The sequence below is a fragment of the Onychostruthus taczanowskii genome, unplaced genomic scaffold (assembly GCF_017590055.1).
Source record: "Onychostruthus taczanowskii isolate IOZ18803 unplaced genomic scaffold, ASM1759005v1 scaffold1, whole genome shotgun sequence".
Classification (NCBI taxonomy): Eukaryota; Metazoa; Chordata; class Aves; order Passeriformes; family Passeridae; genus Onychostruthus; species Onychostruthus taczanowskii.
Window position 1 is genome coordinate 10,690,398 of NW_024496525.1, and position 72,089 is coordinate 10,762,486.

A 72,089-nucleotide genomic window follows, 5' to 3' on the forward strand; every position below is an offset into this window, starting at 1 on the left:
CACACCACTTGCATCATCAGTGTGAAGGATGAAAAGATGAGAACATATGCTTGCTTTGATTCTGAAAGTCCAGTTCCTAAAGAAATTTTCTTAGCCTAGTTATTTTTAGCCCACACTGTACCAGTTTCTCTACTTCGCAAAATCTATGAAAGTTTTGCATTGGCTTCAGTGAAAATCTGATGGTTTTGAATAACCACATACCACTGAGAATCCTAGTATTGTAATGTAAAAGTTACCAGTTCTTAGAAAATTTTATCCCTCATAAATAGTCTCAATCTGAGATCAGTGTAGAAGAAGCTAATTTTTTTTTTAATTAACAACCTGAATATTAAAAACTTTAAATCCAGACTGTCAACATAAAGAATAATGGATTTTTTTTTAAATGAAATATTTTTTGGCAGTTCAGATTATATATATATATATATATGTATATATATATATATCTGTAAAGAAGATATAGTTAATTTAGGATGGTTGATTTAAGCTTGTCTGAGTTCCTAAAGTCTGTGCCCCACTGTTGTCCAGCATGACTTCAAAAAGAGTCTAAATTTTCCCAAGCCAGTCACTTCATGAGACTGGCTGAAACTCCGAGCGGCTGGAGTTGATATATTCTAACAGCAACAGTTACTCTTTTGAGCCATACAGGTTAATGAGTTACTACTGAGCAGCAGCTGAGCGCGGTGGCTGCTTATTCACTCTTCATCTGCGCCAAACACCAGGTAAAACACATTAGGTTAAACTTTAATGAAAAAAGGTTATGCTAATGCACTTTTCTTTGGATTCACTAGAGGCTAAGTGTTCATTTAGCACCTCTTAAAGCAATGGCAACTTGATGAAATTGCTGAGCCCCATACAAAAATATCATATATTATTACAAGAATATTATATTATTAGAATATAATAATAGTTCAGTCACTCTGATTTCTGATTCCCTGTTGTAATTATTTAACAAAATTCAGATTTATAAATTTCAAGGCAATATTTATTTGTATAAGGAAATATGTTTTCTAAAACTTGAATAGCATTCAGCTTCATTCCATCTGCAAGTGAATAATCACCATGTCTCATATTATTTCCTCAGAAACTGAGATCTGGGCCTTCATCCACCTTGACATGTGTCTAGACTTCAAATAAAAATAAACTTCTACTGAAAGCTAGGGCAGTTGAACATTGTGTATACAGTCTAATAGAATGGAGGCAATACCTATTGTAAGGTGGTATGTGAAAAAGAGTGGCTGGAAAGGGCAAAAATGAAATAAACAGAAGGAGCAATGAAAAAAGTTTCCCTTTGAAAGCTATGAACAGTCCTGAGAAACAGGAAAGAAATTGATCAAATCTACTCTACAACTGACATGAATTCTGGAGTAAAATACCCTCTTGCCATCTTGGAAGCTTATATATCCTTCAACAGGGAACAATGGGAAACTTTAAAAATTCATAGGTTTTTTTTTTTTTCTGAAAAAACAAAGAATTTTCAAAGAAAATGTCTTGATCTGAAAATTTACAAAAGTTGTTGAGTTTGGCTTTAATTGCATATAATCTACTGCCTGACTTCTATTAAAATATTTCTTTCATTTGCTGTTTATATATATAAATATCTATATGAAGGTTTAAGTTTTCACATTCACTTCATTGATGCATACTCCTCTAAAAATCAGAAAGCCAGCATAACCACTACTAAGTTCTTATTCCAACACTTTTGTTTAGACGCATGATTATCAAAAGTCACATACAAGCATCATCAAAGGTCACGTTTTGTCTTCTGGTTTCTTGTTCAGTGGACAAGGGTTTTGTCTTCTGGTTTCTCATTCAGTGGATTTCTTGTACAGATGTGTAAGGCGTCCTCAGCCAGGCCTTCCATGGATTCACACCATGGCTGAGGTTAGAAGGGATCTCTGGCAGTCATATTAAACTCCCACCTGTTGAAGCATGGAAACATAACACTGGTTGCCCAGGACCATGGCCAGACAACTTGTGAATCTCTCTGAGGAAGGAGACTCACAACCTCCGTAGGCAACCTGTCAGTCAGTCAGTCGCCCCCCCCAGTGAAAGAGTGATGCTGATGTCCACATGTCGGGAAGTGTGCCTCCACTCCTGTCTCTGGACACCACTAATGGAAGCCTGCCTCCATTCTCTGTCCCTCCTCTCTTCAGGTCTTTATACATATTGAGAAAGTCCCCTGGGAGCCTTCTTCAAGTCAAACAGTCCCAATTCTCTCAGCCTTTCCTCATAGGAAAGGTGATCTAGTCCCTTATTCATTTTAGTGGTGTTTTGCTGCACTCCTTTCATATCCTTCATGTAAAGGGGAGCCAGCACTCCAAGGTGTGCCCTTACCAGGACTGAGTAGAAGGGAAGTGTCACCTTCCTCAGCCAGATGGCAAGGCTCCTAAAGCAGTCCAAGACACTGATGACCTTCTTTCCTTGAAGGGGTTCATTTCTGGCTCCACCAGGGTTCACCAGCTCATGTCCTACAAAATTACATTTACTGGTGAGGCCCCAGCAAGTACAGGTGTAGAATTATTCTTCCCCAAGTACAGGACTTTTACTTACTTTGATTGAAATGCATAAAGCTCCTGTCAGCCTATTTCTCCAGCTTGCCAAGGCCCCTCTGGATGGCAGTGCAACTCCCTTTCTCTTACTAGTATGGCAAATCTTCCTCCAGATCATTTTTCTAACCTGGGATTTCTTACAAGTACTTACCCCTGCAGCATGCTTTCTCGGTTTCTGCCTGAAAAGAAGCTGAGTGTGGCAAAGGGTGTTCTTGAAATCAAGATTCTCCAGGGACCAATTCATCCTTTGACACCAAGTAATATATGTGTAGTCACACAATATATTAAAGGCAGTATAAAAGTAATAATGTTTGAAATTGGTTTTGCATCTAGTGTGAACAAGATTTTTGAAACAAAAGAACCTTATGAAACAGGTCAGAATTTAGGAATGCTGGTGCAGCAATGCAAAATGCAGTTTACTGTAGAAGGTAAAATCTTGACATTTGTGGTCCTGTCTACTCCATAGCTCTACTGGAGTTTGCACATGGAGTTTCAAATGAAAATAGATATACTTCGCCATTCTTGTTCAGTATGTCCCTTCTCCATGGTGCCTTATTATTATTACAATTTTATGTGGTGGCACCTAACTGGCAGAGTCAGGTTATCCTCCAGAGTGCTAAACAAACATAATAAATGACAAGACAGTCCCTGCCACAATACATGGACTTCACCCTGACAGGACTAGATCCAGAGAAAGAAAAAGCAATGATCTATTTTGACAAGATTCTGAAGGTATTTAAAACAGATGGAAAACCCTAGACTCAGTATGCATGTCCTCCTTAACTGTCTTGAGTCAACATGAGGTAGCTTATTTCATACAGATTGCTGTACAGAGCCAACAGCAGGGATTTCCATACCAAAGGCTGATGGGCAAGTATGGACTTCCACATACTATGAGGTGTTGTAAATACCTATTTTCTGATTTTATACTTTTAGTAGCAATTCCTGAAGCTTAAAGCTATGTTGTCTGTGTTGTCCAGTTTCAAAGTCTGTCTAATGACAAACAGATGTGACCTGGTCATGCCAAACTTTTGGCTGCCTTTGGAAAAGAGATACACAAATTATGGCTGCAAAAACTAAAGGCCACACTCTGGTTTGGAAACAAACAGTCCTTTCCCAATCTGCCTGAAAAATAATGGCATTGCTTACTGCTATAAACTTTAAATTATGATTACTATTTTCTACAATATAGAAATAAAAATTGAAATATTAACCCCTATAAAATATATTTAATTAATATTTGTAGGCCATGTCCTATTTTGAGCCACGCAGTGCACATGGATAATCCCTTCTTCCATCAATATGCAGTCTGAAAAGCCAGCCTGATACCAGTATACCAGACTTGGTCTGAATTTCTTTGTATTTTCTTGTTTACTTTCCATGTAACATATCCAGCTGCTCATGGACAGACTTCATAAAATGTGGCACATCAGTTGTAACTGACTAAGAGTAAAGCACTGCTATTGCTCTTTGTTAACGCTAGGGAAAATATGCCTTTAGGTCTTCATACTGGTGCCTTTGGTAATTAAATATTACATAACATAATATTATATGCGTTACCATTATATAAGCCCAAGAATCTTTCATATATTTTCCTGCTTTGATACTGAAACAAAGAATTGCTGTTATGAACAAGAGCATAACACCTGCATTTTTTTACCAAAAAACCATTTTGCATAATGTGTTCTCTAGATATGCTATTGTTCAGTGAAGTACATGCTCATGCAGAGAACTGCAGGATGGAGATTTCAATAGCAAATAAGTTAATTTATGGCAACAGCTAAGTAATAAAAGAAAGGCATATGAAAAACATGGTAAAACTGTGTATGAGTACCCTGCCTTTCAAAGAAATGAGACAAGTTAGTACAGAGTTTTCTGTTTACTGGAATTTTGGATATAGTGACAGGCACAAGTGTAAGAAGCCAACATTAATCTTAGTTTTATTAGTCTTACATAGGACAGGGTGTGCACACTCTTCTTTTGGACCTAGACACAGTTCTGTGAAATGAATCCAGATGCTTCATCTTTCTTGTGCAAAACATCCTAGTGCAGTGAAACCAACACCATATATTTTTGACTGTTTTCAGTAGTTGCAATGGATTATAAACCTTAAACTTTGTACAGACATTAGATGTCACCAATATTACTGAATGCAAAGTTAAAACAGCTTGCACAGATGAGAAATGCCTTTAGAACAGCAGTAGTGAAATTTATCCCATCAGATGAATTTCTGTTATATGATTGCAAAATGAATCTATTTTTTTAAACCTGTAAAGGGAAAGGACAGCCAGTCTTAGATTTACACCTGATTTGTGCTATAGTAATCTTTGAAATTAAGAAGTGTATCCTTGCATTTCATTAAATTCTGGCTAATGAGATAACTGTCTTCCCAAGGAGGGAGTGATGAAGTACTCATGCCATAAAGCATAAATTAATGCTGCAAGGTTAAACACTGGAACTAACTCATGTTTCAACAAAAGCCCCTACCAGCAGTTAAATTAACTGACATAAATACCATAAAATCTGTCTTTATTTTAGTCTCAGATGATGCTTCTTTTTACACCCCTGCTTTCAGTTTGTATAACTCATTTTTGCACATTATTGCATGCATCATTTGCCATTTAAAGGATCAGCTTCAACTGAAAAGAGATTTAAGGAATCAAATATTCAGGAAAAAGAACCTGTAGGTATGAGGAATACCCCTATCATTCTGTATTTTGCCAGTATTCTTTAAAGAAAACACCACAATAGACCACGAGCACTCAAAGAAAGAGTTAATTTTGTTGAGAATAAACGAAAGAAATCTACTTTTTCAGCTTTTTGATAGACATTTTCAAAAAAAAAGCTAAAGAAAACCTGTGGTGATAATAGGTTTGATATATATTCTGGCAAAAAATTATATCACATTAATGAGGTGGCTTAAAGGGCTCATGCATTTTGTAGGAGGCATTTCAATGTATTAGTATAATTAGCAGTGATGAGAAAACTGTTTGGAACTGAATTACCTCTCACGAGTTCATTTGAGCTATATGAAATTACACCATGCAAGAAGGAAAATTATGGAGCCATCCAGAGAGAGTTCATGCCTGATTTGATCATAGTCACTAATTGGATGATCATTTTCGTAAAGCTTTTCAAACGGTTGACAGTTTCTGCCTCTCATTTTTTTTAATGGACTAGCTCTTTATTTCTTGCACTAAGCAACCAAACATACATTTGTTCAAGATTTTGGTGTTTCTACAGGGACCTACAGGTGTAATTGTCACAATCTGAGCAACCTTTGTCCCCTAATTAGCTGCTTTTTGGGGACCCCTGATGAGAGTTGCTGTTCTTGTTAACAATCTTAGAGAATACCTGATGAGTAAGACTCTCCAAAGTCTGATGCATGTCAGCAGACACCATATGACAGCAATTTAATGAAGTTAAAAACTGACTTGATTCTGATGGCTGGAATAGTATCTGTGCTGTATAGCTTTTGATTTCTGTTGGTTTATTTTTTTTTTTTTTTCATCATGAATTGGGTATTCTGGGGAAGGATAACAGAAAGGTGAAGGATACAGGAAGAAAAAGCTTATTAATGGAAATACTTTATGAGCCCTTTTTCTGTCCTTCTTAATATCCAGTAACACTGAGAAAATTGAAATGGTAACATCCTTCATATATTTTAAATTAGATGCCTGGTATATGAAATACTTGATTTGAGAATTATTAAGCATTTCACTCAGATCTGTTTTACTGCTTTTTAATAAAGGTCTTAATTTTTCTGGGTGTTGGAGTTCTCTTTTATTTGTTAGGGTTTTCTGGAAGGTTTTTTTGTTTGTTTTAATTATTCTTCAATTTATTTAATGCAAATGTTTTGCAGTAAGATTTGGACTGATTGTCACCCCATGTATGAAAAGTTACTTAAAAACAGTACTTTCCACAAATAATCAATCTGGATTGAAAAATTAGGTGGAAAACAGAAACAGAGGGGCTGTACAGTCTCTAAAAAAAAAAAAAAAAGAATGATAAGCTTAAGAATACTTTGTCTCAATTATAAGGTATAATTCAATGTTGATAAGTAGGCAGTTTCCTGTGTAGTTTTTGTGTTGTCTGCTCTTGGAAATGCTTTTGCAGTCTTTTATAGGAACAGAAGCACTTTCTGACTTTCTCTATTTGCTAAAAATTTTCATCAGCTTTTTAGTAATCACTTACAGAGAACACTAGCACTTATTTATATGCTATTAATAGATAAATATAGATCTAAGCAAAAAAGGTTATCATTACAAACAGTATTCTATTTTCATATAGTTCCCCTATTCTAGCAGGCTTTACAGAAACTAGTACAAAATGTTATTTAATACTTTTGAACTTTATTACATTCACTGAGTTTTCCTGCAGTAAAAAGATGTCTTCACAAAAATCTGAAGTCCCAAAGAAATCCCAATAAAAACGGGGGTTCAAAAATGTCTCTTAATTGAGTCACGGTTTGAAACATGTAATTTACAAGAATTTTTAGGAAGAGTCTGGTCAGCAGGTTATAGATCATAATCATGCAAAAGCCTAAAAGAATTTGCCAGTGGTTCAATACAGAAAGAGTATAGTATGTATATATGTGTATTCAGTGTTTGAAGAACACAGACACGGTGCTACTTTCTCACAGTAACTAGAACAACAACTGGTAGGGCAGATGCCTTAGGTAATGTTGTTCCTCCCTATAGTCCAGCAGAAATCTGTCCTAGGAATACACTCCATAGTCTTCTGGCAACTTTCTTGTTCAAGGTCATATGGAAGGCAAACACCCCACACTCTTTTACATCTCACAAAAATGAATACAGGGAATTCACTCAAGTTAGAAATACTTAAAATAGAAAAGTACTATTAGATCATTGAGGTCAATACACAGTGGAATTCCCATTTCCAAACCAAGTCAGACTCTTAAAGGACACATGTCAATGGTAATAATATTATAAGAATGTTCATTTAAGTAACTTCTCAGAGAAAGTTATCAATATAAAATAAAATTACTCTCAATGATAATATTTTTTTAAACTGCAACCTCATAGTAGGGTTGGTAATTTTTTTCCATTATACAGCAATTGCTCAGATAATATTAACATCATGGATTTTATAGAAACTTGGCAACATGACTCAATTGCTCCAAAAAGCTGCTTAGAGATTATTTCCACTTCACTGGCTGCTCCCCATAGACAGTCACAGGGCCACTTCTCTGCAGTTTAGATGGGTTAATTTTCCACATGCAAAAGTCATGTGTCTTTTTGCACATTAAACTGATTGTTCCAGCTGAGGAAATTTTAAGCTATCTGAGGTATGGAACAGTGTTGATTTACAGATACTCTATGCATGAAAAAAGTCATCTGAATCAAACAGAATACTAAACCTTGAAGTTCAGGTTTTCCTAATGGGAAAGGTTTATATGTTAAGCAAAGTAAATGAAAGCTCTATGACAGATATTTATTTCATTAAGACATTAAAGCTGGCAGGTCTTCAGTTTGATCATAGCTCTATTGGTGTAAGCTCAATTTCTGTAAGTTTTATTTCTTCAGCTTTTATGGTTGTAATGTAAGAATCATGAAAAGATACTTTCACTCATCAGTTTTGTTCTGAAGGTCTGAAGCCCTGTGCACACATAAGCAGTCTGGAAAAGAGCTGTGATTGTTTTATATTTGTAACTCTAGCTGTTTATTCATATAGAGAAAATACACCACAATAATAATGGTGATAATAATTAGAATAACAATGAGACAAGTGAGGATTACAAAAGCAGCAGGCGCAGAAACTGAAACTTTAGAACTTTGTTAATAACCTCCTTTCTAAGAAGAGACTTGATATATCAAATGTGAAACACACGGAGAAATCAAAGTTAGAGAAGGTTTGTTTCTGAACAACAGTTCAAATTCTTCCCAACATTCATATGTGAAGGTGCTGTTATTGTATCAGGAAGGGCTTCAAACTATCTTTATATTCCTTTGGGAGGAAAAAATGAAATCAGTAGGCAGAATTGGGGCACAGCCTCAGATGTAAATGATACAAACATACTTCTAAAATATAGACTCAATGGTGGTAGAGCCATGGCCATGAAAGAGGCATATAATTTGGAAGATTTAGGACATTATTTCTTTGAAGTGCAAATTGCCCATTCCATTTTCATCAATGAGAATTAAAGTACTGCATTTGCCTTTAAAGGTTAAAAATCAACACACATCCACTTGTTGGAAGATACATCAGCAAATCAGACACTGGTAACACAGTCCCTGTAATCTATTAATATAAGGCATTGAAGCATTCCAATTTGTGTGAAACTGTAGAACTCCCCAAGGACATCAGTATAGCCACTGCATAAAGACCTGTATAAAGTACATCATTTTTTATCCAGGATTTGTCCTTTGTTGGCCTTTTGACTAGCACTAAAATCTGCACCATAATATGTGAGTAAAATTTTAAAATGTATTGCTCAGAATTTGTCATCCAAATTTTAAGAATACAGAGTTCTTTTTAATAATGTTTAACTTCCAGCATTAGTTATTCTTCATTACAAGTTTCTATGTCTCATTATTTTCACCAGAAATGCAGCTTGTATCATGTTATTATCACAACTCTAAGGAATGAAGAAATTAATCAGAAAGAGATGGTAAATGGCCCTCAGAACCAATCTGTCAGACTTCAAGTAATTTTATTTATGGGAGATCTTTAAATAAACCAGAGAAAATAGTATCTTACTCCCTGGGAATGTCTTTCTTTTACTGAGAACATTATCTGCCTTTTTTTTTTCTTTTTAATCATTGTATTAATGGGGGTTGGAGGGTAGAAACAGAATCCTTGAAGTCAGCAGTAACTCAAAGAAATATTCCTGAGAAAGACTTCAAGCAATTCCCTAAGCAGCCTGACCCAGGATATTAGCCCTGAAGGCTTTTGCACAGCCACCACTTTCACCACTAGTGGAGACAGCTACACATCCAGATGTTGACACTGGAAACAAATGTTCCCAGACTCAGCATCTGCTTCCTGAAATTGGCTAAGTCTTCTGTGAATTAATAGGATATTCAGCAAAAGAAAGAAAATATGAATATTGTTTTTTATAGAATAAACCCCACAACACTGTGTTTATACAGCTTCCTTTCAATGGCAACATTCAATTCAGTGAAAGAAATGCAAAAGACTTCTCAAAATTGAAAAGAATGACAGCTTGCAGGTATTAAGACATGGTTATGCGCATTAGGTTGAGAAAATTTCAAAGACATAGCTGTATACTCTGCAGGTGCTTTTTACCATTTTAAAATCTGAGTTTGAAAACTCTGAATTACTGAGTATGTGGGATATTTTGTTATAAGAATACACTTTTCCCTTTTGCGATTAGGCATCTTAAAAACTCAGTGAAGTGAAGAGGTGGGCAAAATGGGTATGTTCATTTTCCAGTCAGGAAATTTATTGGGTAGATATTACTTGTTCCCTGCCACTGGTCAATTTTATAAACCAAGCAATTGAAGGTACCAGTTGTATTCATTTTGCCCATTTTTACATATAGAAAATGTCCTATCACTAGTTTTACCAAAGATTCTGCTACTGAAAGCATTATAATATAAAATCTAATATTGTCCTCACTGAAAAGTGTGTCACATTTAGCATACTAATCAGAAGGGGAAAAAATTGTGCACTGCAATATTTTTTGCCCAGCCAGTGAAATCTCAAAAATTTGAGAAATATAATTCTTACAACATACAAAGTCAGAAGTGATAAAAGGCAACATTCATCCCCATTAATAGCTCCAGTGACTTCAATGGAATTACAGCAAGAACAAATTTGGCCCAGTCTCCTCAGCACGACAGACTGTTCACATGTGCTGCAGAACTCTTCTGGGTCTGTGCCACAACTCTCTTCCCTCTCTCTCTCTCTCTCTTTTCTTTTTTTTTATTTAGACAAAAACTCAAAATGAGGAAATAAGGAGGGAGGGATCAACTCATATAATAATATGTCTTTTTTACAAATAATTCTAATTTTCTTCTGCAATTGCAGAAGTGAATGGCAACTACATTTAAGTGCTCACAAAGTCCTATGTTCTAACAGTTTCAGCGTTAGAATTCATGGCAACTTAGAAGATATTTGTGGAATATTAATCCACAGAAAGAAAATAAATCACAGTTTTCTTTATATTTGTGTTATATTATACTTGTCTTAATATTCCAGAGTGACCTCTGAAAGAGAAATCTGAAAAATCTTTCTATAAAATGGAAAGAAAGAGGATTTTGCCTTTTCACCTCATGCAGTTTGTCTGACTCATGTATAAAGCTGCTGCTCAGAGTCACATCAGATATTCTACAACTGTTTTTAATCTACAAGATAAATTTCTTTATATACCTCAGCTCAATATTTTTATGCTAACAAAAAGCCAAACTATGGATCAATAACCATAAAAAATTGAGCATTATTCCAAGTGTTTGGCTTTTCAAACCTTTGTTAGCTCTCGATGTTGGGCTAATAATGCATATTGCCTGGATTTATTCAAAAGGGAAAAAATAATGGAAATTGTAGACTTCTATACCTTCACTGTTACTTTTTTTTCTGACATTATTATACCATTATAGAGTAGCAGGCATTTTTGCAAAATTCAGATTACTGAAATCAGTTGCAATTCAGTTGATTATCTCATTAGAAAACGTTAGAAAAAAACTTTATCCTATAGCTCTTAGAATTTCCACACACTAACTGCTACAAGGTTTACTCAAGGAAAAAAATAGTAATTTTGCAAACTTGTATTAGCTACAGTCAAGAATCAACTCCTCCCTACTTCTACTACTTATTAAAACCCCTCCACAATTTAAAGCCACAGGGAAAGTTATTAATCTCTGCAGCTTCTCTGTAAAGATACAAAATATACTCTGTGAATTAGTTTGCCCATATCTAATGTGACTGTGCATCGTTTATGCTTAAATTGATGTTTATATCTGTGTCTCATTTTGTCCATTGCTCATTGCATTTAACCACATCTGCTTTGTGGGGTGTTTGTTTTAAAATGTGAATAAATGGTGGATTATTGTTGAGTCCCAGGTCAATGTAAATTTATTTATAATCTTTAATGTATTAATTTTATAGTACCATGTTATAATGTTTTAATGGGTTTTGTTCCTGTCTAATAAAACCTCTTCTCAAAGTAGCTTCTGGTAAGATGAGTCCCGGAAAGCTCCAACATGAAAAGGTTTAGTGCCAACATAATAGAAAATAACTGCATTCCAATGCCAAGCTTGTTTTAGATCTCTTCTTCCTTTTGATAGAACATTGTTGGGCACCATATCAACAAAATGATCTGATTGTGCATGAAAATCAGATTGCATTTAATCTTTAGACAATGTTGCACTCATTGCTCTGTCAACTCAAAGGCTCATCATGGTATCACAGAAGAAAACATGTAGTGGCATTTCCATTTGGATTGTGGATGCTGAGTCTGACAGAGCATTGTTACAAACAGTTTGTGTTATAGTTGCCGTGTTAGTAACTTTTCTGTGCTTCTCTGTGCTTTGACACTGTAGGGTGATAATATTTTTACTCTCTTCTGTTAAAAAATATTTTACAAGACCTGTGTTACTTTAAAAATATTAAAACAATTCTAAGAATTATTTAAATAATGTTATGTTTTGGGGTTAAAAAAGATGTGTTCAATTTGTGCTTGCACTGAAGTGATATTTTCATTCAAAGCTTCTGACATTGGACTTCTGATTTTCCTTCCCAGATTCATTTCAGCACAGACAATGGACATTATAGGTGTGAGTAATACTTGGCTCTTGACTGATGTGCTGCATACCTGTTTCACTTGATTTGTGCTATGAGATATTAGAATGCTTGTCGAGCTCTATATTTTCTGTTAAATAACACTTGCAAATTTTGGCCAGTATCTAAACCAGTCTTCTGACATTTGCACTGTAAAACAGGAGCCCCCTGATATATCCTCCAACATAAGCATCTCTGTTATAGCTTGACTCATTACCAGGGCATCTTCTGTCTCCTTGCACTCTAAAGGAAAGCAGGAAATCTTCATGTTCTAGTAATGCATCATGAAGAAACCGATTCTTCACAGGACCATTTTCAAACTCACCTTCTGCTGTCTTCTCTGTCCTGTTGTTTTCAAATATTGTACTTCAGACACTTCTCTCAGAGGCTGAAGGATTTTCCATTCATTCTCTAAACAGATAACCAGCTATTGCTTCTGTGAAATAACCAGTCACCTATATATGTCCCTGCATTAAAAAAATCTATATCATTAAACTTATTATTTATTACTTATGTTATTCAATATTTTTTACTCTTTCTAAACCTTTGATCAAACAGAAAGTGTCCTTATGAATGAAGATTTAGTGTCGTGGTATAGACTTGCCTTTTTTTCCACAGCAGTAGTAGCAGGACTTTTTTTCAGTCTCTTCAGTTGGAAAAGGCACCATTACCTAATGAGAGGGCACCGACAAGAATTCCACATTCCTACTGCTAACTGAAATCTGCCAAGACTGGCTTGTTTCTTCACTATGTTTTCTCTGCCAGAATTTTCCTGATTCTTTTTCCAATTCTTCATAAATCTATGGTGAGAACAAATGCAGAAAAAGCAGCATAAGGAAGACGCTTCAGCCTTGCTGAAATTTGGCTTAATTATCATGAGTTTTCCTTTTTTTTTTTTCACTCACCCTCCTGCTCCTTCTCCCCAAAAGTACAAGTTTTGGGTTTTGAATATCTCTCTATCTTTGAAAATATTTCAGATCAGTTTCAAACTCCTCATATTAGTCATAAGAATTCAATAGTTTCTTTTTGTATCTTGAACTGAAAAAAATCTTCTTCAGGCCACCCTTCAACCTTTCAATATTAAATAGTGGTCTCCACAGTGGAGCACAGTTGCAGAAACTAGAGAGACTATGGTTTTAGCAAAACTTTGATGTTCTACCATGCTAATATTTAACGTGTTCTTAGTGGTGCTGAAAATACAGGGCCTACCCAGAGATTGGAACCAAGTGAAGTGTTACTGTGAAAGATATACCATGTTTTTACACTGAAGCAGTTTCACCTAACACAAAAACTCTAAAATTTTACCTTCACAGAAAAGTACAAAAATAAAAAAAGACACTGACTCTTTTAAAAAGCTTTTAATATGTTCCAAACATTCAACGTCTGTTAATTTTTAATTTCAGAGAAAGTATTTTTGATCATAAGAAATATAAGCAAAATTCATGTGAGTTGAACAGAAGCAAGTCCCCAGAGACATCTGAATGACAGGAGATCAAGTATTACTTGTACTGAATATTCTGAGTTCACTTGGGCCATATACTCCATCTATGCAAATAAGCATAATTCAAATTAAGTCAATGGCACTACCCTCATTTATACCATCTTCAGCTATAGCTCAACATACATTCCTCAATTTGTTTATCATATACAGATAAAACCTCCTAATGTGTATTTGTAACAGGAAGTAAAAATCAATAGACACTGTGACACTAACTACACACACAAACACTGATAATGCAATGCATTTCTTTTTTTCTGCCTGGAAGCACTTAAGAGAAAAAGGAAAGCACTTAAGAATATTAATCATTTGTGAACCATTTCATTAGACTGCAAATGTTATGGTGAAGTGACGTGTGAGTAGCTTGAAAGTATTGCATATTATACAATGATTTACCATAACTATGCTCATATTCTATTTCATTACTCTCTGCTATCATAAGCATACATTTCTAAAAGGTTTAAAATGTTTGATTTGTATTTAAAAGAAAAATCAAAACAAAGCATATGTCTCATTGTATTTGCATGTCAACAAAGCTATCACAGCAGAAAGATTTGTGCCCAGTATTTACTGGATGGTGTCGCATGCTACTTTAACTCACAACATCATGCACATTTAGCTGCCAGAGTCAGTCCTCTTTATCTAGGTGCCATTGTCACAGAAGTATAACAGCAGGAGCTTCAGCTATGTCTTAGGCTTACATATTTTAATAAATAACAACACCCCAGTAGCATGGGTGACATTCTAATTTGAAATCTAGGCTGCATCTCCATGAGAAATATTTGATGTTATATTCTGGATTCAGTTATACTCTTGATAATAATGGTGAGAACACCCAATCTTTCAAATACAGAACCACTTTTCAGCCACAGTTACTACTACGAAGGCTCATTTTTTAGTCTGGAAGAGGCAAAGCAGAAATCTAGGCATGCATATCAAGTGATGTTTGCATAAAGTATCAGGTACTTTCATGAGCACCTCCACAGTTTTTCTGTGTCTGGCTTGTGTTACTTATTTGTCATGACCAAGCAGTCTGGTCAGAATAATTTCTTTGTCTTAGTTGCTGGGCCTCAGTAAATTCCACACAAATTGCACTTGGTGAAGATTTCTAAGTGGGATAAAAAGGTAAAATTGTAAGGTGACATCCCAATTTGTAATTAAAGCAATATGTTAGCCTGGGCTTGATATAGTAGGCAATAATGACAATAATATTTTCCCTAGAGAAAAGGCTAACTTTACACAATGCTTACTCATACACTTATTTACATTCCTGTAAACCCAGTTCATCTGGTATCTTTATGTTTGGACTGCTCTTCAACTTGTGTTTGGACTGCTCTTCAACTTAACCCCACTGAATATTAATTCTGTGTTCACACTGTTGGACAAGCATGTGTTGGTGACGAAATGACTCCACACACTGCCGAATATTTAATGGAAAACTGGAAATGTTTCATATCTTACCCCTGTGATCTTGAATTTCAGTTCAGTAATTGAGTAACAATAGTTGTAAAGATGTACAGGAGTAGACCAATCAGGGGTTTTACAAGGTTGTACATATTAATGCAAATACTGAATATCCCTCTTTGGTCTTTTGCGCCCCTGGAGCCAGTACAACTAGAGCTCCATCACCTGCTGGTTCAAACCTGGCTCAGTGTGTCAGGCATGATATGAAATGCAAGGAGTCAGTAGTGTTTGGGGATTTTTGCCTGTTTTCTTTTTAAGAGTCATGTTGATAAGAATCCTGTGTACACAGGAATGTAAGAGTCGTAAGGCTGAGAAATGTCGCACACAAGAGAACTAGGCAAGAAGGAGGGCAATTCTGTAGCACAATGTAAAAGAAGTGGGAAGTGGTAATTTATGTTCTTTCTTTCTTTTGTTTGGTTTTTTAGTTTAGCACCTGGAAATCTTTAAAGGAGAGTGATGAAGTACTGCTACTGAGATTTTGGTATCAAAGCTGAGTGAAAAGGTAGGATTTCTGAATTGTTCCCCCACCTAAGCTGATAATTAGAAGGTAGCTGATTTGGAAAAGAGTTGTATTTAATTTTTAAGAGCTCAAGCCTCTTGTTGTGTTTCATTTTTGGTATTTAAATAAACATGCTTCATCTGTGTGTGGCATTCCACTGCTGCTACTAACAGAAGGATAAAAATCAGTAGCTAAAAGGTAATGACCTAAAATTAAAAAACCTGCTGTATAAAGGGTAGGATTTTGCACAATGTCACATATTTAAATATAAAATAATTGGCATCTCAGTTCAATTACACAGCTTTTCAGTCTAAGAGAGAGCAACATCCACAGGAACCAAGCAAAACAATTATTTTCTCCTTCTAAAGGTCAAGTTAAAAACCCTGACTGCCATTATTTTGATTTTAAACACCTCCTTGCCCCCCAAAAACCTCTCAAACAAACAATTATTGTGCATTTGTGAAGTTCTTATTGCTCAGAACCTTATTTGCATTTCACAATGGTGAGCATGAGTAGCACCTTGAATGAATATTTTCTGAGATTCCATTAGATTATAATTCATCTCTTCGACATTTTAAAACAGTAGTGAGATAGTTTCAACATCTGTTATTTTGCCCAAACCATTGAAGACTCTGTTGAATGAATGGGGTGCATGACAACAGAAAACCAAGGTGACAGGCTTAGATTAAACTAATACACCAACAATAGTATCATTAGTCAAGTACTAACAGCAAATCACACTTGTATTGAAATCTAGAAATAGCTGAAAGTAAAAGGAAATCCCGTAACAATGCATTCGTTTGATAATAGCAAAGAATGATTTAATGAAAGAATAAACATTCAACATGCATTCACATTTCATGTGAAGTGCTCTTGGCTGTTAAGAGTTAAGAGCTCTTCACGTGAAAGTAACATGTTTCTACTCTTTCAGAGATGATCAACTGAAGGAGCCTTATTAATAGCTATACAGGGCTGTTGCATTGTCCTTCTGAGTCATCTATCCACTTGAATTATTCTCAATTGACATATAAGTCTGCATTTTCCTGCTGCTGCATTAACCAGACTGAACACAATGGGTCAGACGCTTGGCTGGTGAGAAGCAGAAGCCAGTTTACACCAGCTAAAAACCTGGCCTATGACATTCAAATGTTTTTATTTAGTTAACTCTAAGTATGGAGCTATTTAAATACAATTCTCTCTTCTAGTATAAATTTTAATGCTATGTACTGTTCCCTATCAATGCTGAAAACACTTTCACATGAGTGTGGAATAAATGCCACAGAAGGCCTGCATGAAGTAATAAACATGAAACATTTTGCCTGTAGCTGGAGGTGCCCATGGAGAATTTTTGTGCAAAACAGAAATTCATCAACACTGAGCTGACAAGAAACAGCTTCCTAGAAACTGATCATAAAAGGGGCAACTGGTTAGCAGCCCTTTGTAACTCTCCATTGTTTATGTTCCCCAAGACAACTCCTCACAGGTTAGTGTGCCATTCTAACAGAATAGCAGAAGCTATGTTACATGAAAGTGACAGTTAGGTATGTTTACGTCAATTAATTTTGATTTTTGGTGCATTCTTATCAGGACTGGCTTTCAATTCTTTTTTCTCTTATAGTTAGTTTGAAGTTCATACATCAAGGGCCAGATTTTCATTATTAGACTTCAGCTTATAACACTAACTTCAACCGAGCAACACCAGTTTATTCTCCTCAGCAAGAAGAGATACCAGATATACAGAATAGGTGAATCTTATAAGTTATCAAGATATGAAGTAACTATCACTTTCAGTTGCCAAAAAAAATCCTCCATGATTCTCTTTCATTGCAGATGGCTTATGATATTTGGCAAAGAGAAACTCCTTAGGCTGTAGAAATGCCACACCAATTTCTGCTTAATTCCATTTTGTTTTATCTGACATATTAAGTAGTAAAAAAAGGGGGGAAAGGAGGGAGGAAATAACGATTTTCCTTTTCTTATTTGCGTTATAAAGAAGACCCTGATAGTCAACTGTTGTGATAAGGCACGAAATGATGACACAGACACTGCTGTTCTCGAGGGGAACAAAAAAGAAGAACTTTATTTTCTGACTCTAACATTTATAGTTTTCCAAAGGTGACAGTGGATTGGAGGGTGACAGTGCCACCTCTCCAATGCCACTGGACAGACTAAGGGTCCATCAATTCTCTCCACCTCCATGAAAGAATGCAAAACATAGGTTATTTACAGAACTGTGTGTGAGAAAGTTTGTTGAAAGAATGCAAACATCAGAAGGCTTAACAAAGTCTTACAAAATCAGGGCGACAGTCAACCAGTCACTGACAATCCTAAAATGTTTTCCCAAGCAGCAGAAGGGCATTGAGAATTCCTTGTAGATGTTATCGGGATTTCTAAGACTAGGTTGCAAAACTGACTAAAAGAAAAAAGGAATGTCTGCTGATAATATTTACCCATCCAGCACATGGCTGCAGCATCCTGAGCCCAAAGGCAATATGAAGGACAAGAATCAAAAACTCTTGTGTACAGGGGGCAGAAGAGAAAACAGGGAGCTACGTAGCAGTTGTAAACTCCAGGAATAATAGCTGTCCAAGTCTTCATTTCCTTCCTGATTATTTCCTAAAGGGTTTGAGTTTTCAGTATAAAGCAAACAAACTGAACAAATACAAATTTCTTAGATAAAATTTTGCTTACAGATTTCTGCTCTTCATGCCCTGGATTTTATTGTTGGGTCTTTTCTTAAGAAGAAATCATATATATTTAGGAAAAAATAGGAAAAAAAGCCCCTTTCATAAAGCTAGCAAGACACTTGAACTGCTCTAATTATCATGGTTGAAACTGCAATCGCATATTGTTTTTTCCTTCTCTTGGTCCTTGCCTTATTTCTGTCATAAAAGGGCCAAGTCAGTAAATCTACCATTTCTTTACAATTAAACACATAATTTTATTATCTAAATAATATTACCTCTGTATGTAATACCTAAATGAGATGCATTGTCTTGAATATCATCAGACACTGATGCTTAAAACAGATTCCTTTCCATTCTTTTTCTATGCTTCTATCGATTTTGTGTGCACCATAGATATATGGGAAAACTTTTCCATCACTGCAAAGAGTGCTGTAATGTTATTAAGTGCATATTTATTGGAGCCTGCTTTAACCATGGTATAGCTCAGAGCGAGATTGCTGCTAAGAAGGAAATACTGGATCTGTAACTCTTGCTTCTGCTGCTGGTGGAGCAGCGGTGAGAATGTTTCTGACAGAAAACTGGAATAGGCACACACCTAACAAGAACTGGTTCAATGCCTTTATTAGGTCTTAGCCCTTTCTGTGTGGCAGCTGTTTCTAAAACAAGGCTGTCCATGGGTCTCAGGTTCCCTGCCTTCAGGATGACTCTGAGAGTCCTTTTTTCTCAGCCCAATGGTCTAAGAAAGAGTCGGAATTCGTCAGCTCTGATTCACAAGGTTGTTTATTGTCGATTATCTAAAATATTTTTTCTCAGACTCACAGAGGTCTGCTCAGCACGTCTGTCAAGGGCACACTGCCCACCCCTAGGCTGGCGTCTACATCTTATACTATGAATTATGTATATTTTATTTACCATTATTTGCCAATTCCTACCACCTATGTTAGACTGTCTACTTCTATTCTAAACCAATCCAAATGTGCCAACATCACCCAGAAGATGGAGGCTAGGAAGAAGAAGGAAGAAGAATACGACAACACCCAGATCCCTCCATCTTGCCTCCTAGACCCCCTATAGTAAAATCCCCAAAATTCCACTTTTCACCTGGTGATTAATTCATTACTCTACTTAAACTTCTGTGACTTGTGATTCTTCATACAAGGTTGGTAATTTGCTCCATGGGTTAAGATCGAAATCCCAAGTGTGGCTTCCTGCCAGGACTCCCCAGCCCCCTCCCAGGGGCACATGTCTTCCAGGGCACCCTGAGGTTGTCCTGGGTTCCGACACATGGGAACCTTCAAGTATTTGCTGGAAATATCAGGTGCACAGACTAGGTTTAGTTCATTGTTCTGGTTCTAAGCACAAAGGCTTCCTTGTGCTTCAAGGGAGACATTGTGGCAGAACATAAAATAATTTGTCACCATGAAAAGTTCACCCTAGTTTCACCCAGAGTGGTGTATCTCCTGAGATTTGCAGATCTAGTTATCTCTTCAAAGATTTTTTCAATTCTCTTATTATTTTCTATCCTTTTAAACCCTCTTTTACAATAATGGCAAATCGCTTTATTTCATAGAACTATTTCTAAAAAAATAAATGAATGCAAATACAATTTTAACCAACACAAACACTGTAAATTTCAGAAGTAACCAGTGCTTTTACCACAACATCAGATTTTTGAAAGAACAAAGAAGTTATTACATTCTTTCCAATTTTTATACACATGCTATTATAATTTTTGTTTATTTTTAAATATGTGTTGCATATATTTTAATATTTCTTGTGCTATTTTTTCTGTCTATAAACATATTCAGAAATGTTTTTTTTAAAAAAATCTTTAAAAGAGGAGGACTGACTATTCCGACAGTTCTGTGTTGCAGACACAAAGCAATAATCAGCAGTCACAGGGAGGAAACAAAAGGAAACAAAGTTAAGATAAGCTATTGAAGTTACTTCGCAAGTATCATGACAGTTTTACCTTAAAATAAAACAAAGCTATTTTACTATAAGGCTTTTCCAGTTGTAACTGAAATGTATATATTTTGTAGGTTTACTTTACTTTCAGGGTGAAATTGTTTTTACAATTGCAGGTGCATGAAGATGAAAATACGGCCCAAATCAAATGTGAATTCTTGATATTAGCACATCATTTCATGGACCGTTTAACATGTCTTTCATATATATGTATGTTTTATACCAAAGGCACAAAAAACTTACGTGTTATTCAAAATATTCAAAGTGTTTGCATGGATAGTGATCTTTCCAACTTCTATTAAAAACAACCACAGTCACAAAGCTAAAAGTGTAAAATGGATCTTAGCTTTCACTACTGTTTTTTATCAGAGGTTCTTAGTGTCAGGCACTCTGCAGTACCACACTTACTTCCACAGAAATAGTTCTCCATACAAGGAAGTGTATGTCCTGTACAAACACCGCCTTGGAATATTCCTATTCCAGAGACAGGAATTAGGTTCCAAACTCCAATTTATTTATTTTCATTAATTTAAAAAAAAAAAAAGGTGAATCTTGGAAAAAAATTTTCACACCCTAATCTGATAATCTGTTGTGCTTGATTGAATTCAGCAGTAGGAAAGGAAGGAGAAGATTTTTACTTAATCTTAATAAACACAACAAAATGCTGTTAAAGAGAACAGTCTGTAGTTTTTCCAAAATTCTACTGGTACCAGAAATGACTTAGCCATACCAGTGGATTTCTGTTAGTATAAGAACATGAAGTGGGAGATATATATTTCTTATAAAAAAACCCAGCTTTGTTTGTCTTAAATATACATTTCACTTGCACTAGCTAGAGGACTGATTTTGAAGGCCATGAAAAAGAGGTGCAGAACATCTGCATGGGAACCTGCTCTCTCTCTCTTTTTTTTCCCCTTTTTCCCTAATTTGCATTATGAGCAGTGGAAATACGGTACAGTGGAAGGCTTCCTTCTGGGAAAATGAGTAAAGACTCTGTAAGTTTGTATATCCAAAGGCTGTTTTAAGAAGGCTGTAGTGAATGGGTGCATTCTGAGACCATTTGAGAATAACCCCAGCATGAATTAAACATGAGAAGTAGTTGTTTAAAGTTTTGCTGGTATTGCCACAGAATGTGAATGATTGCTGAGTAAAGTATAAAAGGACAGCAGATTATTAAACACAAATGGGTTGGCTAGAACCCAGAAAAAAATACTAACCCTTATGAACAGCAACAATGCAGGCAGATGGTAGTGGCTGCAAAGCACTTTCTAATCAGTGACACAACTTTTACAATACTGCTGTATATATTTAACACAGCTCAGAACTTATCATTTTTTCTCCTACATGTTTTTCTGACTTTATAATTTGATCCCTTACTTTTATGATTCTATATGTGTAAGTATCTGCTGACAATTTTTCCTGTCTTTAATAGAAAAACAAATGCTAGATTTAAAAGAGGACCACAAGTTACAGCATTAGAAACCAAATTTTGTCTCAAAGCTTGGAAGAAGAAAAATTGGTTACACAGGTAAGAATAGAACTACCACACTATTTCAAAAGGATCTTGCATTTCTCTGCAGTTAGATCTTTCAAAATATTAAGAAATTCACTTTCATTACATCTAAAAAGGGAGAGATAATCAGAGGTGGAGATACTCTCTTATACATGCTTGAATAGACTTCAGTGACATAAGGAGTTGTAACAACTCACTGCAAAAAGAACTTTGTCCCTGTACAAGAAACAAAATTAATAAGAACATCTTTGCTTTGGTTGTTATTTAAATAAAATACATTTAGATGTATTAAGAAAAGATGGAAGTTGAAAAATATTTGCATGTTTATTCCACACCTAGAAAAACCCAAGTCATTATACATGTACTATATTTCTTGAATATATTATAAATATCATTAATATCCAACTCTTACCAGTATATTACTTCTTAATTTCATGAGGCATCTAGAGAGAGTTTATTCTAATTTTTTTTTAAAGAATTGTAACGTTAAAACTTAAATATGTAAATCCTTTCCCAAACTGGGTCAAAACATGTTGACTCCTAGAGATCTGCTTCATAAGAGCAGCATGTCTTTCTCCAGACCCGAGGTATGGAGGCGGAATATGAAATGTACCATTGGTGGCAAGCAACAAGGGTAAACAGGGAGTTATGTAGAAACTTGGCTCTGGTTGCTTCCTCATGCCATGGAGTGTAGGAGAATGGGTGCTAGCCAGAATATGTGATACAAAGAGCAGTAAGGAGGACAATGTCCTCTGAATTTCTTCACATTAATGCAGATTTTTGTTGACTCGCAGCTGGAAAGGCAAGCAGAGAGCAAGGCTTAGGGCCAGTTCTTCCTTCTGCCTGCAAATATCAGTTGCAAAGAAACAGAAGCCCAAAAGAAACTGGTAAAAAATAGCATCAAATAGCACTCTGCAGGGAAAAGAAACTTCAGAAAATAATTTTCCCCTCCCTATCATTCCACTGTTTCTTAAATTTAATGCTGAGGCACTGTTCTGCAATGTTTTTCCCAGGCTGGCACAACAATTTGTCTTGCTATAACCTCACAGTAAACCAGAACTGAATACAGTTAATTCTTACTACAGTTTGCCATGTAAAAACAATGACAGCATTGAAGTTATAAATCATTTCTATAGACCATATGATATTTGTAAGTAAGACTTAGAAAAATTCAAGTTCTCTAAATTTAACAATCAAAAGGATTTTTGTGTGTAATGTGCCATATAGTATGAATCACAGATTAAATTACAGACGCACATGGCATAAAGTTTAGACTAGTCACCACAACAATAAGTCTATGCTCACTTTTTACGATCAATCAAAATGAATCATCAATCCACTCGATTTCAACTTCTAGCATGCAGTAAGATTGCAATTAGAATAAGCTAATTAAATTTTTATCCTCATAATAAAAATGCATTTAGTCTGTTTATATGAGGTTATATATATATATATGCTGTAGAACATTTGCAGGATGTCTTTACAATTTCACTTTTTGCTTAATAATTTTTAAAGTAATAAATATAAAATTACTTTATAAGACATTATTTACTACTTAAAGAAAAAAACCCTTTGAGGAACAAAGGAAAATTATATTCTCATCTAACTCCAGCCTTCTGGTCCAAGATTGATAATTGTTTGCAAATCCTATATTTGATATCTAAATCATGTTCAGTGGCTTTCATCCGTGATTATAGATTGATACAGTCCTCTCTGAAAAATATATTTATCTTTTGCAACACTCATCAAACACTAAATACCTAACTAGGTTGCAAGAAGAATCTTTAATTCCATCGTTTTGCTCTGGTAATTGCTTTTGCTTCCTTATGTTTAACTAGAGTAAATGAACTATAATTTTAAATTTCTCTTGACACTTGCTATCTGACATTGTATAAAACATGAACAAGGTTGTGAATGCTGAAAAAAGGTAACTGTCAGAAGAAGAGATTAAACTACATGAGAGTATTTTAAAAAGATGATGCAAATTCAAAAAACAGTTGGAATTTTATGCCTAAATCAGTTTCCCAAACCTGAGGTCTTATATATTGTATCTGGCTATTTGAGGAGTAACAAAAAATATTTTCAAAAAAATTGAAAACCATAGCATGGCTAGGAAAAAAATGCTTCCTCCATCTTTTGTTGTTAGCAGAGTCCCACAAAAAAATAGAATTTTTTCTTCAAAACAGGGGCAAGTGACTCCTGTCCCTGTAGGAGACTGTTCCTTTTTAAAATGCCCACTGCTGCCATAACAAATGCCCTAGGAAGTTAAACATTCTCTTCTGACTCATGCTTTTTAGCCCTCAGTTTCATGGGATTTATGTACTGCCCTCCCGAAATGCATGAAATGTTGAGGGTCTGAGACAGGGAAGGCCTTCATTTGTGCTCTTAAAAGCAACTGTACACATATGTTTTGGACATTATCACCTGCATAAATAGTTGCTAGAATTTGTGCTTGTGGACCTCATTAAGCCAGGTGTTCTCACACACAAAGAGAACAAATTGGCAAGCATTATTCCAAATTCAAGAAGATGGAGGTTTGGCAGTAATAATTTTAAATGCTGCCAATAGTCATAACACTGAACAGGGTAGTAAAGAATTCTCTTCAAACATCTCAATAATAGCAAAAATTTTGTCAATATTACTTTTGTCCTAAGCAAGCCATGCTTTTAAACAACTTTCTTTTTTTTTTTTTGTTTATTAGCACTTTGCAAATCAATGGAAGAATAAATAATTAAAATAAATACTACCTACTCTTTCCAGCAGCTTCTGTAAACAACCTTTTTAACAAGTTTAAATGTATTCTGCTTCCAACTGGGATGAAAATTTACTGCTTGGTTTTAAAACACAGTGACTGGGGATTATATTCTCTTCTAAGATAAAAATGCACAGCTCCCACCCTCTACAACAGAGCTAGCATACAGAGATCAGAATACACCCTAGAGGATCACAAGGATCATTCTCTGCCTTTGCTGGAGGGCTTCAATGAGAAATAAAGTACTTAAAGTCAGTCTTAGCTGCATAGGTGAGAAAAAAATTACATTTGGGTACTTACAAATCCTCAAACAAAGTGACCTAATTTGACCAACAGTGGTGTAATTATGCTCCATACATACTTAGACAAGACAGTAGGCATTTTCTCAAACTAAGTTATGGACTGCTATTATTAATATTGTCCTTCAGGCAACAGAGTTTTTACATTTAAATTTTTCTGGGTAAATATTCATTATTAATGCTTGGAACTGCTTTGTCCATACTGAAAAGACATTTTTAAATAAACAAATTATATGTACATTATCTTTTTCTGAGACCTTCAAATTCAATATCTCTTTTTGTGTCACATGCACAGAACAAATGAAGGGCATGGTTTTGATATTAAAAATACATTATACTCATATACTGGAGTATTAATATGATAATTAAGGTTCTATGCATGCTGCACAAGAAGAGGAGCAGAATCTTACAAGTGTGAGAAGTGTGTGTGTCTATGTGAATGAATGAGAAGGAGGATAGAAAAAATAATGAGTGATCTGCAAATGTCAAGGAAGCCAAGAGATTTTTTGCAAACATTAAATGAATATTCAGCTTGCAGGCTCAGGATAAATATAGAAGAACTGTGTCTCTGAAAAGGAGAGCTAAAGGGATGAATGCACTGTGAAACTAAACATTGCAGCATCTAGAGATCAGCTCATTGAGAATTTTGGGTAGATTGGAACAGATCTTAGTAAATCAATGGAAAGGCCCACTTATTTTATAGATGTAAATTAATATATGAAAAATTTAGACATTGAGCTGCTCAGATTATATTACAAATGGACTTTCCATCACATAAATTTTACAGAAATCTTGAGGGGTTCTTCTTTCGCTTAGGTACCCAAGCACAATGCAAGTTTAGCTCTCAAGATCCTCAGACACTGGCCAGATAACCTTCCTTATGAAACACTCAGAATCACCAGTCAAGCTTAACACTTCCTCTTATCCATCATTTAAGACCAAAACTCATATTCTCAAACCCAGAGAAATATTTGTCCAAGTCAACGCTTCATCCCATGCTAGCTGCCTCCCCTTTTTGAGACATTGCTTACTTGTTTTTCACATTAGGACATTTAGGAAGCATAACACCACCCTTTCCTTCAGGGAACAGCTTGGACACTGCACTGGAAATTGCAGAGACCTCTGTGTTTCACACTTCCTCTTTTCCCCTAATTGTCAGGGTGTTTTTCCACATCATTCTTACTCCAGCATTAATCATTCTTACTCCAGCATTCCAGAAGCACATCTCATGACCTGGAGTATACCTAACTGAGGCAGGCAACAGATGCAGGCAGATTGAGCAGTAGTTCCCCATCTCTGCTTCTAGATCTTCTGGGAGCATCTTCAGGAACCAGTAAATTATGCCTGTGAGTCCTTTGAAGAAACTAAAGATGCCTGTTTTCAGGAATATGTAGCTGCTTTAGGGTGGTCACTTGAAAGAAGATCTATCACCATCTGTCAGCTGTTCTTGAAAGGCTGCTTGAGCTTTTTCTCATGATGAGGCACCTCCTGGGTGCTGACATCTAAGAGGCCTCAACTCAGACCTCCAAGGGATGCAGATTTCCAGGTCTGGGAAAGGAGAGGGAGAGATTATATCCTTGTCTGCAGGAAGTGCACATTGGTGGTGGGTTTACATGCAAGTAGGAAGAGATGGGACCACCTACAAAAGTGGGGGAAAGCATCTTTGCCGACAGACTGAGAGACCTGTATGATTTAACAAGGAACTCCTGGAAAAAACAAAATGCACAAGAGGGGGAGCCTCTTATAAGATAGCAGGAGAGAAATGCATAGACCCTGAGAACACAGGGATAGTGTTAGGAAAGTGAAAGCCCATTTGGAGTTCAATCTTGTGAGGGATGTGATGGGCAGCAAGAAGGATTTGTTCAGGTTCCAGAGCAGCAAAATTAAGTCTAAGGTAAAATAGGGGCTTGCTGTTGAATGGGATCAGGGAACTGATAACAAAGGACATGGCAGAGGTACTTAATGCTTTCTCAGCTCTTCTTCTTACTGGGAATCACATGTCATAGAATTCTGGCTAAATGAGGACTTCTTTGTAAAGGAGAATCAGGTTGGGGAACATTTCAAGAAGCTGTATGTATTCAAGTCCATGGATCCTGATGTCTGCACACAAGAGTGCTAAGGGAGGTGACTGATGTAAATGCAAGGAAATTCCTGATTATCTTTGAAAGCTTATGGAAAACTGGTGGAGGTTTCTGAATATGGGAAGGGAGGAAATACCACTCTCATCTTCATGAAGGCTCAGAGGTGACTACAGGCTGATCGGGCTTGCTTCAGTCCATGGGAAGACCATGGAACAAATCACATGGAAGCTGTTGTCAAACTTATTAAAGAAGAAGATGACTGTGAGTACTCAGTATGGGTTTATGAAGGGGAACAGATGCTTGACCAGCCTAATAGCCTTATAGAGTAAGATGGGTTGCTCAATGAATGAGCAGAGAATGGTGAACATTGTTTATCTCAGTTCTCATGCAGTTTTAGACACCGTTTCCCACAGCATCCTCATTAACAGACTGAAGTGGTCAGTAAGATGGATCGAAAGCTAATTTATTGCTGACCTTGAAGAGGTGTGACCAGCATTCCAAAGGTCAGCAGGAGGACAGTCACTAGGGACATGCCAATAATGTTTAATTCTTTCATTAATTACCTAGACAATAGGGCAGAGGTGCTCAAACCTCAAGCAGATTTTCAGGTGGAAAGTGGTGTGCTGCTCTTCGGGGAAACCCAAGGGATGAGACAAATGGACTGGCAGGAACCTTGTGAAGTTCAGCAATGGGAGAGCAAAGTTCTGCTCCTCGGAAATAACCCCATGCACCAGTACAGGCAGGGGGACAACCGGCTAGGAAGAAGTTTTGCAGAAAATGCTCTGGGGCCGCTTGTGAACACCAAGCTGTCCATGAGTCAGAAATATATTTTTGTGACAAAGAAGGTCACCAGTGGGCTGCTTGCATTGGGAAAATCTTTGTCATCATGTTGATGGAGATGATCCTCACCTTTCATTAGTCATTGGTGAGAAACCTGCAGTGCTGTTCCTACTTCTGGCTCTCAAGTACAAACAAGACATGAACATACTGGCACAAGTCTAGTGAAGAGTCACAAGGATATTAAGGGCATCAAATAAGAAACAGGTGAGCTGGAACTGTTTAGCCAGGAGAAGAAAAAGTCAGGGTTTTGTGGAACAGGCAGATCTTATCAATGTGTACAATTGTTTGATGAGAGGGAATAAAGAACATGCAGCCATACTCTTCTCAGTGGTATCTAGTGAGAGAAAAAGAGGCAATAGGCACAAACTGAAATACAGGATAATCTGCTTAAACCCTTTTACTGTGAGGATGAACAAATACTGAACAGATTGCCTGAAGAACTCATGAGTCTCCATCCTCAAAGCTGTTCAAGCTCAATTTCAACAAAGCCTTGAGCAAACTGCTTTAGTTGAGCCAGTTTTCAGCATGGGATAGACTACATGATTTCCAAACATCAGCCATTCTGACATCCTGGTTGGAAGAACCTTCCATTTCCTTTGAAGTGAGCTGGCATCTTTTCCAGTGGCAGTTTTTGCCATGCAGTGGGGTCACAGTTGGGAAGGCCATCATGTCTTTCACTAACCCTTTTCAGCTTAGTGGTGACTGTAGGGTCAGTCTTGCCGGGCACTGTAGCTTCAGAAGGTTATCTACATCTTACTAAATGAAAGAAATCCTCAGAACAGAAACAGCTGTCTTAAAATATCTTTTTTTGTCCCTGTTTTTAATTCTCACAGTTTTTATAAATGGAGGAAATATACCTTAACATTCTTATACTTTTTATAAATTTCCAGCAGATGGTGAGAGTGGGTGTGTGTTTGATAAAAACCACATAATCTATTTGAGAACAGTGCTAAAAGAATAGTGTTGCAAACACCTAAAAAGCCTTGGGTTAAGTAATCTAACTCTTAAAATGATCATATGTGTGTTTTATTGGCTGAGGAGTTGTATGTTAAGCTAGAAAAGTGACACTATCATCATTAAATTATTTTATATTAATGTAACAAGCTTCATACCATTTTGAATGGTATTTGAATATTCCATGAAGCCCTGCATGATTGAAGTAGATAGTCGATTTATCATCTAAACATAAATAATATCAATAAGAAAACATTATCCTTTGTCTTATTACCAATAATTTGAAGAAATTGTCTGATTAGCACTAAAGATGCAGCTTTAATATCAGCTTTAGAGCAGGGAGTTATCAACTAGTTATCAACCTAAAAAATAGCTCTTTGCAAGAAGGCTAGATAACAATTTTTTTTATTTTTCTTGATGTTACATTTATTATCAGGTTGTTAATGAACTTGACTTTAACTTAATTTTGACTTTTGTAGGTGTGGGGATCTTTCCTTTCTTGCTTCAATCCAACAAGCAGTATAAAATTGGCAATGCATGTTTGAATTAACCACCCCATCTATTAGAGTTCAGAACTTGAAGTGATTAGAGATAACTGAAGTCAGCAATGTATCGTGTGTCGTGTGGTCCATAAAACTGTTCTCTGCCATCTTCATATCTGAGCTGAGAATTGCCTCCTATCACATGCACATGGAACAGGTTATTCAAAAGGTCCACAATTCTTAGGCACTGTCAGTGCTTCCAAGATTTTCAGTTGAGAAATATGAATCCTGTGCCTTCATTCACTTCGTCGCATACATGTGCCAGCAATCAGCATGGAAGTAACTAGAAGTAAAGTAGAAGTGCTGAAGAGGTAAGTTCCACAACAAGTACAAGAGGTAGCAAGTGGAATATGTGGAATAATTTATTTTGTAGTGCTTATCAGAAAAGAGGGTATTTTGTTGAATTTTCCAATATTTTCCTATTCTATCAAACTCATAATGAAAGTCGACCATTAGGATTCATACAAAGTTTTTTCAACAGATATTCCTTATAATTTATAAACAATTCATTCAGAAAAAAACCTAGGGCAGAGGGATAAAAGCTTTTTTTTGCTTTAATTGAAGGGTTCAGATCCTCAGCTAGTCCATTAAGTCAATAAAGCTGCTCTAATAAACAACAGCTGAAAATGTTGGCTTTTGCCTTAGTGATAGATCTTCCTATTCTGTAGTGAGGCATGTACTAAGAAAAGGCTTGGAAAAGGTTGGCTGAGTGAGTCGACTAAAGAAATTGGAAGGCGACATGGGCAAAAAAAAATCTTCAAAAATAAGAATAGCAAGCACACTGAGAAGGGCTTACACTGAGCAGATGATAAGAGAGTGAAGAGTGGGCCTTGGCTAGATGCAAGGGAAGACTTACAGATGAGGAACTGAGGTATGCCCAAAATACAAGCTACAGCAAATGGCTCTGTAAAGCGAACTGACATGATAAGAGTATGAAATTTTTTTGTAGAGTAAAATCACCTTCTGATTTCAGCTTCTGAGCTTTTTCTTTTAAAATGTTTTGCTATGATATGCTTATTTGCTGACTGTTACAAATTTAAGGTTGTGTTTCTTTTTACTGTGTCCCTCCATCCATCAGTCAAGCAGTAGCAGTTGTGAGACAGAACCTGGAGGAGGGAAAAAAAAAAGCAGTTTCCTCTTAGACAGCAGAAGGGGCAGCAAGAGGGGCACAGAACAGATGAGAAAACAGCCAACTCATTTACAGATTTTCTCATTTGAGGTTCTTGATACAAAAACATTCCTGGTTCTGATGTGCAGACTGAGGCTTGTCTATATATTTATAAAATTAAGTGAAGTGCAAATCACACTAGAAGATTTATGCTAACGGTGTTTCTAAAACACACCAAAATGAGTAGAATGTATCACCAACTGCTCTTGCAACTATACTACTTTTACAGAAACATTTTTAATAGTTTAGCAATTAAAATAAAACAATACTTCAGCAGCTGAACCTAAGACTTCTGGATCTTGTATTGTGCCTTACCAGACTCCCTCCACGACCTTAGTTCACTGTCTTCTTCCCCAGTTCTCACAGAGATGAGACAACTATTTCAAAAACAGTGTTGTTTAAAACTCCTGCTTAGCTTCTCTTTAACCCTAAAGATGCCTGCAGCACACAAGCATTCTAGCTTTAGAGGTTCTCTGGGTGCTTATGTGATTTTTTGGTGTTTCCAAATTATTAGGACTGAGCAGCTTGCATTTGATCCTGGCTAAAATATAGAAATTAGAGGGTCATTCACCTAAGATAACTGGAAGGCTTCATCTGATCCTGAGAGTGCATCTGGTATGCAAACAGAAGAGCTAACCTCCCCAAATGCAGCTGCAGCTGCTATTTTAAAATACAGGGAGGATATGTCCCCTTTATATGATAGTCCACTGATGAGGGCTCTTGTCAGGATGCATGAAACACAGATTTAATTTCCTTCTCTTCCTGCAGGAATCCAGCCTTTCATTTCCCACCTTTCAAGAGTCATTTAATCTCCTGGTTAGAGTTTATTTTGGGTGGGAACATTTTTCACCTCTTCTGCTGGAGCAGTGCTGCCATACAGAAAAAATTCCAGAATCTATGCCTGTGGAAGAAAAGAAGGGTGCCTAACTCCCACGGATGCTTTAGGGAATCCCATGTGTGATTCTGGAGCATACTGTGGGAAGCAAATCTCTCAGCATTAGGCATTGACGAAGGGGGGGGGTGTGTGTGTATGTGTGGACACATGGCAATTTTAGCTAAGTCCCATATTGAATCTGCTTTAATTGTACCTTACCTAAAAGAGTTGTCATAAAGATAAATAAACTGAGAGTTCAGATACTGATGTAGTGAATGCAGAACAAGTATTTTGAACAGAATGTGCACGTATGGGTTTGAATTTTATGATTCATGCCACAAAATTATGAATATGCATGAAAAAGTAAGTTACTGTTCATAGGACTTGCAATACCAATGAAAGGATACATTCATTAATAAAACATTGGGGGGAGGGGGAATCAAGTAGATTTGACATTTTCTAGAGAAAATGGAAAGTCATTATATTTTCATTTAATCAGAACACTTTATAAAAGAAGAATTTGGATTAGGTATTGACAGAGTGTCACCTGATAAAAATGTGTGGTGAAGTTTGAGCAGCAGATGTCTCACCCAGGGACGCTTCCCTGAGGAAACAGCAGGAACCTCCTGTACACTCACTTTGCCTGGCATTCATCTCCCTACCAGCTGCCAATTTTAAACTATAGCAAGTCTCTCAGTTTATAGTCCTTTCAAGCTAAAATCTGTTACATTTGAGGAAAAATAGCAATACTTATGTAAATCAATAATTGCATTGTATGTAATACAGTAAATCTATAACATGCCTAGAGTGACACTAACAACACCATACACGGGTGTGTTATCAAGGAACATGTACAAAGTGATTCATATGCATTATATTCCAAATATGTCTTGTTCAAGCAATCATTTTGTTTGGCACAAACAGCCCTCTTTTTGCTACCCAGGAATAAATATCGCTTTGTTTCATCACTTTTTTTTCTTCAATGAAACTATTTGCTAGGGCTAAATCCTTGCCTCCATTCACATCATAGTTCTGCCTTCAGTTTAACTACTCTACACAGTGATGATTACTGATGTCTGCTATCTTTCATTTTGAACTGTAGAGCACTGGTTAAGCAGCCATGCAGAAGCTGGTGAAAATCTGGTTTCTTCATATTAATGAGAGTTGCAAAATTAGAGGCTGATTTGAGATAATAATAGAAAAGAAAATACTGTGCAAATACTATGTCTGTGGAAGTTACTGTGAAAAGAGACTTAAATTAACTACTCTTTCATTCTACATGCTAATCTCCTGTTTTCTTGCCTCATTATGCTGGGTTTTGGTCCTACGTGTCACAAAATGTTCCAGTGCTGAATACAGACACAATTTTTACAGCTTACTTTGTTTCTCCTGAAAATATTCTTGTATTACTTTACGTGAAATCACACAAAAGATAGCAGTTCGATCATCCGAGGGAGCTGAGAGGGCTGAGGGCCAAGACAGGTGCGGGCAGAGTCAATTGTTACAGCTGCTCTGTGATGTGTACTCAAGCACTTTCCACTGTCACACCAAAACAGGATTTCCAAATATGTTTTCACATATTTGGCATATTTGAGATTTTAGCTCTCAGTAATAAGTCTGACCTGGAGCAGATTGAAACTAGCAGTGACAATATGCAAATTCTACCTTTATATATGAGTATGACCATTCCTTTGGCTCCCCAAGATAGAAAGACCTTCTAAAGGAATAAAAATTAGGAATGCATGCATTTGGCATCATTTTACAAAAATGTAAGGAAATTGTGATAATAAGAGAGGGATTTGACCAATTTCTAAAGAAACCAAAACTCAAATATCACTTTCATATGACTTTTCACTGGCAAAGATAGTGGGATGTCCATGATGTCCATTTGGCTCCATTTGTAGTTTAGCTCCCTTAACAAAAATTTGGACCCTGGTCTCTGATTTCTATTTTCCAATTTCTGCATAACTCACATTTTTTCCTTTCATTTTATTTAAAATATAGGAAAGACCTCTATCACTTTTAGAACTGTGAGGAACCTCATCTCTCAGCCATTCAAAACTTTTAGTTCTCCATCTTTTATTCCCGTAAATATTGCTATACTTTCTTTGGTGAAATGTTGAATTAGATCTCCTCTAAATTTAGGCTCATGGCTTTCCATCTGAAGCAGACACTTCTACTTATGGCAAAATTCACATAATCTCATCTTTTTTCTACATTCACTAGCAGCCATGTATAGTCTTATTGGACCATTTATATTTGTAGTCATGTCCTCTGCCTTTAGTATCTGTTTTCCAAATATTATAATTATACTTTATATTGCTGTTAATTTTTATTTTCAGTTAAGTTAATAAAATTTTTATGCTAATTATCAAGTGGCATATTCATGGCAAAACTTAAAGTCAACCTTTATGATATGTGTGTTTGCAAGAAAATGTAAGAAAGGCATCAGCAACTTTTTAAAATATTGACTATGGATAACAATTTAAAGACACCTCATACTCTTAATTTCTATTGATGTAAAATCTCGGATTGCTGCCTAGGAAATTTTTACCTTCCAACCAATGTCTGTGAAAGTGAGACTACTCTTTTTCTACAGACAGGGCAATTTCTTGTCCGGCAGAGCCATTCAGATGGAAGGCTGCAGTGAATGTGACTTCCATGACTTGATTGTAGCGATAATATTTTCTTCCTGCAAGGCATTTCACATCCATTTTATTTTATTTATTTCCTTTTTTTAATGCTTCCATCTGTACTGATGAAGTGAAGTAAAATCAACACAGGTTTGAACTGAGCTGCTTCCTTGGTTGGGTTTCGTTCTTTTTCTTAATGAAAAGAACCCTGAACCCCTGCCCTTCACTACTTGCAAAAAAGCAGTGCTGAAATATGTGTCCTGTTTTGCTCGATGTATTTGAGAGGTAATGTTGAAGTATATTTGGTCTCATTTTGATAATATAGGTGTCTCTGATTCCTGCCATGCTGTTTTAAGTATGGGTTTTGTTGCAGTTATGGTATAGCTATGATTGATGATCTCTTAGTGATAGATACAGACAGTGTTCATGTTTGTCTTTGTCAAATCTAACTTTTCTTAGCTTTCACCATAGGGGTTTGCTCATTAGTATGATTTAACTTGGCTTACTGGACAATTTCTTTCCTCTCTGAAGTATGAAAGGAATATTTTCCTTCTCAAGGGCCATGACATATTGTTTTCTGTTAGAACTCACCTTGTTTCATCCTCAGGACATGAAATTATTTAGAATAGAGCTATTGAATGTCTGCTATTCACTTTCTATTCCTATATTTCACCCAGAGAAACATTTTAGCTGGAAAATGACTAAGTTATCTGTTTGTCTAGAATTTCTAGGCAAAGGATAATTCCAGTGGGTATGGCTGTGTCCCAGAGAAAAATGGTCACATGTGAGGGTTTGGGTAGGCTATACTCATTGTACAACGTTGCAGGGAAATTTTACATTGACAAGATGATTGTCTTGCCATTGCCATCCCTTTGGCACCACCGGCCATTTGCGCAGCACTTTAGTGGTAGATCTTCCACATCCAAAATGCAGCAAGATGCAGCCCCATTGCACTGTGTATCATAGAAACATATATTTCTGGTCAGAAAATCTTATAAAAAAATTATATGAGTTTGGATATATGTTGCAAGAGATTTAGATATGCACATTTTCTTTTCACTTAGATATAATACTCTTACGACTTTCTGATTTTCTGACCAAGGAATAAAAGCTGAAGTAGTGGAATGACAAAGACAATGACTGCGGTATAATTCACATACCAGTTAAGTATGTGAGTTATAATTTGGCTTCTTTTTTAATTAAGTTAAACTCGTGTCTTTCCATAGCTCTTTGGAGCCTTAATGTAAATATGGTTTATTTAATTTGTCAACATAACTTGTATATATGCTGGGACATATATACAAGTTATGTTGACATATAAAGGAATGTGGAATCTGTGAACCCACTCTTTCTGTTGAGACAGGACTATAAATGTTCTACAAAGGATTTTTCTCCTGCCTGAATCCCTTAAAGTGGATTAAAGGCTGAATGACATCCTTCCCACCCCCGCCCTGCTTTGGAGCAACAATGGGAAAATGTCCTGGTTTGCAGTTTTCTATCACTTTTTCTCTAATTACTTGTTTCACACATGAAAATATGTTTGCTGCTTTTATTTGCCCTGGGGACTGCCTTTTAATGCATTTATCTATTGAGATTATTTATTTTTACACATCACTACAGAAGAGTCACTCTGAGTGCCATATTTTCTAATATCAAAAATTTGTATGCTTTGAGAATCCAATATCCTCACATCAACAAGTAATTTATTTCAGTAGGGACAGAGCAACAGAATGTATCTCATTTTCTGTGCTTGCATTTTGATATACTGATATGTATTAAAAGTACATGGTAGCTCTGAGCATGAGTGGATGACTTACATATGTCTATTTATATTCCATTACTGACCAAAGAATAGAAGGCAAACTTCAGAAAATTAGATGTAACCTATTAAATGCGATTATCGTGAACATTTTTTCTGGTGATGGTTAAAAATCATTTTATTGAAGCTTTTTTCCATTGTCTGTACTTTATTCCTCAGGATATAAATCTATTTTGTAATTACTCTCTTCTTATCTCAGAAACTTTGCCTGACACACCATTCCATATGTTTATGATTCTCTGAATGAAAAAGTGTTCCCTGACAACCATTCAGATTTTTTTCCTTTAATTTCCATTTATGCCTTATTGTCTTATAATGTTCAGCTGAAAATATATGTTGCAATATTGTGTGACATTATCTGTATTACTTAAGATTTTATATAACCATACATCAATGAAACATCAGATAAATCTCATGTTTCTCCTTTTTTTTCCTACATTTTCCCTTCTGGAGCTGTATAGGCAGTAGATTCAATTAAGTTTCTATGACAAGTTGACTTTAAGCATTTCTTACAAACCTAGGACAGAACACACCTGCAATTTTGCTTGAGTCACTTTGAAAAGTGAACTGTGTATACATAGATATAGATATAGATATATAGATATATAGATATATAGATATAGATATAGATAGAAAGATATAGATAGATAGATAGATAGATAGATAGATAGATAGATAGATAGATAGATAGATATAGATAGATAGAGTTTCCTAAGTTTTCTCTGCATTTAGAAAAAAAATTAGAAAATTTGTTAAATGTTTACACGCAGCACTATGCCGTATTGTTTACAGAACTTCATAGATTTACTAGCATTTGTAAATTAAGGGAATAATCCAGCAGCACACTGAATAAGAGCTTCAGCACTAGAACACTATATAATGTTACCTGACTAATTTGCTGGACTTCCTAATAAATAACTAAGTAACACAAGAAAGGTATTGAGATGATTTGTAATCCTGCAGTAATGGCTTCTAAATAGTTAAGATTAGACTGAGAGATGAGAACCTTTTTCCCCTATATGCCATATACCAGCAGGGGACAAAATCAATCTTGTGAAGGCTCTGATTACTTGTGCTGCAAGTTTCTTGTCAGCAGATTCAAAATGTGCAGTGGAATGAATCTTCTGCAAGGTAGAGCTGCTGTCTATCAGCTGGGCATCTTTCCTCCCCTCTCTCCCTCCACCTTAACTTCCCATGGAATATCTGGTTGTGATAAATTAGAAGAAGAGAAAATACAAGATGCTTCAGTGCAACCATTTTAATCCTCTACTGTCAATGCAGAAGAAAGGTGACACCAATTTTAGCATCTTCCAGATGAAAAATGTACCCTTGAACTGAGAATTTGAGGAAGTTAAGGAACAAATGAAGGAATTGCTTTTGTTTAAAATATAATGCTACTTGAGTGTATACAAAAATGTTGTTTTCAAAGGAGAGTATTTAAATCCATTAGGGACTGTGATTTAATCTGAAAAAGATACCATAAATAAAATTCAAGCTAAAACAGAGCTTTTATTAGAAAGGGTAAAGAAAAAAACACTACGGTTATTGCAAACATTTTGGGAGGTTGAAAATCCAAATCCAAATAATTATCTGAACAGAATGTCAGAGTCAGATTTTATCATTTTAATAATCCATACCAAATCCATATCTGGTCCCTGGCAAATTTTGGGGATGCTGTAGTAAAGATGTTGGGGGGATTATGCTTGAATTTTGATCAGAGAGATTTAAGAAAATTATTTGTATTTTTTTAATGAAGTTATTTACAGCAAACTAAGAAAGAAATTTCGTGTTTTAAAAGACAAATCCGTCATGCATTTTAACTGTGTTTTCTCTCAGTGCTATAGAAAAGGAACTTGTGTTGTCTTGCTGCTTTGGTGAGGGAAAGTGTCAGTTTTTCTGCTTAGAGCTCTAATAGCAAGGTTCAATTTACAACACATGGAATTACTGCTTCCTTCTCCCCATCTTCAGCACTCTACAGTAGCCTTGGAAAGGAACTCTAGACTCCAAATAAATATTTCCAGACTAATGCATCCTGGAGAACTTGAAGAAAAGATTAGAAAATTGGGAACTAAATATTCTTAAAATACTACCACAAAACCAACACCTAGCATCTCATACAGTCTGTGAGAATATGATTTTATCCAGTCTTCCAACAACCACAATTAGGCAGAGAGGTGGGTTGGTGAAGAGGTATCATCTTCCTATCCTGCAGATGCAGAACTGCATAGAGGAAAGGGCCCAGCAAGGGTAGTTTGATGTTCCTGTTTTCTGCTTCCAAATTCTAACCATCCATCATCCATTTTGTTTTCCCAAGATTCTTGCCTCCGGTGTCATTCAAGTTTTTCCCCTAAAATGGCTAATTTTATAACAAAAGGCCTGAAATTGAGGGCAAAAATGTCCCATTTTAGCAGGCATGTGACTGCCAATTGTGTTAATTGTCAGATCAGCTGGTATTGGGTTTTGCTTGCTAATCAAGTTCCCAGAGACCTAAAATACTCCCAGCACTCAATGCTCACGCTGCCCCTCACAACGCAGAGACGTGCTGCAGCCAGCAGAAGCTAATGGTCTTCAGGGAGCTGCATTTGCAAATCCTTTCCTGCAAGAAACCTCACTGAAGGGGAAACAGCCCAATGCAGTGTTCAGAGGGTTTTGAATTGGCTATTTCATCAATCCTCCAGATAATGGTTGAGTGCTGTGAGATAGGGAGTGGGAATGACTATACTTTTTCATCTTCTCGCATGACCCTTGGCACGGAGCACTATAGATGCCATTGATGTCAGGCCAAAAAGGTGATTCTGCCATGCTTCTGTCACCAGCAACAGTATAAATCAGCTGTTTTCCATGCTGCCAAGTGCTGTCCTCTGCCCCATGCACATTTGAATCAATCTTAAGTAAAAAAAAAACAACATTCTGGTAATTACAGTTTATTCAAATAAGCAGTAACTTGCAATGAAATTGCCATTATAGCACATATTGTGTGCCTATGGGAGAGTTTTCTGTTTCTCAGATCTTCAGCCTGCCTCTTACACAACTTCTGGCCATTCAGACCTGAGCTCAGACATTTCTATTTCCAGCAGTGCTTATTATTTGAAAGGATGAAAACTCTTACAGATGGTGGCCACTGAATGATATCATCTTGAGCAGGAAACTACAGTCCTGATAAGATACTCTGTGGGCTTTAGGTTAAAGAGCATTTTTGAAGAACCTCAGAGAAATCAGGAGTGGCATTTCAGCCGCCTCTAGCTCTGTCCATTCTCCCCAAGGTCTTGTAGGAGTGCCTAGCTGGACAAAGGATGGAGGAGCAGAGGCACCAGGCTCCCTTCAGGCATGCAGAGCTGGCTTTCAGGGCCTGAGTCAACTGCACAGATGAACTTTGTAGCAGTGCTGCTTAGACTGAAATTGCCCCCATACATTTTAGAGAACAACGTACAATAATCCCCTTTACACTGACTCACACACACACAGAGGGGGAAAAAAAAGAATAAAAATGAAGACAATATAGATTACAGTAAAGGGAGGTTCATAGTTGGCTACTGAATTTGAATTGCAAAGTAGCAATCAATTAGTTTATCATTAATCAGATAATTTTGGGATTCGTGAATAATATGAAAGGAAAAGAAGAAATAACTACCAGGATAATTTTCAGGAACCATCTCTCAGCTTTATAAACTAATCCTCCTCTAATGGCCCTTTTTAATGTAATTTATAGGTTCATCATTACCCTTTTTGTATTAGTAATTATTTCTAAAATACCAAAGAACCATCTTTTTTTCAAGGTCCTTCCATGTGCCTGATTTACAGCTAGGCTCGTGTTGGACTCTGTCTTTCTGAGATTTGACATTTCAAAATATTTATAGCTCTTTTACATTAATGCCTTTCTCATGAATCTGAAGGTGACCGTTATTTCTTTCATCTTGTTGTAATTAAATGGATCAACTATAGCTTTATTATTTCCACTATTTATCTGTGCAGTGTGTTAACACATTAAGATTAGCAAGTGATATTGAACATTATGTGAATTACAACAAACAAATATTTCCTAAAACATGGGTTAAACTTGATGCATTGGCTAAGAAATTGTTCCAAGTGAAAGCACAAAATCTTTAATATTTTATTGATCAGATCTAAACCTTCTGCCCAAAGTGGCAATTAAATTTCAATTAAACTGACTGAAAGCATCATATTAAATTTCAGCACTTTACGAGCTATCAGATAATGCTGCAGGACAAATCTTTAGTATGATCACACTCTTTTCAAATTATATTATCCTGTTCATTCACAATAAAAGTGACAGCTTTAGGTATACTTTCAATATTTCTTGAATATAAACCCTCTAATGAACACATTTTATTGCCTTTAAATCAATTATTATTGGATATTTTAATAAAGTGAATTGAGCACTTTGTTTTACACACTGCTTAGAAGTTATTATATTTTGCAGTCAGCACAGCAAAGAACAGTAACAGTATGACAGAAATACCCAAATACCTAACATTATGCTATAAATTAAATCAGCTATTTACAATTATGAATATGCTGTATTCCATTTCACAGCAGCTATTGATATAACATACTAATTAATAACTCTAGATCATCAGGCTTTCAGTCTCACTGTGTTTCAATAAATGAAATAAGCTGAAGATATAATCAAAATTGCAAGAAGACCCTGCAAGTGCTTTTAAAGTGTTGTCACATGAGGACCTCAATATTTTACTGCTGCTTCTCCCTTTGTTCCAGTGGCTCTATGAATATGTTGATGTTTAGATTGACCAAAATACAGCTGGTGGTAGGTAAATTTGTCTAATTCAAAGGACATTATCACTCAGTCTCCTTTTAAGTTACACACATACAGATATTTAAATGTCAATAACAACATTCACCAGATTTTTATCATTAAATAAATAGATTAAGCATGAGGCAAATCTAACAAATGACTAAGAATAATCAAATTAATTTCACTTAGCAGGTGTTTGATCATTAATTGAATAGAAATCTATATTCTATATTGATATAAAAGAGTTATCATGTTCTTATAGATGATTGCCAAAATAGTTATCCAGAAGCAGTAGATAAATCCTCAGGTGGACTCTTATAGTCATGTGTAGTCATTCCGTGGGGGAATACCTCTATTCCAACCTCCATATATTCTCTCCTGCAGGTGCAGGTGTCAAAGGTAAGAGACACGGGTAACAGAGCTGGTTTGGGACAAGGCTTCCTGTGGATTCATTGTCAACCTGTAACTGGTGCCTTATGTAGCTTCATAATTCCGTAAACTTATCCTCTGGCTAAGGTTGTCAGGAAGAGCAGTTTAAAAGACTAAAAGAAATACACCCAGTAGAGTTCAACTGCCCCTTGCTTCAAACAAGTCCATCTCCTCTAACAGTCAGATGCCTTTACATTGTCTTTCCCTTTTCATATCACTCCAGTTTTTCAAGCAGATTGAAATGTAATGTTCTGTTACATTTGGAGAGAAATAAAAAAAAGTGAGGGCAAATACAGAGGGGTGGGGGGGGAGCACCTTTCAGTTTATTCCTAGACCTTTTTCGTACTTGAAGTACAGAGTTAAAAATCTGAGCCATGTCTTTTGCTGGTTACACAACAACACACTATTCCAGAGATTGCATTATTTCATGTGAATGAGCATGTTTTGTTTATTTTCGTAAACACTTTTGCATTCAACTATCCTGCTCCCTTGGGAGCAGAGTGAAGAATTAGGTGTATAAGGAAACAGGAAGAAAAAAGCTTAGCAGAATGACAAAACTACAGAAAGCATCCTTTTGAAAACACTGTTCTTTTTTTTATTTTTCAGTACTATCAAGATAAGAAAAGTCCTGCAGAGGGTCAAACAATGCTTAAGTAGCTAAGTAAAGGAATTGCCCTCCAGAGCAGGTGTTTGTGCTGTCTCAGCAGGCAGGGATAGTATATGTTGCATCAAACACAGTTTGCTCAGCATGTGTTCACACCTCCCCTGACCCCGACACTTCCTGGCTTTGCTGCCATGAGAGTCTCATGAGAGAGGAGGTGTGTTTGAATGGAGTGTGGGTGGATCTTTTCAGCAATGAGATGCTCTCGGCTGCACAAATAAGTGAACAGCAACCATTTTTTATAGCTGGGATCTTCCCCTGCCCTCATTTAAGCAAGATCCTGACCCAGCTCCCAGCCATGCAGCTATCAGAGCTGCCTACATGCAGTAAGCATGCTGCTGGAGTCTCATCACACCCTGACAGTTCCCAAGCTGCTCCCTCATGTTGACCCAGACAGCAGATTTGGCACTGTTTCTGAAGTCTCTCCCCTCTTAAACAATGACTGTCTTACTAGTAACAGATTGGGAACCTAACATGGCATTGGAAGGCACTGTATCAGTGGAAGTCAATAGACAATCCTGGAGAGCCAGGACACCATCCAAAGTGATTCAGTTAATCTCCTACAGGGTAATAAATTGCAAATTAGCCTAGGTTTAGGTCACTTGTGACTGATCAACACGTATCTGCTGTGGTGAAAGGATATTTTCCCTTGATTCATCAGCCATCTTGCAGACCAATCTGCCTTGTGTGGGTCAGATGTTTGTTACAACAAGGATATGGAACAGGAGATTGCTAGAGAAAAAAAAACTTTTTCTCTCATGCTGCCTGAGTCTGGACTATTTTTCAAAGAGCAAGAGCAGACTCAACATGAGGAAAAGTTATGTAAATATTGGATAGCTTCTAAATATATTAATCCCTAGACATGGTCCTAAGGATAATTTTTGTTGTGTTTTAATGGAGTTATAGAGTGATGTTTATCATTGAATTACATTTGACAGCAGTGGAACACTGCAGGAACCTGCTAAGTTTATATGGTAATGGGGAGAGAAAGAAAAGAGGTGGAGGTGGACAGACAGCATAAGCTTGTCTCAATTTCAACGCAGTTTGCCTTTTTTCAATCCTTGCAATTCATTCTGATACGGCTTTGTTGTCTGGGCAAATCTTTTTTGAATCTATCATAATAGTCAACTTTTACAGATTTTTCAAATACATTTGAAACTGCCCCTGAATCAGAAAAGCTAAACCAAAGGCAGCTACACTAGCACTATTCTTACTCATATCTAGTGATATGCTGGATTTATTTATATCACCAAGGAAAAAAAAAAAAACCTATTAATTTTGGTCAGCTGTATACATGGGAATTTACATTTAGTTCTCCAACATTCATGAAAAAGACTGTCCTGCCATTGTGAAATGCAGAAAACAATCTATCAGGCTTTCAATAAACTGCACAATATATATGTGGTTCAACCTATCTGAAATGAGATGCAGTGCTAGCAATATGGAGAGCCCCAGCAAGGCTAGCAATAAAAGTAGATATACAGTAGCTGACATCAGATTGTTTCAAGCTTAATTCCAGTAAAGTAATAAGGTCAGGAAAAGAAACGCTCAGTGATGCACAGATTGATGCTATTAGATAGAAACTATGCGTTGGCAAGAAGCAAACACTTTTCTGTCTTAGTCTCATGGACAGAGCACAAAGATGTTCAGCATAATCCCCACAGATTTACAACCACAAGAATGGACCAAGCTTAGCAGACTGCGGTCAAGAACAGTACTAAAACTAAGCTATACACACATTTATTAACAACACCAGAGGGTATTGTATTGCTCTCATTTTCCAAAGTGAACATAATGTATATTCCCACTAACTCTCACCAAGGGCTGCTGACACACCATGGAGAGCTGTTAACATCTGAGAAAATAATGTTTAAAAGTATCTCATAATGCAGCTTTGTTTCATATTTTTGCACATCTATGTATAGGATGAGAGCAATGCATAATATAACTGAAGGCTAGCTCTTCTGGAGGTCAGAAGTACTTTCATCTTTAAATACTCAAAAAAATTCGTTTTTTGCTTATGAGCATTATGTGTCAACTTCTGGATATCACTGAATAGAAAACACCATCTTGTATCAGCATTTATTGAAGTTGTCATGCTTTTCAGTTTGGCCCAACAAAAAATAAGCATTAAAAAATTAATGGGACAGCACATCCCACAGCTTGGCATCTCTGGACTCTGTGACCCCTCTTTGCTTTGTGACCAGGAGAGAGGCGTAAAGCACAGGTCTGGCATGAGGCAAATGTAATCTTGCTGTTCATGTCACTGTTTTGCTTCAAAATGTAAGAAGGAAAATCGAATCCATTTAGCTGCTGATGTAATATCACATCCCAGGTCTCCCTAAGAACATGTTCTTTTCCATTTAAGCAATATCCAGTTTGTGAAGCTCAGTCCTGACTGCTCTTCTGATTACCACAGTTAAAGGCTGGTATAGTAACACTGATTTTGCTTGAACTATTTACAATTTTGAGACGAGACAATACAGTCATTTAAGATATACATGGTATTTTAAGATAAGAGGTACAATCCTTTTGCCATAAAAAATACATCCTTGTTTACAGAAATACAATATCTGATGAAAACTTGGGTAAAAGCATCTGTATTTTTCTCACATAGTTAAACGATTACTCATAAATTAACATCCTTGTTATTAATAGCTACATCATAAAGCCATTTTTGGAGGGGGGAATATTACACTTTTCTCTATTTATATCCCATGTGTCTGTCCTCTGTCATTCTGTTTCTCTTTAATCTTGTTTGAGTATACGGCTCACTCGTCCTTATTTTATTGACTCAATCACAGGCACACTGTCACTTTTTATAAAACGGTCACTGCAGAATCACATCAAGCAAATTCTTGATTCTGCAGTCAGTAATTTAGTGCCTTTATGGAATTGCAATTTCAGGGCTCACTGCTTGTTTTTCTAAAATGTACTTTAGGAATTAGTTACTCCAGCCACAAATCAGTTGAATTTATGCACAGTTGTAATACAGTTTATGGCCTCATGGTACATTGCTTCAAAAACAGCAGATGTGAAATTATGATAAATATAATGAGTGTTTTTTTGCCTGATCTACTGAAGTAGAGAAGGATCTGGAGCGTGTTTACCTATCCCATACAGTACATTTAATGTCTTAGTCAGGACTCCTGACAAAGGCTGATTAATGTCCTCATCTCTTTTATTAAAGATAAGAGTAGCACTGCAGTCAGGAGATAGAAAGCACACCATAAATCTTCGTAAAATGAGCAGTCAAATAATCACTCATCAGAAATAAAATCTACATACATTAACACTAACACTCAGCCTACCATGCACACAGCCATTAAAAAAAAAAAAAAAAAAAAAAAAAAAAAGATAGAATAGACAGATTTCCGGAAGTTTTAATTTCAACTAGTTCTTTAAGTTTAATGCTACAGTTCCCGTAACCTGGATGCAGAAGCTGGCATTTAAAAGCACATGTGAAAGGACCAGATGCCTCGTCATTACATTAAGAGCATGAAGCAGGCAACAATTAAGCGATTCACTGGAAAGACATAATGCTGATCTATGCTAGCAATTAATCACAGAATACATTAGACAATGATGGGTGACCTACAAATTTTTGACAAAATAATTTTTCATCATGTTGGCGATTTCTTAGCCTAATATGCCTGCAAGGCACAGAGTCCAAACCTGTCATTTATTCCATCTCTCCTTGACAGGCGGCAACCTGTCTTCCAGACAAAATGAACATTATCTGTGCTCACTAGACATTTAGTGCAGGGCTTAGCTTATGACTAATGATAATAGGCAGACAGAAATGTTAGAGTCTGAAATAATGTTCTCTTTGTTAAAGAAATTTCTTGAGGTAGAATTTTTTTTTTCCCAAAGACACATTAAGATAAAAACTGTTTTTATCTGATTTTTAATGCAACTTTAAAAAACAACATTTCACTTTCTCCAAAATAAACTGAAAAAGACTATGTCTTTTTATTTTTTTTTAACTTTATGTAAGAATTCAGGCTACAAATTGTTCACAAGGACATGAAGTAGGCATTTCAAAATATAAAGGTTAATAAATAGCCTGGCTTATTAGAAATTGGTTTTAGTTAACTAATTTTTGTCTATAAAATAAATTAGGAAAATAATCCATTTTTACCTGTTAAAATTTAACCAGAGATATTGCACTTTATTTTTCAACATCTCTAGATGAGAATGGAGCCTAAATCTAACATGATAGAAGATGTTTTCTAAATGTAAAATGAGAAAAATTAGTGGTTCATCCACACAAAATTTTATTTTTAATGTAGTGCTTAATATACCAGCATTGAACATTTGAGATAGCTATTTTCCAGGAGTACAAAATGTAAAATAATTCATTGTTTTTAGTCTTACAGTCCATAATATAGGGCCCAAGTGCCAGGAGCAAAGAAGACAGCAAACAGACCACAAAGTGGTTTTTGTCTGTAGGGTGAAGTTTCAGAAGCAGAGTCTTGATTGAGCGCTCATTCAGTTTTCATCACACAAAGACTCCAGTCATGACATTTTGTACTGGGTTCTGTGCAAACACATGCTAAGACACAATCAACATCCCTGAGGATTTAGCTGAATGAACTCATCTTTTGCACCTTAGATTCAAGTTGGACACACATCTGGGATTTTATTAGATTCCCACTGAAGTCTCTTGGCAATCTTTACACTGTAACTCTATCAAACTATCTGAGAGGACAGTGTTTTATAGCCAGTGGAATTCAAATGAAAAAAAATAGAGTTGGTTACAATGTAATGAGACTGATGGTGAGTTTAAATAATACATCATGGTAAACAAATCCTTCTATTAAAATTAAATTTTATAAAGTGTGATTGCAATTTTTATCAGAAATGCATCTTCTTAACAAATATTTAGGCTATTTTATCTGCTATAGTTCAACATCACTTATGAATTTGAAAAAGTGCCTTTATAAATTCTGCAAAACCGGAATTGTCTCATACAGAACTTCACTGCCAGGCAGGAAACAACCCTGTACAAATGTATTTTGCAAAGAATTTTTTCTTTTTTTTTTAATATTGGAAGGCAAGAATGTGCACCAGGACAAAACTGGTTCTGTTCCATACATAATATTCATTATTCAGGTATTCCAAGGAATGAACTATAAGTAGGTAAGGACAAGAATATTTTGGCTAGAGTTTTGGCTTTTACTGGAATTGCCATCAGTTTTGTCCTACTTGGCATTTAGATTGTTACTCAAATGGCAATAAGTCGTACTAATTACATGATGTCTGAAAATTCAGTGCATCAAATGAGCTCCTTTTCCTACTTTTAGATCAAATTATAGAGGAAGTTTGTGCTTTTTTCTGGATTGTGTTTTAAAATATATTGATTGAAACAGCATGAATATATTACACTTCCTTCTTTTAATAATGCCAGATATTTCCAGTTGAAGTATTAAGGCATGCTGACTGCGAAAGCATCCACACAATCTTTGAAAAATAAATAACTTTTGCCTTCAGTTATTTCAAATCCCTCATACTTTTCTGTCTTCAATTATTAATATAAAAAATTATCACATATTTTTCCCATTATTTGATCTACTATATTTAATTTGTACTGATTCATCAGCTGCTCTAAAAGCAACTGAAAATAATACCTGAAAGAGTAGCTGAAAATCATTGCAATGCTCATAAAATATTTTTAAATCACCATGAGCCCAATGAGAAATTTTCTCTTTGTAAATACAAAGCTGATCCAAAAAGTTGCCTGTCTCTTGATGGGAAACAACAAGGGCATCCTTGTTGAGTATCTCTATCTAACAAGATGAAGCCAAAGTCTTCACTGGAATCAGTCATTAAGGAACTGTCAAATGTGTTTTATATAGTTGATTTCACAGCATTCATCAATGCTTTTGTGAGCTGAGTTGTTAATTTTGCACTTACCCCAAAAACATACTGAAGTTCTATGTTATTACGATCTTTTCAATTTACTTTAGAGGAAGGAAGAGGCAAGGCCTTACTCAAATACAAATTTTATTGACATACTTATGTAAGAGTCAGAAAATACTGACAAATGTTATTCACAGCTGCCATGACTTAACTGGTTCAGATATCTATCAGGTACTAAGCCTACTCAGTAAAGAAATAAAGTATATTATTTTTAAAAAACTGAGTGATCAACTTATAAGTGATAGACTAAGAGCAGTTAGTAAAATAAAAAGTATCCTTGAGAGTTCATCTCTTTGACTGGGAACCCATGATCCAAGATTTTAGAGATAGTAATTTCCAAGCAAAGGCCTAAATGTTGACATTGTAAGACTCATTATAGAAACAGTTTACTTGGTTTGTGTGGGTGTGACTTGCTTTCTTTTGATGATAATTTTGAATATTCTACGTTCTTTTGCAGCAATTATAAAAATTTCCAGCAACCTTTTTGTCTTCTTTCATTCCCACCATTTTGAAAGGTGGAATCATTACTTGATTTGGAATTTCCTGACTACCTCTACTTCTTACTCAAAATTTTCCCAACTTTTGTGGAGCTAAAATCTCAAGCATTTAATGCTTAGTAAAACTATAGCTCCCTCTAAACAGTCTGTCCAGCTTCAAGAAAACAAATTTAGCCCTGAAGATTAATATGGTGTTTCTAGAGTCTGATCTCTTTGGTACGCTATCTGTATGTGTGTCTATCTGCCTCTCTCTCTCTAGCTATCATATCTCTACTGCCCAAGTCTTACACTGCATAATTAGATGTATCTCATCCAGACACCTCTTTATCCCCATTTGTTTTTCACTTGGACACCAAAAAGCAATCCCACTTCTTGCTTACTGAAACAACGTGCACTCTGGATTACAGCCTAAAGGCAGCATTCTTGCCAGTTGCCAATGCTCATTATGGCTGCTGATATGATTCCACAAATATCTTGATATGATTCCACAAAACCTACCTTACTGGCTTCTGTGCACTATGAATGTTTAAAGTAATCCACTACCTGAATTTCCTCAAAAGCCCAGCACATTCTGGTTGTCTGCTCTCAGGCCAATCATAATGCTACCACGTGAATGCTCAAGTTTCTGATGCCATTCACCTAAGAATTGTAGCTTTTGAAGGTTAATATTGATTCATTTCTCACATAATTACAAAACTTTATTTGAGACAAGAAGGGGTGATATAATCTTACTAGCATTGTGTATTTTGATTATCTGAAAATGAAGAAGAAAATTTGCACTAAATATTAATTTTGAATGCAGATTGAAAGAACAAAACTAATTTACTATTACATTTCCTACATTTACATCAACACAAAGTAAATTCAATTTTTAATCAGAAGAGCAAAATGACCTTTACCCTTTTGCATGGAGATTATAAGTACTTGGGAATTTTCAGAAAAAGAAAGTAGGTTATCAGTAATTGATGGCAACGCTACAAACCTCATTCTCAATTTGCTTTGATTACAGTAGGAAAAAATAGTTACTATCTATCTTGAGTAGTAAACCATATAGCCTGGTCCCTGTTTAAGTTCTGGTGGAGACTTTTCAGAGGAATTGAAAGGAGTTTAGCAAAAGAAGTTAAATCATACTGAATTTCAGTGGGATTTTGACACTTCCTTCCATCATCCTTGACTGCATCATCCCCTAGATCAAAACCGATGTTAAAGTTCTCGATAGAAACTAGGAAGCCACTGTAGCTCAGAGAAAATTAGGCAAAAGGTTGCTCTCAGAGGTATTCTAGGCGTGAGCTACAATCTTTCACTGTTTCAAGATAAAGAGCAGCTCAATATATGACACACCAGAGAAATCAGCAAAAACACAAAGTCATCGTATCTGTACCAGGAAGAAATGGATGTCATTGCTCAGACAAGATAAAGAAATAAAAAGTACCTGGTCAAAGATATTTGACAATGGATCAGCCACCAAGAATCCAACAACTGTGTTACCATGTGAGCTGATAAACAGATGATCATTTTTGTAACAAAATCATTATTACTTTCCCATTTGGTTGAACTTGTCTCAGTCCCTTTCTACTGAACTCCAGCCAGCGCTTATTCATGTGTTCTCTTTTTACAAAAGCTGCTTGCACATTTTGTAGCCCTAGCAAGGTCAGGTGCAATAGAGCTGTAAATATGGAGCCATCACCACACTGACATTTCAGCTGTTTCTGCTTCCTAGAAAGAGTGTAAACAAAATGAGAGCCCTTGGAAGTCTATATGATGTGCCTTGAAGGAAAAAAAAAACAAAACAAAACATTTCTTGATTAGGCTCCAATACATCATCCAATATATGCTCAGTGAGGAAGAAATGGAGTCATGTCACTGACACTAAGGCTATTTCTGTGAGATCTGTAAAAAAGAGAGAAAAAAAAATCTCATGATCAGTGTGTCAAAAGCAGATGAGAGATATAACAGGACTGGTATGGATGCACTCAAAGTCCCACTATTGCTACTATCATATGGCTTTTTGGCATAGTTGCTCTCAAAAGGAATTAGAAGAAGGTGTTTTTACAAATCAGAAAATATGTGGGTAGTTGTGCTTGGATTACCACAATTTGTATATTGTTGGAAGAAAAATTTCTCACTTTTTATGAATGCAAGTCTTTGTTAATTCTGTGATTTCACAAGTGTCTTGGTTTATCATATTTTCTTGCTTTTTTCTTTGTATTCATCTATCTGTCAATTTAGTTGAAAGATGAAAACAATACAGATGAAAATGTAAGGATTATTTAAGGGAGCTGAGGGAGTTCTGTGAAGAACAGTGTAAGTGCTGAATATATAAAATCAGGTGGAAGAAGAGGCTCAAAGCCTGCTACGAGTGTATGCAAAGATTATATGTGTTTGTTATCATACTGGTGGAAGAGCAAATCAAGGACATCTTGTAGACTACAAAATAGCTGCAATGGCTGTGGGCCAATCATGTCATAAACATGAACCTATAGAACCTGAACTGTCATTTATTTTATGTCAGTTCAAGTTCTTAACTTATTTATTTTCTAGACACAACTACAATGGAACAATAAAAGGAAGACTCAACTAGCAGAGGTCTCACCTCTATTTTGTATAATTTGCTGCTTAAAAGCTTGCAGAGTAAAACATGTAAATATATGCAGACCTGAGAGTAAGACCTTAGTAAGGAAATTACAGAGTATGGCTGAGGAAACTATGGACCATAAACAAGAAAAGCACTATGGCTACTAAGCACCTAGAAACCTGCTATAAATTGTTGCAAGGTTCTGCTTCAGTGGATTTAATATTCTGGGAGAGGCTGGCTTTTGGCTACATGCAGCAGGAAATTCACTGGGGCGGGATATCACAAGGATTCTTGTTATACCCAGCCCAGCTGCAGCTCTTGGTGACATGAATGGGGGAAGCTGTCAGAGGTATTACCCAGTCCTGGAATGCAGATTTTCCTTTGGAACAGCACAGCTTGAAGAGAGAGGTAGTGGAAATCACATAATGATACTGCTGCTTGTAAGATTTCTACTCCAGTGTTTCCAATCCTGAAAAATTTCAGGAAAGATATGTAATATTTTCAAGTCAGATCCTCTGTTGATGTAAATTAACCCAGGCCTATTCAAGTAAATTAAGGGACTTCAATTTTAAATTATTTCTCTCTCAGTTTAGAGGTGTTTATCCACACCTTATTTTTGAGGTTCTGAATCTTTACTTTTTTGTTTAGTTCCTCTCATTAAAGGACTCTAGAACATGAAAGAATTTTGTATGCTATGTGTTTTATTGGAGATTTTTAGCTGTTTTTTGAAGCATAGAGAATTGAAGGCAGAGAACCTTAAATGTCAAACTAAATATATATGATGAAAGTAGGGAAGTACAGGGTCAGATGTTTAAATGAGGTTGGAACCTATTCAAACATTCACATGAAGTGACCAGATTTTCAAATGCCCCAAGGAGCCAGTGGGTGGGAAGCACTCTTAAATTGCATGACTTGTTTCAGTCTAATTTGAAGTCAGAGAAATCAGGGACGTTCTCTCTAGTCTACATCTGGAGAGAAAGAGGCATAAATTTCTTTCCACTTTAAATTTTAAATGTTTTCCCGAATAAAATTTTGTTACTGAATCCCACCACAATTCCCCTCATACAATTTCAGTTTTCCTGAGCCAAGATGATGAAAGGCTGATTAATTCTCTGCAGCTGACTCAGCATTCCCATGATGCACACTGCTATTTACAAGAGAAGTAGCTATAGTCCCTTCTTTGGCCAGAGAGAGATAATTCTTTTCTTTCCAGCCCTTGGCCAGACTTGTAGATCTTGCTATGCACCTTTTCACGTATTTCATTGGAGGAAATTATGAGCATTTTTAATTCAGAAGGAAAGTTTCAAAAAAGCATGACCCATCTGTTAGAGGTGTGCTATGATGAACTTTCAGGAGAAATACCCCACAGCATGCATAGCACCCCTTCCTAGAAAAATACAGGGGAATCTGGACTCCACCTGGTCAGAGCAGCCAGGAGCAGGATGGTACATTTATGCTAAATTTTCATTTGTATTTAATTCTGAAACTTGCCAACTTTTGCAAAAACACAACAAAAGTAATCTTTCAAGTATGACTTGTAAGCAGATTTAATGATATCTGCTGACAATCTGAGACAGTAACTATGGGAAAGGTGTGAAATGCCATACTAATCACAACATGATGCTAAATCAACAACTAATCATACTTTAAAAGTCAACCACATTATTTGGTTAAAGGAAAAGAGAATAGCTTATTTTATGAACAATTAATAATTAGTAACTTGCTATGATAAGGAAGCCGTATCAGAGAGCATACCATGTACTTTATTTTTCCAGCAGCAAGAAAACTGATATTTACCTGACCCATTTCTTCCCAGTTTGGATTTTAGAATACTGAGCTACACCTTTGTCTGTTCCAACTGACATCAAAGCTGGCACAACTCAAAACTCCTGAAAAATCTGCTGAAGAAAAAGCAAAACCAGCTCCAACCCCTTAACCCAGTGAGTAGTAACATAACTTGTGACACAATGACCAAAGTAGTTGAAGGAACAAGTGGATGTCTTGTACACATGCAAGTTTATTTGCCTATGTGCATCTTCAAAAAAGGCTCTAAACCTTTCTTCTAAATGTGAGGGATGACTATTGCAAGTCACAGCCATGAGGCCCAACACACCACAGAAGATTCCCCCCCTCTAGCTGAAAGACATAATCAACCTAAAGGAAAGGCTGCTTTGAAAGGTCTATTTTACAAGGAAACAGATTTCCCTATCTTTTTCTTTTTTCTTTTTTTTTTTTTTTCTTTTTTTTTTTTTTTTTTTTTTTTCCTTTTTTTTTTTTTTTTTTTTTTTTTTTTGTATAGCCAACTGTAGAAAGTGCTGATATGACAGTTCTGGACTGGAATTATGGAAATCCACCTAGCCTGCCCTTCATGCCTTAGGATGACATGAACAGAGGTGTCACTACCCACTCAAAGTAAATCCATATGGGGAATGTTTCATGGAAATAATAGTATGGGCCGCCAGCTGGTAACACTGGGGAATGATTCTACCAAGGGTTCAGCTTTCTCTGCTGTCACCAAGTCATTTGCAGGCACTCCTTGGCAGGGCTTTTTGCCACTTATAATGCAGTGCCTATGGTTTCCATCATAAGTGACACAGCATTTTTGAAATACGTACTACATTAAGGTAAGGTGTAATGAGTACACTGCCCAGAAGGACTCACAAATACCTGAAAGCAGCAAGGTATGACCAAGGGAGGGGAAGACCAGTCTGTTGGATGATGGTGTTAGTCATGAGGAATTTCATCATTTATATTCAATCAAAACTCTATTAATATGCAGTTTCCTGTGCAGAATACTGAAAATCTTGTGGTTTGTATTGAAGGTAGTTGTGAGATTACAAATCCTTAGGAGTGGCTTTTGTTCTACAACCTTAATGTGACTGTGTACATTGTTTTTATTTCCTTTACAGAAATAGAGTGTGCCAAAAGTAATCATCTTTGATTAACTTGTTTTCTTTAAAATGGATCCTTCATAAAAATTTTGCAGAAAAGACATAATTTTTCTAAGGAGTCTAGATTCTCAGTGGCACAAAAGGCAAGCCAATCAGACATTATACCAGGCCTAAAATTACCAGATGCGTCCCGGCAAAATTCTGCGACTAATACCGCATATTACACTGGACTCCTGCATGTCTCAAATCCACTTTTCCCCAAACCACTTACCTACTGTAATCACAGCATTGTACATTGCGTGGGTGCACAGCATTCAGCCTGCTGAGATCTATTTCATACTCCCAATGCATACCAGATACCAGTCTGGTAGATTACTATATCTATGTTCTCCTACCTGTCACTGTGAATAAATGATTTAATATGCAGTTGTAGGATTAAGGCTTGATTTTTTTCTTAGGAAAGGAAAAAGCAGCATGTGTCTGACTAAATTTTATTCATCTCCCAACCCTGATATCAGAACTATTTGCCTTTCTAAAAATTTTAGACATAGCCACCTATCAAAAGAATCAAAAATATTTTTTCTTAATATAAAGTGATTAAATTACCAGCCATGTACAATGGTCTTCTGTGGAGTATCTCAGATTGGATTGGATAGTTTTGGGGTTTTTGTTTAACATACACATACAATGATGGTTACAGAATGTTCCTATTGAATAGGTAAAATCTTGAATATGAGAAAAACTAGCATCATTAGGGCAATGCACACCATGTTAATTCAGCTTTCTTGGATAGCTTATGAAAAAGGTTTTGATTATGGATGTCATATTTTTTCCATGGGTCCTCTGCCTCATTCCATGCACAGGATGTAGAGATACTGAATAAGCAGTGATTGAATACAATTTTTATTCTTATTTTTCCATTGGTGACTGCAGGCCTTATTTACTGCAAATTATTCAGCCCCAGATATGAAGACAGAATTATTAACTTCCTCATGTGTTTTCCTATAACTCTATCTGCATCATCACAAATGTTTGCTATCTCAAAAAAAACCTCTGCTAGAAGAGAATGTATTTCCATATGGGTTCTTTCACAACATAGAGAGAAATAAAGCACATAGACTAAAAATGAAAAAAAAATCCTTAGCGTAAATGTCCAATTTGAGATATCTTCAACTTAATGTTCTGGAATGTATGGCATGGAGTATCCCTTCATGCTCTCAGAATTCCTGTTCTTTTTCACTTATCTTGCAGCACTTTTGCCCGTCCAGCACCAGGACTCCAGACTTAATGTAACAAAATGAGAAAAACATGAAAAGTAGCAAGCTGTTTAAAACCCTAGTGAATTGATACAGTCAATGTCCTGGATCTGAATAATCCGGGACAGACAAAAAGATAACTATGTTATTTGGATCAGTTGCCTGATTTTTAAAATAATCTTTTTTTTTTTTTTCCTTTAGTATTTCCTTGTGTCATTCACCACACAACCTGTCAGGAAGAACCATTCTGAAGAGAAAGAACCATTCTGAAGTCAAAGAACCATTCTGAAGATCCTTAATAACATAAATCTCAACCTCCCTAGAGTGGGGCCATCAGGCACCCTAAGTTTCTGTGATTCTTTAGAGTTCATCAAGGAATGCTGGGAACAGCAAACATTTTTTTCTGCATAATTTTTTCTTTATTATATGAAGAACAGTCTTTGGGGCATTTTTAGGGTATCTTTACCTATTGAACATCTAAGTACATCCCTTCTTTGGGAGTCAAGCAAGCTAGTACATTGCATGAGATGTGATCCCATGTGAGCATCATGGCAAACTGTACCCTTAGGAGCTGTATCATAAAGCAGAAGCTTATCTGAACAAAGACTACACAACCAATCTTGGGCATTTCCTAAATTTTGAGTGCCTGACTTTACAAGGCTAATTTTTGTGTGGCTCCTATTTGCTTTTACTTGTAATGCAACATAAAACCTTTTTTTTTTTTTTTTTTTTTTTTTTTTTTTTTTTTTGTCATATGACATTGATGTCAACACTGGTTTTCAATCAGAAAGCCAGCTTTCAACCTACTCATCTGCTTTATCATCTACCAAGCAATGGGGGACCATGAGACATTATCAGTGAGAATCTCTCTGTGATTCTCTAGGCCACTTCTACACTAGTAACTGTGCTGGCAGATGCCTTGATTATTGTTCAACAAATATCTGCTAAGAGCAGAAATCTGGTAAGACTCAGGAATTCCAGATTTGATTTTACATTTGGAGGACAAAGTGCTTTAGGGCTCAGATCTTTCTGCCTGTCTACCAAGCCACATCTCCAATTTGGGCTGTCTTTCCTCCTGTTTGTCAGTGTGCCAGACCTCTGCGTTCCCCTTCTTCATCATCTCAGTATCATCACCCTAAGTGTCATCACCTCCAGACACCTGGCTTTCAGCTCATCGCATTTTATGTCAGTTTATTCCCTTTACATACCAGCACCCTTCATCTCATTCTGTCCAGTATTTTTTCAAGTTATTATTCTTCTGATTCCCAACTAAAGGCAGGTTATTTTTTTCAAACATGGTGAAACAATTTTGTCTCAAGCTTAGTAACAACCAAGCTGGTCTTGCAACTCTTCAGGGCAGGGGGAGTGAACCTGAATGAAACAATTCTTCAAGAAAAAGTTTATACCACCCCACTGATGTTTTGACACAGTTCTAAACAGGTGAAAATACGGTCGTCTAAAGGGAAGCATCAAACTAACTTGGCTGCTGGCAGTTGCTGGCTCCACCTGTCATAAATCCTAGTCCCTTTCACATAGATAACCAGGACTGAAAATGTTGCTTTTTAATTTACAAATATATCAGTTTGTCTCTCTGGTCCTGCTTTTTCACGTCATCTGGCACCAAAGGACCAGAAACTGGGCAAGCCTCCCTAGATGTGAATTTCTTCAGTGTGGGCTGATGTAGTGTCAGAACATCGCAAATGATGGAAGTGCCATGTTTGCAGCTCTGCTGCTCTTTGGCTATTGACAGATCTTTGCTCCAGAGCCACTATCAACCAGAGTACTGTAAATAAAAGCCCTGCAGCTGCTTTTAAATCTTTCAAGATAACATGAAGGTATCCATAAAGTAAAGGTGTCATTATCAATTTATGTCTTGTCCATCATTGTGGACAGGAATTTTCTTTTCCTCTACAAAATGTTGACCTAGAGATTTTCTGAAGGAACTTAAATACACCAATGCCAAAGGTGGAGCTCCTGGTCAAAAGGAATACAATTAGTCCACAATTTATGAAGAGTTTTTAATCCAGATTTACTGTGTATTGATTACAGTTGTGTGTATAAAACACGAGACAAAACTGGAAGTGTCAGGACAAATAACATGAGCTTGTTCCACTCCCTAATGCATGCACAAGCAGAAACAGACCAGTCACAGTCCAAGCTGGGCTTTCCCATTTGACTCCTCCACACCATACCTTGAATTGCCTTGCAAGAGCTTTACGTGGCAAATATAGGGAAGCCAAAGGGACCTTTCAAAATGTGCTGAGTTTACAACATGGGTACACACACAGAGCACAGCATGGCTAACCTGCTGTTATACAAGGTATTCAAATCAAAAGGGAATAGATCAAACTCAATTTATCTGAGATGGTTCACCAGCCATGAGTCTCATCAAAATCCCTGTACATATCACCAGAAGCAGGAAACGCAAAAAGTGGCACAACATTACCAAAAGCTACTTTGTTTGGAATAGCAAAGCTTTATCTGCTGTATCATGGTATCTGAAGACTAAAGTGGTGCCATTTGGTGGCACTACGGTATGCACACCATCATGAGATGAGTTTGCACAGCTGATCAGTAGCAATGTATCCACTGGAAAATACGTGTAAGTTCTACTGGCAAAACTTTACACCAAGATTTTTACAAGGATCTGAAAATATTGCATCTGTACTGCTTCATCAGCATTATCATTTACTATTGCCACTTGTCCACTAGTTTCTTTAAGTCATTTCTGTCTATGTGTCAGGGTCTTCCCCTTGGTGTATCTGTCCCATGGAGTAGTTTGCTGTACCAGCTCTTCCTTTCAAATCTCAGCTTGTTGACTAATGATCTAAGTTTGTTTTTATCATCATTCATGTGTGGAATCATATTATTTAATTCTGGAAGGCCTTTATAGGCCTTCCAGAATTAAATAAAGTGTTCCTTTCATGCCTTTTCACTTGGCATGAAAGGAACCTCCTGAATTCTTGAACTGTAAGTCGATTGCAGCAGGGTGGCTGCCATTGACAGTAATTCTTCGACCCCTCTTGCATGCCAGATTAAGAGCTACTGCTGTCTTACTGACCTCCTACCTATTTGGTACAGCCTGCCATGATCCCTAAACCACAGTATATAAAAAGTACAATAAATACATTTTCCTGAAGTTAAATCATTTTTATTCTGTAGCCTGAAGAATTTAAAAATCAGCAGTCATTAAAATAAATCTAATTCTCTCTCAACATCTCTGTGAGGAGAGTTAGTGAGCTTCTGAGTAGATCCTGACTTACATAAATTAATACTACCTGCTGTGACATACCTGTGCCGAGCTCGTTGTGGTTTAGTACTTGCTTTATTGAACCAGCTTTTAAAATCCCAAGTTATTTTCAAATTATCTTTTCAAGGTTAATTTCAAGCGGCTCTCTATTGCTGCTGTTCCTTTGAGCTGTGCTTCAGAGTCCAGCTTCCTGGACCTTCAGAAGCTCTTCCTCTTTGCTGTCTTTCTCCTTCTTTTCCTCCTTCTCCACGGATGAGCATCCAGTTGAGCAGCAGCAATAGCTTGTAGCCCTGCTTTGATGTTCCTTGCCTTCATTCTGTCAGTCATTTGATATTTAAAAACCTGCAAAGTCTTTGCTGCAGAAGCCATATAATCACTGTGTCCTGGGCATTTTATAGGCATTTTTGTTTATTTAGTTACTTGTTTAGTTTTAAAGTACATCAATAATATTTTTATGTCAACCACACAAATGATGGGCAATGAAGACAAGACATTTGAAGCTGAGGTGACCCATAGTCTTCTGACAGAGATGATGAGCATCTTCTTTTTAAATATCACTCCCAAAGTGGATTATGATCTGCTGCAGACTCTTTTCAGTTAAATATTTATTAAAATTAGTGGTTTATGCTATGTAAGGCACGGGAGTACATTAATATTCTACTTATTGTTGAGGTAACACTAAGTACATTAGACATTGTAGTGAAGTTAGACTAACTTAGACTAGATATTCTAGTCACCACATAGTTATCCCCACCACTAATGGGTCAGGATTATAAACAGCTGCCTCCTAGCCATACAGCAAGGATCTGTCAATATTGACTCCAGTTGTTTTTCTCATGAATCCTACAAAAATTAATAAGGAACTTGCTTTACAGAGCATATGACCATCCATCTTTCCCTTGAAAATAATTCTGTAGCAGTTAGACTCTGAAAACTGGATCCTGCAAGATGTAAAATATCTTCCCCTTATTCAGAAAAATGTTTTTAGTAAATATTTAAAGCTGAGTATATAACTGCAGCTAGTAGGAGCCAATTTTGTGTTTATCTTCTTAAGCATACATGAAGTCTTTTGGTGGGTTGTACAGGAAATCTCAGTAGTTTATAGGAGTGAATAAGAAATTATGACTTGAGTAAAGTTGAAAGAGTAACAAATCAGGACCTTGTCAATTAAAATGAAATCCAGGTCCTCTTCCATTCTTTTTTCACCTAGCAGAACATATCCTACTAGTTCCCTCTGTCTTCCACACCATAGGTTTCCTAAGCAAAAAAAACCATTCTTACCTATTTTTCTTTATTTAAAATACTCCAATAGCTGTTCTTCCACGTCTCCTGTCTATTCAATACAAGTGAAAACCGTAAAATGAAGTTGAGTAATTCTGGCACCCAAAGAAAGTGCAAGGAGACACTTTTGAACAGCCAGAGGACACAAAAGCACTGCTATATTATACTCTTTGTCATTCCAATTTTGACAATAAGTATATTAATCACCAGCACCACTGAAGTTTTGTGTGCAATTAGCATTTCAACACGCTCTCCCATGGCTGGGGTGGAGCAGCTCGCCTCCATTGTGAGCTGCTTTTAATTGTGGTGCAAGAATGGACAGCTCTATGATTGCATTTTGGAAACTGGTGGCAGTTCATTTGTTAGAAACAAGCTCAAGTTTCTTTGTTTGTTTGTTTATTTGTTTCTGTGCTTGTGCTTCTGCTGTGTTAACTCATGGAAATTGCTTAGGGACAGATTTAAATCAAAACAGACAGTTTCCATTTTTGCTCTGTAACTAGTAAGGTTTGTTTAAGAGGCGCTGCTGCTGGAACATAAGGCACGTCTGGAATGTTTGTTTACTTGCTTTTCTGAGCATGTGCCCTTTTGTTAGGAGACAGGGCTTTCCATGGTGCAAATCTTCAGTGCCAGTAGCTGAGTCTCTTTAAATAATTAAAATAATAGTGTATTGAGATGGGTTAGTCTATATTTTTAAAATAAAGATGGGTGCATACTATTTAGTGGCATGGTTTCAAATATTAACCTTGCGCTTTACTGGTCTCTTAAAAACCTCCACAAATTACAAAAGCACACGGATGTAAATCGTTCCTAGGATTATGCCTCAGCAACTTGAAAATGTTTGTATTTCTTCTGTACAGGGTATATTTTGCTTACCCAAGCGGACAAGTCCTTTCTGGTTAATCCTACCCAGTTCTGTGATTTGCCCATCCCATGGGGATTTGGTGCATGGAGGTTATTTGTTCTATTAATCAGGAGGTTCCTAAATTCTAATCCTTGGTAAAGCACTGGATTGCCATCTGACCTTGGCAAGTCACTTGACCTCCTTTTGCCTCGATCAATCCAGCTGGAAAATTGGGTAAAAAGCAGAACTTTACTGGAATATAGATGCTGCATCTGAGATGAGATTTCTTTTGCAAATAATAAAGCAACTATCTTAGAACTAAAAAATGAACTTCTCTAAAAGGCAACCTTCAGGACTTTACTAATCTTTGTTACATTTTAAATTTGGTAGGAGGTTCATCAAAGTGCCTTTTTTGACACAAGAATGTATGCTGGTGGTTAAATGGCTGATGCAAGAGGTTTTGTTTAACTTGAAAGACCACATAGCTTTCTTCATTTAGCAATTTACATTGGCTTCCTCTTGATGTAGGAGGAATGAGGTAATGAAGGGACTAGACATGGATATGATATCTGACTGAGACAGCAACATGCCACGGGCCAGATTTTCTGGCCTACTTTGTTCTACTTCATGGTTCCAAAGGGGGAAAAAGAGAAAGAAGTAGCAGACAGTGCTTGTCTCCTATTTAGGGAGGCAAAAAATTGAGGTTTTTTTCTGAAATGGTCACCCTGGGATCAAAAGAAAAGCTTATGTTCCTAAATTCTTCAACCACTCTATTGTTCGTTTTTTACTCGGAATGACTACGACTCAGTAAGCTAATGATGTAATTAGTGACATCTACACAAACACATCATATTTCACTGGGGACTAGAGGTTCAAATGCCCTCTTACAACTCTAAGAGAATCCTGACATTTTATATAGAAAGCCAAATTTGGCTCAATACAAGAGCTTTTACTTGAAAGCACAACAAACAGGCAGCAGAGACTAACATGATGGCGTGACTGGAAGTGACACCGCAACAGAGGATAAAGATAATAGATAAGTACAAAGTCATGATGAATAGATCACCTGTATATACTCAATACATTCCAAGAAATTACTGTTTTATTTTTGTGCATTATGACAATTACTGTGCCCTTGTTCACTTTTGCAAAATCATTAAGCACTTTACACCTCTATATGATTTCAGGGAGTTCAGCCTTACTATCAGCAATATTTTTTAATTCATGATACTTATTTAAATGACTAAATAGGGGTTAAACTTGTATGTAGGTTGTTACATTCTGGAGGAGAAGGGGGTTTATATCACGAGAATAATTTAAATTTGAAACAGAAAACAGAACTCAAATAAGGGAAGATCACCTCAAATGAAATTAGACTGAAGTGGTAGCAGACTTTGAAAAGCAGAACTACCAAATTTCACAAAAGTAACTGAGTAGGAATTAATTCTCTCAGATAAAGGAAGAAAACAGTAACTAAAAGAAACAATCAAATTTTCTTGTGCTTTTTGGCGTTTTGTTTTCTTTTCTCCAATTCTTCTATTAGTCTTTTATTCTTAGTGTCAAAGGCTCATATTTCTTTGTAGTAATTCTCTTTGGCAATAAGTTGGCAGCTTCCTTGCAAAAATATGCTGGTGATGCTTTAGGTCGGCCTCACCCTTAGGGAAATAAGGGGCATGGGAGGAGTTTTTGTTTCTTGTCATGTAAAATATAGAAAGGTGTTTCTCTTTTGTTTCCACAAGCAAGAACTTCTACTTATTGCACAGCACAGAGTACTCAAAATACGCTGTGATTGGGTTCAGATTACTTTTCCATGTAGCAGGTAACCTTTAACTGGTAAATGGATGGTACGATATGGCTTTGAATGGCATCTCTTATATCATCTTCCCATAAAGCCCCACTGAATAAGTACCAAATAAAGAATATTTCTATCACTTGTCAGCCTATTCATAGAAGCATTAAAGTAGTTCAAAAATCAGCTAGGTATTTTAGAAAGAAGAGTTTCAAAGACATTGCTTTTCTGAAGAAAAATTGAATTTTTCTAATGGAAAATTCCAAAATTATTAATTCTCACATCTCAAAACAAGAAAAACATCATAATTAATTAAGTAAAAATGTATTACTGTTACAATTAATATTATCTTATTAAACCAAATATTTTCACTTTTTAAAATAGTAGATTTCACTATATCAGAGTGAAATGATTCATTAAAAACTCTCCTAAGAAAATGTGTAATTACATCATAAATGGTTATTTGACAAAGTTTGAGCTGCATCTGCTGTCTGGTTGAGCTATATTGCATATAATACAGTGTTAGGTGCCATTCAAGAGTAAAAGCAGGAATGATCTCTGCTTTACTGAAGAATTTGCATTCTAAAAAGAGAGAACATAACAGATAAGAAGGGAAACAGATGAATCTTTGTTCCTTTCCTTGCCCATACCAGTCTCCTCTGTTCAAGTCTGCATCTCCATCCATTCTCCAGTATTTCTCCCCGCCTTTGAATTCTAAGTCCACTTGTGAGTCACTCTCCAGCTTAAGCTTCGTTCAGACCTTCCGCCTCTGGGTAGCTGATGTGCAGAGAAATGTTTTCATGTCACTGCAAGGTGCCTCAGTAAAGGCTCTCTCACCTGCATGGGTTCTGGTGTTCTGGTATTGAATCAGTTGTACAGACAGACAGTCCAGACAGAAGCCAAGCCTTTTGGCAGCATCCTCTTTTTGCTGTCTGTCTCTCGCCTTGTTGCGCTGGTGCGCTGCTGGTGGCTCTTACACAGTTAGACAGGGTTTGTCTGATACGAGTTACTGGGTGTACTTGCCCAGGGTGCCCTTGAGCCATATGTTTGCGTGTGTTTAACAATATTTTCCTTCTTTCTGCTGACACCCATCTTTTATTTTTATCATGTTCCTCTTCTTCACTGATGCTACTCTATTAGGAAGGGGAGGGGAGTGTGTAAGTATGATGTGGATAGGGATGGTTATTCTTTCCATGTATTATGTGATGGCTGGGAAATATTTTACATTTGTCAATGAAATCCCAAGTCTCAGTCCTGCATTTTCATTGGTGCAGAAATATTGAGGGGTATAGTTACATCACACTTCCTTGACTGTTATTTCCTTCAAAATTTGTTTTGAAGGTTTAGTTAGTTGCCACTGATAACGTGTTCTGGTAAACAAAATTAAAACCAGTGCAGGTTATTGTATTGCACATGCACAGTGTCTGCGTGAGAGCTGATGGTGTTTGACCCTATCTGGGTTGGGCTTTGAGGAATTAACCAAGAAGTGAACTCTAATATTCAGCTTGCCTATATTCCTGATAACCTGCCTGCATTCACTGTGTATCTGATCTGCCTTTGGACAAAATTCACCTTGTACTCAGGACCATTCTCAAAGGAAAAAACAAAACAAAACCAAACAAAACAAACTACCCTGGTTTCCTGAAGGGAATTATTGTTATGCTTTCCTCTGGGCACACACAGAAAACAGTACATGTTAGCAATGTCATGTTATACAGAAAAATCTATATTTTCTCTAATTGATTAAACAGTTTTTTCAGCTTTTTATTTTATAAGTAATTAAATAGTTTATGCTTGATTACGTGCCTACATAAAAAACATACTTGCATGCAATTTTTACCTATCAGACAGAATTCTCTATAAATGGTCAGTGAATCACACTGGTTTCTTTTTTTTTCTCCTTTTTTCTTTTTCTTGATCAAGCAAATACTATACCAGTGCAGGGAAAATCTTACTGCCTGCTTAAGATGGAATTCTTCCTTGTGCCTCTCTTACTTAGAGGCATGTCTTAGAGAATTGATGGATTTTGGGACCTTGTCCTGTCTCCTTTCCTTTTTCTGGTATATTTCTATTTAAAGTCTCACTGTCAGAAAAAAGGCCTGTGTTTAGTGGCTCTGGCTCTAGAAATTTCATCTTCTGTAAAAAAGATAAATGCTTCATACAAGAAACAAGCAGATAATAGATACCTCACGCTGCTTGTCTGTAAGGCTTAATTCTTAGGACCTCAAACAGTACTCAAAGTGGACTAGCCATGGAATCAAGCCTTTAGGCAAAGACCTCCCAAGATTCCCTGGAGGAAGATGTGAATAATGTTCAAAGCAAAAGCCTCATTCTATGATTATTTTTATTAGGTGTTATTATTTTTATTAGGATTACGGTTAGCATTCATATCTTACCTTTCTTTAAAATCACTTCCATTGTACCAGAAGGGAGGTAGAAAGAATAGTGCCCTTTTCACCCAGCTCCCCAGTTGTGTTTTGGGACAAGCTGTGGTGATAATAGAGGCGACATCGTGTGAGTATTAGCATGATTAGGCTGCCATGTCTTAGCTGTGGTGTTGTTCCCAGTACTTTGGAGCCTATATATTCCTGGCAGTCGCCCTGTGAAGGAGGTAGTTTGTGTGTTGATGGATACCATGCAAATTGCTCTGTCTGAAGGAGCTCTTGCACAATCAACCTATTTGAGAGGAGAAAAAAATAGATTCCCTCTGTCTGTGTAATGCTGTCACTCAAACCACACCTAAATATCAGTAAGAGACTGAAGTTTGGGGAATTGTTGGTTTTGGCTAGCAATTACTATGCTAGCCTGATCCTGAGCTCAGTGACATGAGGATAAATCCAAAACTCAGCTGAAATGGTTTTAATACTCCAAGTTTACATCAAAGCAGTATAGCCAGCATGACCTAACAGTACAAACGACCATCTAAGACAAAGAAAAGCACTCTAAAATTATTTGTGCAAATGCTTGTGAAATTCTGAGTATTTTCTGCTTTACATACGTTTCATTAGTCTTCACAACAATTTAAAGAAAGCTACCACCATTGTCAAAGCAAATTAACTTGTTCTTTGAAAATCAATCTTCTTTTTTTAAGGTGTATACTGTATATCCTCAGACATTTTTTTTTGCCAGTGATGGTTTGACATGTTTTTATCTCCATAAACAACAAAGCCATGTATAATTCCATGCAATTGTCTTTTAAGATATGAAGGAGGAAAAAAACCATAATTTACAACACAAATATATTAGGTTTTTATATAAAAAGCATCACATGTATTGATCAAAATGACTTTCTTTACAATACTTGATGCTCAAAAGAGAACTAATTGTATTACATGTTATAAGTGCATATTATCCCATTCAAGCTGTGCCAAACAGGAAAATTGACAAGAAAGCATCTACATTAGAGTCACACACCTCCAAGTTGTAATCAGATAACAGTCTCTTATACTGAAGTGATATTATTCTAAAGGATCTTTTCAGATGCCTTCTAATAGGATTTAGGAATATCTTTATTAATCTTTATGTAGATTACAAACACCTTCCATATATCTTGCATTTCTGTACCTCTTATTTTCCAGATATATTTGTTGAGGATGCACAGTCTTTCAACGTAATGAAACTGCTACTCATATAATTCAAAAACCTAAAGTAAGACAGTTAATCTAAAGCACATCCATACATACTTATAAACAGTAGAGGATAAAAACAAAATTGTCATGTATGCATACACAGCATATATATTCTATAATAATCTCTTCCTAATCAGTTGTGCACTTTATAAAACAATGTAAGAGAAATGACAATGCTGTCATTTGTATATTCTCCCTCAGTTCTCTAATGGAAAGCTTTTTTTTTTTTCCTTGCCAACTCATTCCTGACAATGTTAATGATTCACTATAAAGCAGCTTCTGTGCTATGATTTGTGACATTCAGGCTGGTTAGATGGGAGGACTAGGCAGGTTTCTGGGGAGTGTTTTGGATGCAGAAATGCCTTGAAGATAGCACTTTGTTATATTTAGGACAAGTATGACATCCCACTTCAAGGAATAGGCCCCTATACATATTGAGAAGGGATTTCTATGGTTTAAGTGGGGAGGAGAAGGTTAGTTTAAGAGAATGCCTCTGTGTTTTTTTGAGACGACATAAAGATAGGAGGTAGAGAAATGGAGGCAGGAGGCAGAAGGATTATGGATAATGGAAGAATTTTGCCTGAGGGTATGTGCCTGCTTTGCCTATTCCTGTATAACTAGAATATTTATAATTCAAATACTTATCTTTAATAATTAAAAATGAAGGAATATTAAAGACAAAAGGTAGAGAATATGATGTACACATATGTAGGCATCATGCATTAAATCCCTACACTTGCAAAATACAGCAAGAGGTAGATTTAAAGGAGGTTAAAAAAGTGAATATTTTAAAATGTCTCAAAAAAAGAATTTCTAATTCACTCCAGTTCTGCCAGAAATGATACCCCTTACTTCTTATTTCTACACATAACTAGTCATGGAGAGAGCTACTAAAAATACACTGCACGGTGGCTTGACATCAGCACATCAACAATTAAAAAGTGGATACAAATATTTCAGGTTTTCGCAACCTTAAAAGTTTTGCTCATGATTTATGAAAACATCAGATTTGCCAGGGCAATTGCATTTTGCTTTTACAGGACACTTAGTTACATAGCTTAAGTAAACTGCTAGTTGCAACAGAATGTAATATTCTACCACCTTCAGTAGCACCCTCTGATCTGCTTTCCACAGACAGCAAAGAAACAAAGAAAAACAGCCATTGCTGTGGATAGAGAAGAGTGTTTGAAAAGAGAAAGAGACCTCAAATATGCCCTTAGGTATTATAAAGCTGTCAATTACAAGCAGTAAAACAATACAAAGGCTGCAACAAATAATTTATAAAGAGAAAATTATACAAACAAATAATAACAGAAATTAAACCGCTATCTTTGAATAATTTTAAAGATGCCATTTCAAATATTATAAATTAGCGTAACAGAACTATAAAGTTTATGGTTAAATAAAAGGTTATACTTCAGAAACAGAAATATACACCAAAAATATCAGTAAATCAAAGATTCAAGTAATATTGCTCACTAAAGGTAAAGTAGTTCAGTTTTGAAGTAGCTGGGCTATATGAAATTGAATTTATGGATGATAGGTTAAACTAATGCTTGAAAATCAGAGGTGTTAATATTTACACCTTTGCTCATTACAGCAAGGAAAAGACTAATGAAGAATTAGACATCCAAGTGTCTTTACTCTTCCATCAAACAGAGTAATCTGTGGCTGAACATTATTAGAACCTGATCATAATAAGAACTATTCTTTTATATACATATAGGAAATAATGTTTTAAAATGGATACTAAAACACCTGATGACAGGTTTAATATATTTATGCTGATACAAAATTAGAACTATTGAATAAGACTAATGAAATCATTATTCCCAATGGAAGAAGCACTGATAATTTAAAAATATACTGAAAAAAGTAGTGAAATGCTACATGTTGAAATATGAGTATATTCTATATCATCTACTTCATCAAACCCTGCAGGTTTAGATCAACCATGTTATTTACTTGGGGTTTTTGATAGATGTCTGAAATATTACAGATCAAATAAACACATATGAAGATCACTAGTTTTAAAGTATAAATGTCCAAGCAAGAATTTTAATGTTTTGGGTGTTGGTTGGTTAGTTTGGTTTGGTTTGTTTTGTTTTGTTTTTTTTTTCCTAGAAAATATCTGGAGTTTTCTTTAGCACATGAACCACCACCTATCCCAGTCAACGAAGCGCTGTCATTGACTTCAATCAGTTTTAGGTTCAGCTCATTGGACAGAGAAACAAGACAAAAAATATTATAGCATTGTAGGACTTATAGTGTGAGTTTTAAAATTATCTGGAAAAGGCGTGTGTAAGGAGCAAGGGAAGACAATGCCGCCAGCATTACCTGCTCAGTGTCAAAGTGACAGAGGCTTGAGGTAGGACTGGGACTTGCTACACAGCACACACACTGGTGAGGGTAGTGGTGATGACCAGGCTGGGCTGGAGCCAGGACAGGGAGCCTGGCAGCCCCATAGTGGTAACCTGAACCTCTCCTGTCTTTATCCCGCATCCACTGCGGCAGAGGCTCACGGCAAGATGCAGGTTGCCTTTGCCCACATCCTGTCAGCACAGGTTGATGATGATGAGTAATAGATGGGAAAGATATGTGATGCTTAATTAATTACATTTGACTGCTGTGCTCTTTTTTTTTCCTTTTTTTTTTTCTTCCTTCCTTTTTTTTTTTTTTATTTCTTTTTGCCATATGCATTTTAAGCTTCTAGTAATCACAAGCTTTTATTTTTGGAGAGTGCTTTTGTGAAGAGGAGCTGTTGAAAGAAATTTTATAGTAGTTTATCCAAATGCTGATACTACCTGTTTGTGAGCTTTGTATGGAGACAGTGGTGTCTTTGGAGCTTTGCACTTTAAAATAAAACTTAATTTCTTCATTTATGCACATCTATTAATTTGAAAAGCTATTATTGCAAAGGAAAGGAAAGGATTTTTTTTTTTAAATTGATATAGTACAATATAATAGATCAAGTAGAACAGAAATTAAAAGCTGTTAGATCTCAGTATATTCTTTGATCCAAACACAGCCCAGAACCCTTTCCTAAATTTGTATTTGTCTAGTGAATAGTTTGATCAGCCTTTCCATGCCATCTACTTCTTTAGCCCAGAGAGATACCTCTAGTTCTTCTTTCCAAGCACTTTTGCAGTCATGACATCTTCTAAAGAAAGGTCACTGCGAGCTTCACCCTTATGGCTACTCCAACACACACCTACAAATACAAGAAAAGAGAATAAAAGAAAAAAGTATTAGTGAAAAAATGGGGTTTGGTGTCTTGAAGTAAAAAGAAGGTTAAATCCAAACAAACCCACTCTTCCTGATATGCAAACTTGTCTGGGCTAGCTTCCCCTTCTTCCTCTTTTTTTTTTTTTTTTTTTTTTTTTTTTTTTTTTTTTTTTTTTTTTTTTAGCCAAAATGTTAAGGAATTCATGAGAGAATGAAAAACAGAAGAAAATAAGTCTGTATCAGCATGCATGCAGGAGGAATACAGGAGGTGAAGTGGTGTATCCATGAATGAAGATCTAACTTGCCAATCAGCTGATGACATAGACCTGTTTGGATGCTTGAGAAGCATCCTGTCTACAATCACAGAAAGGGGGAACTCAGCAAGTGCTGAACTAGACAGTGAGCATTTAGTAGCACAAAAGTGATTTCATCAACGCCACATAGGATTGCAGTGGAGTGACAGAGCAGGGAAGATGAGCAGTGGACTGCAATATCTGTGGACTTCAGCAGAGAGTCCACAGTTAATTTCAGAAGAATTATAAACTGCTGGCAAGCAGTTGGTAGCACTGGAACAAAAATTATTGCTCTCTCAAAATTCTGTATTCTTTAGGTGCTAAACCTGCTATCCTGTGAGTATTAAACACTGCAAAAATTGTCTTTTGAAACATGCAGTATTTGTCTGGGTGAACCTTTTCCTATGCTTGATGGTCCCTTTGTAACACAAGGAGAAGATAACCTATTTTTAAAAATGAATAACATAGCCTCTGCCTGAAGCTGAACATGCTCAACTTTTAAACATATTTCATAACTATAAAGTGGAAAATACCTTCCTTTTAAAATTAGGTGGTTACAGATGCAGCAAGTGGCTATCTGTGTGAGTTCACTCAATTACACGTTCTCAGATATCTTCTAAAAAATCCAGCCTTATGAGGACATGAATAAGCCTGCACTGAGATGGGTGCAGTCTGTTCCTGGAATTCCTCTTCTGTATTATCACATCTTTTTTTTGCATGACATTCTGCTGGGTAGAGAACAGGTGATGATGTATTTTAAGCTCTTCATCATGGCATGGAAAACTGTGGTCAGTTTTGAACAGAGACATCCCAAAATACATGGCGGTAAGTTGCTGAACATTGGATTTGCATCCTCATTTTCGTAGTACAGTTGCTACAAGTGTTTGATCTATGCTCAGTAAAGCAGTTTGGTCCAGTAGCCTGTCAATGCCCCCAGCTGCTTTCCTGTGGCTTAGTAGCAGTACTAAATATTTTCATGCTAAATCATACTAGTATGAATATCACCTCCAGAAATGAACAATAATCTTGGTATACTCCTCTGGTTATCCAGCTGCATGTATGAGGGTAATCTTTGGTTTGGCAAAGAGGGTGGGGATCTGCTCACGAGAACTGGAAGCAGGGAGAAAATTACATGGATTTGAAGTCCATGAAAAGAGAATATGTGTAGATATTAAGGAGGTAGAAGGACCAGCATGTATGGATACAGGTAACTGCAAACAAAAGTCCACTAAACACGCAGTTATAGACCAGTCCAGGTATTCCTAGCAAATTACATCCAAGCTTCAAAACAAATGCAATTCCCCATACTTTCAGGAGAGCTGGTCTGCTCAGACTTAGTGCATATGACTGGCATGTATAAGGGTAGAGGGTATGAGAGTATGGATACCTACATATGTGTAGACAGATCCTCAGTTCATACACCAAATTTTATGCCAGAAACCACTGATGTCTAGAATAAAAATGAAGGAAATTGGCAGGACATCATGGATTCCAAGATATTTATAAACTTGGAAAGCTTTAACAATGTAAAGCTGTGTTAAGATGGAGCCAACTACTGAGAATGCTGGCAGCCTGGAAGATAAAAAGCTCTGTATGTTCATCTATAGTTATGTTTGAGCATGTTTCAGCATATTTGTGCTGTTCTTGTAATATACTAAAACTCAAAGTATCTCTCTCAACCTGTCAAGAGCCAAGTCCATTGTTTCCTTTTGCTATTAAATTTCTGGTTTTCCTTTTCACTATCTCACACCCAAACTTTTAATTAGTGCTGTGTTTGTATAGAAATTTAAATTACCTAAAAAATTATGTGTTGACCAATGGAACATAATAGTGCTTTCACAACTTCTACACTATTTGTTCTTAATAAAGAGAACAATACCTGAAACTCTTAAATTAATGAAAATTCTTTATTGTCGTTGTCATAACATTTAAACCAACTTCTAAAAATAATGTGCTAAAGAACAGCTCAGTAATTACAAAAGCCTGTCCAATAGGGAGAATACAGAAACACACACTCGGGATCTTCCATGTGGTGACAAAACAGCTGAAGTAGCTGGGAAGGCTTTAGGTTTACATCTGAAGTGATGTTGCCCACGGCTAGAACACACTGTATATGCTCAGACATGCAACTTTCATTCAAAACAGAATGTGCGTAAAGAATTAAGGCACCAAGAGACATTAAAAAAAATTTAAATATTTAGTTACCTAATTGCCAATGCTAGTCTGAGTAATAAACAAAATGTGTTAGATACACTAATTTATAGAGAGCAATTATATATGATTAATACCACATCCAATGGAATGATTCATATCACTGGAATGTTAAAATCACTAGCCATGAACTGTTAGGAAGGAGAGAGATACTACAGGAAAAGCAGTGTATTATGTATACAAAAGGTAGCATTATCTGGTCTAAAACTATTGAAAGAGTAAAAAAAAAATATTTGCCATGCTTATTGATCAACATATTAAATGATAAATCTTGAGATGGAGTAGCAGTGCAGAAGTTAGCAGCAGGCTACCAGATTGAATTTAGGAAGAGGATGAACAGCTCTTTAAAAGTCTGTCTGAGATGGCTAGATAGAAAAACTGCATTATGAGGATGTTAATCAGGAGTAATGTGCAGGAAATTTTACCCATTGAAAGACCCTTGGAGTCTCTGAAAACTCTGGACAACCTTCTAATAGAGGTATTTAAAGAAATTCAATAAAGTTCAAGAAGTAACTTTGATCTTATGGATAAAGAATGATTTACCAACTGTTATCAAGGTATTAGTGGACACGGTATAACTTTCTATTTATGTGAAACAAGTTACAGTTCCATTCTGTAGTCAAACAGCCAGAAGTATTTCAGGAGTGATATATGAGGTTGCAT